The following is a 65,240-nucleotide window of genomic DNA, read 5'->3' on the forward strand; positions in this document are numbered from 1 at the left end:
AAGTGCATTTGTTTTTCACAACTAAAATTGTAATCATTATTTTTCAATAGCAAATTTTTTAATATGTGCTTTCGTATGATTATCATCCCTAGAGTGCAGGGTGATATACTGAGGTAGGGTGGTGGACATCTCTCCGTCGTTCTGCCTTTGTGGCAAACAACCTAGCACCCAAAAATCATACAAGCGGCAGAACATATGGGACATTTGTTTTAATTATAGCAAAGGAAAGGATACTCAATCTCCTGTTTCGCCATGAAGATTTGAAGAAGCAAGATAAAGATTCCTGATTTCTTCCCTGCTTGCCGCCTTAAGAATACGAGGGTCACGCAGCCAGATAATATATATACACCTTTTTGGCAAAATCTCTTGATAGAACTTGAATTGCAAAATACTTCGAACACTATAAATACAAATATACACTTGGCTCATGTTGAGTTTTGCTTAATTTTGTGTGTTCTTCTATATAAAAGCCCTTCTAAAACCAATAATAATAATAAATTATTTTAAATATAAAATAAACTAATTTAAATACACATTTTCCAGATTGCATAGCTTTTCTGTTCACGGTTTTCTCAAAGGATTTTGGAATCGGGTTGGTGCCTGTTTGGTTGGGCATTCACTATTTTGTGAACATGGATCAGCCGCAATCAAAAAATACTTGTTTCTAAGTTATTAGGGGATTTTGGACGAGGATTTATTGGAAACTGTAGATCGTAAATTCAGATCCAAACAAGCGACTAATAGACTTGTTCTGCAAGGATAAGTAGAGTTGAAAATGCATTCATAGCCAACGAAAACAAAATATGATGATACCACAAAAAACTCTAGAGTATACTCTTCATGTTGTTACTCAAGTCCAGACAAACAGGGACACGGAACAACGCTCAGCAACACAAAACAAGGGATCAAATACTAGACAAGTAAAGAAACATAAACGAAAGACTATTCGTGCACATTATTCTTCCTCTGATTCTGATTCCGCACTTTGAAGCCAATCAATCAAAGGTTTGGCATTCTTCCATATCTGGGAGTCCTTATTATCACCCTTCAGCCCTTCTTGAAACCACTGCACTATGTACTCTTCCTCCAACACATCAGCATCATAGAGTGCCTTCAAAACAATGGCAATTTCCTTCAAAGCATTGGAAGTGGACTTTAAGCAGAAAGCCTCAATTGCACGAAGCAATTGTAGCTGTGATCCCTCCCCCACAGAAACTGCAGCAGCAAGGTAGCGCTTCTTCTTGGCGACTTCTTTGGCAAACCCTTTCTCAGTACCCTCAAATAAGACCTCAAACAGAGCACTGATCTTTTCTTGTGCTGGTGCAGGAAGAGCTGCCATATGGGACTGCAATTCATTTGCCGCGATACCTTTGTTCAAGATTGCCTTCACTTCTCCAACCAGTTTACTGTAGTGCATTGAATTACCATTTTCAGAACCATCACTTTTCTTACTTGCTCCCTTTTCCTTCTTCTCTGGCTCATCTGTGGAGAGCATTACCATATCAGCTGTTACAGCACTTAGCTGTTCTTGGATACGTTGCCGAGCAGCCTCTAATGACGTGTCTGTTTGCCATTGTACTTCATCATCATCTTCATCCGGAGCCTCTTCTTTCTCATCAACTTGAATGTGGGCTGGAGATTGACGATCTTCATCAGAGCCACTGGCTTTCTTCTTTGTAGAGTTCAATTTTGTGGTCTCATCCTTTGTAGTAGACGAGCCCTTTTTCTTAGATTCTTTCTTTATTTTCTTCATTTCCTCATCAGCTGCTTCACCTTCCTTCAGTCTTTCCTTCTCAGCTCTCCTCATTGCCTTCTTGTCTTTGGATCCTTTCTTTGTTTCAGGAGGGTTTTTTATAATAAATGAAGTAAGCTTATCTCTCATATCCACATCTGACACAAAACCACAAGCAGCACATTTCAGCTGGACCATTTGGTTCTTAGTAATTAATATCTCAGTTTCCGGGTTTCCACAACCATAACACTGGACATATTTCTTGATGAAGATCTCAAGAAGACCAGCAAGTTTTGCAGTGTCATGTGCCCCATTAACATGAGAAGTCCCAGCTTTCTCATCGAATTTCGATTGGGCTCCAAGTTCACACCCAAAGTACTTGGTAGTGTAAGAGGGTGGCCTTGCCAATGCCTTGGCAATGTCAACCATGTTGACAACATTTGTTTTGATGCCATTCCCTCTACCCTCAATTTTGGTAATCATTCTAGGCATCTTATACCTATAGAAGGCATCATCACTATTTGCAGCACCAATGTTCTGTAAGGCCATAATGACTTAAACAAGAAAAGTTCCAAAGACAAAAACAATCACAACAGACGCCTCAGGTTGTAATCTGCAATGATGACTTGCTGCTTGTAATCAGGAAGACCACCGTTGCGCAACTAGTGAAGGCTGCCAAGAACAACAACAAAGGTTAGGGTGTTCCTGGTACGTCTCACAGCGCATACAGCTCGGTCTCGTAGGCAAGGCCTTATGTTTTTTTCTAGAAGGAGAAAAACACTCTCCAAGCAACAACTCAATTGGTCCCAAATGGATAATTGCCTGTTCAAACATGAAAGAAAGTTCAACAACCTGAACCTTTCACCTTGGAATCTGCTACAGCAGAACTTGCAGGAACCCTAAATCAAATAACAACAGAGATGCTGAGATTTTAGTTAAAGGCATGTATGTATGGTGTTAACACCTTGAGAAGGGAACAATTTGACAATCTCAAAGCATGTTGATAATACACAATATATGAAATAATTACGATGGATGTTTCCAGAAGACGGGAAAAAATGATAATAGATCAAAAAACAGATTAATAATATATATATATATATATATATATATATATATATATATATATATATATATATATATATATATTAAAAGGAATGATTCATGCGAAGATTTAAGAAATCGGTAATCTTTGATTATTGATTCTAGGCATACGAAAGTAACAATAATGTTATTATTGTTGTAACAAACATGCATGAGATGTAGTTAGATCTTAATGAATCAGAGGAAATAAAATCAAAAAGCATAAGAAAAAGCATTAAACCGAGAATGAGATCAATAATATGCAACAAATAGAATGAAAGGGTACCTGCAAAATGCGATTGATTGAAGGCGCGAGGGAAAAGAGAAAAAAAGAGAAAGAAAAAAAAGACGACGAGACGAAGATGAAGAAGAAGAAAACCTTCAGATGCTGCGCCGCGGCTCATCTCAAATGTTCAAATCTTTATATATGCCCTCCCGGGGTAAATCCTATAGTTTGCCACATTTAAATTTTTTTTCTATTTTTTTTCAAGCAAAATTAACCTTGCATTTGAAATATTAAAAAAACATGAAAATGATATATCTATAAAAAAAACAACTTATATAACAATTTGTAAAATACGATTGATTTTTGTGTTTATCTATATATTATTAATAAATATCTCTCAATAATAAATAAAGTGATAAAGAAGGATAATAATAAAAATAATGTTACATATGTAACATTATTTTAAAAAATAATTTAATTTTATTTGTGTTTAAACTATTCAAATAGAAATTATTTTTTTTTTTAATGAAATTTGAGATTAAACAATTTACAATTTAAAATTTTATTAAATATATATTTAGTTTAGTATATTTTGTTAATCAAATAGTTAATTAAACATAAATTAAATTAAATTAAATTTTGTTTTAGTATTTGAGTCAATAAGTATGTGAGAGTAACAACTCTTAAAAATTAGTCTATATAATCAAAGTATTTTTATTGATGGTATGAAAAATTTAAAATTACGTGAGTTGATAGGACTTATAAATTTTTCATAAAAATTAAATATCATTTACAAGGTCTTAATTTTCATGATATTCAACAAATTATTTCTATGTTTATACCATCATCAACCAATAAAGATTCAATCATTTGAAACTTAAATATTGATGATATTTTACTTGTCAAGTTAGCTAATTTCACATAATGAAAATTATGACAAATAATGAAATATTATGGGTACCTAGGGATCGAATGTCAATATGGAGCTTAAAAAATTTTCATAAGACAAAGCTTTTGATTTGGAAAGAAGTACTTGTATGCACCTATTTGTACTTGTATGCACCTATTTTACATAAGAGAGTTACAAAGAATACAAATCAGTTTATTATTGATAAAGTGAATCAATGTTTGAGCTCTAGGAGGACTAGGAGGTTATCTTTTGTAGGTAGGGTCGCATTGGTAAAATATGTGTTGTAAGCTTTGTCATCATATGTTATGCAAACAATGAAACTTCCTTGCTCTATTTGTGACAAGGTGAATAAAAAGTGTAGTGATCATGAAAGGGAGATTCATATGGTGGTTTGGGACAATATTTGCAAGCCTAAGGAGTATGGTGGGCTTGGTTTAAGAAAAGACAAAGGATATGAAAAATGTCTTTATGTTAAAAGCTTTGCGGAAGTTGTGCACCCAACCTATTAATTTGTCTAATTTGATCCTTAGACAACACTATATATGTGGATCTAAGTTGTTACCCAAAATTCAAAATTTGCATGCTACCTAGTTGTAATTATTATCATGATAGTTGTGATAATTGTCCAACCTTCCAACAAAATATCATGTGAAGAATGGGTAATGGAGGTTTGGTTCATTTTGGACTGATGAATGGATGCTTAATGTTAGTCATTTGGTGAAAAATGCGCAAACAAGCCTTAATGATTTTAAGCTTGAGAAAGTTGTTATTGATTTTATTAAATAAAATGGTGAGTGAGATTTTGGAAATTTGAATATTTTATTTCCTTTTTTTATGGTGCAAAGAATATCCAATATTATTTCTCCTAAGCATTATAATGGACATAATTGTTTGGCTTGAAAATTATTGATGAGACATCTTTAACATTGTCATTAGTTTACAAGGCTTTTAAACATGGAATAATGACAATGTCTTGTCCAATATTATTCCTCCTAAACATTGTCATTAGCTTATAGGACTCTCAAATCCTTTGATGAACACTGAAAATAAATTTATTTGATACAATTTGGAAGTGAAAACGCCTTAACATTTTTGTGTGTTTCTATGAAAAGTTGTTCATGGAGCCTTGTTCGCAAACTTAGAAAGAATAAGGAGGAAATGGACTCAATTGTTGGGGTAATATGAATTTTTTCATAATTACACCATAGATTTATTCCATGTATTTTGAGATTGTGGTCATGGTCATCAAGTGTGAAAGGATGTGTTTTAAAATTTAAGTGAGATTTTTTTTTAAATTTTTCTAAAATTTCTTTGAAATACTATTTTTGGTACTACTTTGCAAAGGATTTAATAGAGGTAAAATGACGTTATTTTTTAAAACATGTGCATGTTGTATGTTATAGTGATAGCTAATGTTAAAAAGTTGGTAGAATTAATTTATATAAACTCTAGTGTTATTCAACTAAATGATGTGGATAACTTGAGAATATGCAAGCACTGTTTCATTAAGTGACATCCTCTAGAGTCAAGAGTAGTTGATATTAACCATGACAGATCTATTATGACTAATAGGTTGAACACGTCTTGTGGGATGATTTGGGACCAATTCAAACCCTTCATTTTGGGACATGCAACAAAATTTTGTGGTTATTCAATGGTTGGAGATGAGTTGTTGGGATATATAATGGGTAGAAGCTTTCTTGGTGCTTTAGATGTATAATGGTTTACTTAAAGCCACCATTGTTTTATGCACTAGTGCTTGCAATTTAAAATGTTCATAAATGTAAAGGAAATTTGCTATGGATGCATGTGTTTGCAAGAGGCGAATCAAGTTGCAATCCTACTTGCAAAGCATGGTTTAGATATAATTTTTTGCTTTTAAGATTTTATGGTGTATTATACCTACTATTGTTTCTTCTCTTTTTTGCATGATGTTTCTTGTATTGCTTATTCATTGGATTTTTAATCCTCTTACTTCTTTTGGGACTTAGTCCCATTATGTCAAAAAAAATTTTTTTAATCATATTAAATAAAGTAACTTAAATCTCCATGCTTCTTTTCTAATCTCATTATCACTATTATATCCATCACAATGGTTCAAATGTATAGTCACTTACATTAACATATATTATTTATTTTTATAAATATCAAGTAATTTTTCTAATTTAAAAATTAAAAACTTGTGCAATATCATCTTTTTGTGTGTGTATAAAGGTCTTATCAAGGTTAGAATGGGTAACCTTATTCATTAAACTTAAACTTTTTACTACTACCTTATACTAAGCAATGAATTTGTGCAATGTTATCTTTTTCTTCAAATAGACATATTCAAAATCTATATACAAAAGTGAGTGATGATGCTTCTTTGTTTATAACTTTTCATTTATACAAAAATAAAATATATTATTTTGCATTGAAAAGTTAAAAATATATAAAAAAATTTTACCATGTACTTTATCTACTTCTCGCACTTATGCATTGTCTCTCATTTTTTCTTATAAGAACATTTCCGATGACAACTATGGTGAAGTTATTGAACTCAATTTTGATAGGTTGTGTAATGTCACATGAAATTTAATAATTTCTAAATTATCTCTTCAATAGTATTAGTGGAGTCAAGATACTATGCCTCTATATTTTATTTAAAAAAAAATAAATTCAATAAAATTTGGGGTTAAGTAATAAAAGTGATTAAGAATTTGAATGGTTAGAAATAGTTAACTTATTTCAATGGTTATATGAGTGGTTAATTTATAAAGTTATTTATTATTATTTATGAATTTAAAGAATAAAATTATCTAAAAAAAATATGAAGACAAAAAAATGATTATATTCATCTATCTCCCTTATATATAAGTATAAATAATTAAAAATATCTTTAAAATGTGTGTGCAGTTGTTTAAAAAGTTTTAATAATTATTACTTATATTAAGAGTAAATTTTATATAAAAATTGTCAAATTAATTGTTGTGAATGAAAATATGTACAATAACTAATTCTCTTGTTTAAAAAACTCGTAAACATCAAGTATATATACTTTGAGACATTTTTCGTTAGAAAATACTTTGTTTTAGATTTAAATGTCAGTTTCATTTTCATTTCATGATTTCATATTGAGTGAATTTAATATTATAAGTTTCATATTTAAAAATAAAAAAAAATTGATTCAAAATTATATTATAAAATTAAAAATAATTATTATTTTAAAAAGATCAAATTAATTTAAATGTAAAAAAATAAAAGATCAAAATAAATTTTTTAATAAAGAAATAATCAAAATAAATCTAAAAAATAAGATAAAGAGTTAAAAATATAATTAAATATTAAAAATATTTTATTTTAGTTCTTATATATATATATTATCCTTTTAGTTTTTATAATTTATTATTGTAAAACTAAAAAAGATAAAGTTTATAGAATAGTAAGAAAAAATATACGGAAAAATAAAATATTTTTTAGAATTAACTATATTTAATTAATGAATTTTTGTTATTTTTTATTTTTAATTTCTGAATAAAATTTATTTGAAGAAATTTATTCATAAAAAAAATTCAAAATTAAAGACCAAAATTTTAATGGGTAAAAGTTAAAGGATTAAAAATAAAAATCATAAAAAATTTAATAATAAAATTAGTAAAAATTTATTAAAAAGTAAAACTAAAAATCAACAAAAGTGGGTGATTAAAAATATATACGTAGTATAATTTCTTTTTGTTTTTTAAGTATTTAAGCTATGGAAGAAAAATAATTAAACGAAACTTTTTACTTGACAGGGACAGCAATGAGATTCAACATTTAAGAAAAAGATTTTGTAAAAGAAGAGAGAGTGAAAAGCCCTAGTGTGCAGTTCGGACATAGGTATAGCCATGGCACTTCACGGAGCCGCGAAACGCGTTTGCGTTTCCATAAGGGTGGCTTGTCGGCACTACTCTTGGGAGAACAACGTGAATCTGATTAAGCAGTTGCGAGAAAGAACGAGCGCTCCCATGAAGGACGTGAAAGCCGCACTGGTGGATTCTAATTGGGACATCGAGGCCGCTCAGAAGGAGCTCCGAAAGAGGGGAAAGGTTTTAGCCTCCAAAAAATCCTCTCGCACTGCCTCCGAAGGCTTGCTCGCCCTCGCCCAAACCCCTTCCAAACTCGCTCTCGTCGAACTCAACTGCGAAACCGACTTCGTTGCCCGAAACGACATTTTTCAACACTTGGCATTGTGTTTGGCCAAGCAAGCTTTGTCTCTGGACAACTCCTCTTCTTCTGCCTTTCATGTTGGACCGCAATCTTTTGAGGTAATTTAATGCTTTCAATCTTGTTGGAATGAAATGAATGTGTTTGTTCAACTTATCACTTGCTCTGACCAGGACTTGACACTGAATCTTGAGCATCCCAAGATAAATGGAGAGACAAGCGTTCACAATGCAATCACTGAAGTGGCTGCCATGATGGGGGAGAATGTGAGGCTTAGAAGAGGCTATGTCATGCCTACATCTCCCCACGGTTTTATATCCACGTATCTTCATACCAGTCCCCAACCAGGTAAGTAAATTCAACCCTTTCCTTTTAATTTCTGCTCTCAACTTCTTCAAATCAAGTTATTATCATTTTGTTTTTCTATATCTTCTGCTGAGTTCCAATTTCTTTGCAACGCCTACAAACTTTAACCTACCAGGCTTCTGATCAGGTTTGGGTCGCATTGCTGGAATTTTGTCTCTTCAAGTAGATGATGGTAAAACGCAAGCGGAAGCTCTTCAACGTGTTGGATCGGAATTGGCAATGCATGTAGTGGCAGCAAAGCCATTATTTTTAACGAAGGAACTCGTGCCTTCAGATGCGTTGGAAAATGAGCGAGAAATTCTTAAGTCTCAGGTATTTTGTGACTCCTTTTGGAGTCAAAATTGATAGACTCGCTTAGGCTTCTGCATGTTTTGATCTTCAAGAATTATTTGAAAATTCGTCCCATTTAGGTACAATGTAAATTAATAAATTTAGATAATGAGCCTTTCTCGGCCTCTCCATTATTGTATCCATCGTTGCATGCTAATTGTTTTCAATTAACATATATTTTCCCATAAGGGCGGTGACTGGTGAGTATGAAAGTTGCAGTACTTGCAACAGACCAAATGGAAAGGGTTGTTTAAGATTGTGTGTTGTAGGGTTTTTCTGGGTGATTTAAGCTGGCTTGTAGTTTAATAGGTTTTAAATATTCTTCAATTGGCAAAACGGACATTTGAACCAGTCTCTTGATTGACTATGGTCAGGTACACCTGCACAAGAATGATAACCTCCATGTACATAAGCATTGTCTTTTTTTCTCTTTCACCTTTTTCCTGCTATACATATGCCTTGATGAGTAAGAGTTTAGGATTGGCCTAGTTAGACACTTGGACCAATTCAACTTTTTGATTAACCAATTTTTACTAGCACATAAAAATTCAGAATTGAAGAAGATTTTGTTCAGCAAATGCATTCTGTCAAAATTCATCTCATATTGGATTATTTAATTCATACAGTTCACATACTGAAATTCCACTTTCTTTACCCTATTATAGAAACCAAAAAAAAACTTTACAACTCTAATTGTGGTTTTATTACTTCAGGCAGAAGCCTCTGGTAAACCTCAGATGGCTATAGACAAAATGGTTGAAGGACGTCTCCGCAAGTATTTTGAGGATGTCGTATTTATGGACCAAAAGTTTATTATGAATGATACTTTAAATGTGAAGGTATGTGATGTTTCTGTGAATTGAAATGGATTCATTTATGATTTACAATTTATGTGAGAATTGAAATTATGAGGGCTATATTTATTGATCAATGTCATTATTTTGATCGATGTAAAAATGAGAATTTTACCCATGCAACTTTATTCATAATCCATCACCCACTTTAATTATTATTATTATTTTTATTTCATTTGTCAATCTTCCTTTATTCTTAGACTGGGAAAATGAGCCATTGACATTTGGTGACTACCATATTCACCTTAACAATAAGTATATGAATTTTTATGGAAGAGTAAAAGATTTTTCAGTATTGACCCTGGACTGATTAAATAAAAGAAAAGTCATTTGCTTCTTCTTAAAGTAGTAAAGCTTAGAAAAACTGATAAAGCACAAGAAACAACAAAGTTTGTCTAGTTCCTGGATTGAGAAATATAGACATGCCAATTTCATTAGTTTATCCATGTATTATGAATTTATAATGCTGGATTTGGGGTTGAAACAAACATATCGCAAGATGATTTCTAGCCATCAACAAACATCACAGGCAAATGCATATCTTGCCTCATAGTTCTGATTTTGGCCATTTCTAACTTCACATTAGATTTTAATGGCTGAATTAATCCATATGGAGATCTTATTTGTTTTATTGTTTATCAATGATTTATAGACCTACCGAGTGTCATTGAGGATCATAGGTGGCATGTTGTGTCAAAGGTTGCAATATACATAATTTTACTTAAAAGTAATGGCTCCTTGTTTGATTCTCACAATTATCTGAAAGAATTATGAATTATTCAACTTTAGCTTTATGACAGTCGATATAAAATAATTTAATAAAGCTATTGAGAATAGTATCTGAACTTCTGTTCTAAAATAAACTTATCAGTGTGAGGATTTGTTTTCTGTAGTATTTTTTTAATTCTTTTGTTTGTTAAGCGGGCATCAAATGTTTTCACTATTCAGCACCATGGTTGATAAGTGGGAGATTCAAAATCTGTAAATAGCTCCTGCATCAGGTGTAGGTGGTCATAACTTGAGGATTTGGTGTAAGGTGTCAATTATGATTTCACGATTGAGAAAGGCAAAAGAGAGGGTGGTGCTCCTGAGAGCAAGAGTTTGGTTGCCTTTCTTGGAAAGGCCAAATGCCATGGGCATCTCTTTGGATTATGGACTTATGGTTAAAACGTAATGTCTTTTTAATTTCAACTTACATCTAGTTCATATGCCCCCCTAATCCAAATCATCTAAATGATGTCTCTTTCACTTTTGAGTCTAGGATAAGAAATAGGAAATGAGAAACCTATATTTGCTGCTGGAAATATGAGAACCATTAGTAGCATTAGCCTTCAAAGCCATTCAAAGTTTCAAACTCTTGGATGGCCATAGTATGTCTTCTGGACGCTTACCAGCAAATGAAAGTGTTTTGTTGAGTGGAGTGCCAGTAAGCATTTTTCTTTACCCCAGGACCACAACCCAGATGTAGAATTTCATGATAAGCTTCCAGTTTTTTGCGCCTTTGCCTAGTGCAAAATACTCTTTAGATGTGTATTGCTACTTTTATGTGTGTTCTGTGTACCTTTTGTGAAGCATCCATCAATGGAGCCAATGTTTGATAATTGATTGTCTAGTATCTTTCATTTCTCTTTGCAGGCAGTGCTTGATAATCTATCCAAGGAGGTGGGTTCGTCTGTAAGGGTTGTTGACTTTCTCAGAATGGAAGTTGGGGAAGGAATTGCAAGGTAAAACCAGTATCTTTTTGGATACTCTTCTTTTACTATCTTATTTTAGAGTCGAGTTGTGTATTATTGAAAAAAAAAATCACTGTAATTGCTCTGTAGTTTAAGGGTTTAATCAAATTGTATTGAATAGTGGTTTAGTTAGTGATGTATTACTGTACTAGTCATGTTTTGCATGTGTTCGTCATGGGATAATGACACGATTTGGGGTTAAAGTGTATGCTTACACAAAGATTACTTTGACGTGTCTCTGACCATGTGGCATTGTCAGTTGGAAGTGTTGAATTTCTCCATTTTATATGATAATGTGTATAGCCCAAATTATTTCTTTCCTCACCTACCTACCTAAAATTATTACATGTCTTAATGATCAGTCAAGTTTCTTTTCGGCTTTGCAGCATCCTATTCCATGACTGACCTGACCTCCTGCCCTCAATAACAAATGATAATATAATTGTGGATCAAATTCTTATTATGTTTTTATGTCTGAGAACTTGGTTGATTTTACTTTTGATTGGTTACCAATTTTACTGACCATCTAAAATTTTCAGGCAAGAAACAGATGCATCTGAGACTGTTGCTCAGGTTGCCTAAGTTTAAGGTGATTCTGTCTACTCGGGAAGGAAACCCTCTGAGAGCTCAGCTTTGTTTTTAAGGCTTTTGCTCTCTAGCTGATAATATTTAAACACAAATGGGGAACGGGGAAGATGAGGTACATATAAAGGATTCGGTTGAAAATTTTGCTTTGCAGTGGAAAACATAAATGGTATCTGTTAGACTGAGTGTAATAGTTGGTTCTGGTGCACTCTCCTGGTCTATTTTGCCCACGAAAGCGATAGTTGATCCACATTGGCGTCGCTTTCAAATTACTAAAACTATTGTTTTCATATCTCCAGTTCACAAAGTTTCTCAGTTTCAAATTTCCAAATGTGACAAATAAATTGATACTTTGGAATGAACCGATCGATTAACAGCAGACATAGCCTTGTTTATCGGTTTGTGTTTTCTTGAAAGTATGTGTTTTCAATTTTAACCAAATTATTCTTTTGAAGCGATATAAGTTGCGACTCAATCCAATTTTCAAAGCAAGGTTTGCATATATAACATGCAGCTCTTTGAACCCCATTCTATAGTTCTGATTGACATGTATTCCTTGTACTTGCACTTCCAATGAATTAGAAAGATTCTGTTATTTTACGATGAAACAATTTAAAGTTTCTTTCTGTTGGATGATATTTGATAAATAAAATTAAGTTCTTTTGCGATCTTTCTGAAAGTTTCTATTCTTTTATAAAAGATTTGTAAATTGTTTACCAGCAATAATTATTAGTATTTTAGCATATGTTAAACACTTATTGTATATAATTAAAATTTATAATAATTTATATATATATAAAAATTATATTTAAAACTTATATAAATAGTAAATTATGTTTTGAATTTATGATAAATAATCTATGTTGTGACACTAGATTATTTTTAATTATTGGTAATTTATTTTTAAAATATTAAAATTTAATTTATAAATAATATAATAGATATAAATTAAATTAGATAAAAACTTGAAAGGGATTTTTAAAATTTCACTCATTGAAAAAAAATGTCTAAAATGTAAAAGAAAATAAAGAGAAGTTCTTAAAAATTCTCCTATATAAGAATAGTCGATCCTATTTGATATATTAGAATGGATTTTAAAATATTTCATAAAATTGGTTTAAACACAAATTCAAGGCCCTATATGGATAAATTTGTCCGTGAGTATTTTAAGAAGAAAATAGTGGAAAAAATAAATAAGTTTTTTATATGTTAAAAATAATTTATGTACGAGGTAAAATATTCTGAGAGAAAAGTCATTTATCTTCTCTTAAAAGATGATTTTGGTATGTCTCGTGTATGGTATTCAAGCAAAGAGTTGGTGCATCGGTTATCAGATTTAGCGAAAAATGAACAAATTTTCTCAGACCTTCATGGTTGTGGATAAGAAGCTAGTTTACTAAAGTAGAACCTGTTTTGAAATTTGGTATATCGAGATAATTAAGAGGAAGATAAGTTTTATGGAAATACTTGACACCATTAGTAGAATTGGTTTCCTTAGCCTTAGGTAAATCTACGGAAATAGTTCATACCATAATTCAAAGGAAAATTATTTCTGAGCCTACAGGAAACATAATTGTGATGGGGAAAGAAGAAAGTTTGATTCAAAAAATTTGGTTCACTGGCAAAGCAAAATTAAGAAATTAGATGTGCATAATAATGAATAGAAAATAGCATGGATCGGACTCTAGAGTCATACATGGTTGAAGTTTTATTATCCAACAACGGGGTTCTTGATGCACCTATTAAGGTTAAGGATGATAAGAAGATATTGAAGAGACAAAAGCATATGAGCTAAGCAAAAGACTTTTGGGGAATTGTGTAAAGGAACATACAAAATGCTAATAAAACTTGGCAATAGATGGGGGTAGAGGGATTTATAAGGTAGTAGTGATTAATGAAAGACAAATTTACTGCTGTCTTTTTTCTCATAAAAATAAGTGATTGTGTTTTAATATATTTTATAATATGACTGCTAAGTGATACGTTATTTTTCCAATTCTATATGAAAAATGATACAATCTCCGAATTATATTCCGAAACGCGTATTAAATGATTAAAATAATAATTTAAATTATAAAATATTAAATTAAATAATATTTTATAATAATTTATTCATAAATATTAATTTTTTAATGTTTGGAGGATGATTCGGCAAAAAACTTTCGGAGGCTGTATCTTCACTCATTCTATATATATATATTCTAAATGAAGCATCTACACAAAATGGGGATAAAAGGAATAAATTCGTTATCCATGCACTCTGAGAAAGAGACTATATTGGCACAGAAGTAATGTGATTTTTCTAATGTTGTGGCTAGCTAACGTTGTATGAGATTTAAATCCATTGAAATTATTGTTACTTAACCTCAAAAATTGGTGGCGGAACGGGCTGATTACTCTATGGCACTCACTCTGTAAAAGAAAAATACTTGAATACTTGCGAAGGCAGCATGATATTTCCCATCATCACATACACATAACTTAAGCGAATGAGAATGCAAAAAGAATCTAACTAAATTATCATCACAATAGTGTACGAAATATGTGTTTACTAATATCACCAGGAAAGGGAGCGTTCCACAGGAAATGAGATGTCATCCAATAAATTACCACTAATATATAAGATGGCAAAAAACATATCCTCTTAGCACAAAACAGATGTTAAATGAATAACATTTGCAGCCCACACCAAAGACTAATTAAGATGTTAATGTAGAAGACTGATTTCCAAATACGGAAGCCCATTATTTCCATAACAATCAGAAACAAAAAAACTTCAGCAACAATCTTTTCATTATATGAATTACAACTCTTGTTTAAATCGTTACTAAATAAATACAAAGCCCACAATCTTTTCATTTTAGTTCAGGAAAGTTATCTGGCAAGTCAACTTTTGACAAGATCCATATTCACTTGAACCAAAATTAATAGTTTCATTTTTGGTCTGAATAAATCTCCCACGATAAGTGTGTTCAACAAGCAAAATCAGAATTTTCAACTTAAACTCCACAGTTGCATACTTTAAATGATGTAAGATGTAAGATGCAGAAAGAAACATGCTGATACCAGAGGCCATGGGACATAGAAGAAAAAATCTGGCTTATACTTGCAATAACAAAGAGAACATTTATTCTGTCTCAGACAATACATAAGCAGTAATGTCAAGCTTTCAATGACTGTCTGGCTTTTACCAGATCTTCAAGTGCCTTAAAGATCTGTGCCTCAGACAAACCTTCCAATTTGATACCTTTCTCAACACCCAAATCTAATATTAAGGAACAAATACAGGAAATTAGGGTTCAACACAAACAGGTTTACTGCAATAAATAAATCAATAAATAAATAAATAAAATAAAATATATATATATATATATTACTTTTATTCCTATATATAAGAAACAAGTACTTAATTCATCAAAATTTAAAATTTCAAACCAATGAAGCTAAATTATTTAGTTTTAATTAATAATGTCATAATTTAAAAATTTATTCTAAAAATATCCACCGAAATAAATGGTGTAAGTGATAATTATATTTAATGACATTTTTTTATCATAAATCAAGGAATAATTTTCTCAAATAATGAGCATGACTCAAGATATTAGTTGTCTAATAAATACATCCACTTTCATGAAAAATAAGTGAACGATTCGTAATAAATTAAGGTATAAAATTAAATTACCAATTACTACATTAAAAGTAAACTTACGTTTCATATAATTAGAACCTGAAATAAAACTCTCATTTATATATATATATATATATAAGAACAAAAGTAGTACCTTACACAATACAATAAAAAAAAGGTTCATCGAAGATGGACAATATTCACATTGAGCCAATGTGGATGAATTTCTCAAAAAATACTTATGGATGAAAATAAAATTAATCAAATTGTTAACCTTTGTTAAGATTAACTTATGTATCTCCACCTTTTTAGAAGCTCCTTTGTCTAGTTTTTCCATAAGCACCTATCTGTTCTTGTCCTAGAAATGTTTTAACAGTTGAGTTTTTAAAATTGAAAAGCTAAGCTAATCAAAACTAGGCCATTATCTGTAACTTTTGTGCCTTTAAATTATGTATCTCAACCTTTTGAGAAGCTCTCTTGTCTGATTTTCCCATAAGCACCTATCTATAAACTAGAATTCTTGCCCTATAAATGTTTTAACAGTTAAGTTTTACAATTGAAAATCTCCCATAGGCTAGAAGCTAATCAAAACTTGATCATTATTTGTAACTTTCGTGCCTTTCTTAAGGCAAGTGCAATATTCATATTCCTTATTTTAGATTCTTGCCTCCTAAGAAATTTGTCACACATACCTATTTTATTTACATTTCATACGAAATAATGTTGAGCAAGTATTTTAAAAGAAAGGATAACATAATAATTTCTTTCAGCGATAATTTAGAAGTGCACAATAGGAGGGTATTTCTTTCACAAAATAAAAACGTGTGATGTGTTGAAGTATCAATGTTGCTCAAAAAATGAATCACCCTACAGATTGCAGAAGGCATGAACCTCATCCCCAAAAATTATTCTCCAACAAGTTAGATATATTAATGAAAGATGTTTAGTACTCTATGGATGGATTCAATTGGCTGAGATTTCAGCCATGCAGATTCAACACCTGTACAGCTGAATTTTCAGCCACAATATATAAATTTAGTGTGTATGCAAGAAAGTATGCAGTATTTTGCTTTCTGATAAAAGTCAAAACTGGGATAATATTAAATTTTACTTTCTATCAACTACTAATACTATTATTTTTCTTAACTTTGGGGCACAAATATGAAATTAAGGGGCAATACAGATTAACATTTTCAGTCTTAGTGAACTAATGTCAATATATAAATCCTTAAAGTTCTTATTTTAAAACTAGGAAGGGAAAGGCTTGGTAATGATAATATAGAATTTGACTGCAAATAACAAGGTGACAAATTCAAATAAAAAAGATAAAATTGGGTTTTAAGATGGTTGATACCATATCTTGCCCATAATTGGGGTTCAACTCCGCTGCACTCACGGATTAATATTGGCAATTTTGGGTTCAATGTCTTCAGTTCCTTATAGTTCCTCTCTACAAATGCCCTGAGATATCAAAAAAGAATAAGAGCTCACTTTATTTTATATTCAAATACATGAGATGTAAGTATAACTAAGCAACCAAACAATACATATAAATATATAAATTGAAAACAAACACTGAGAAAAATTAGCCCAAGGAAAGATAAATATTTATTTATAACCTTGCAGATGAGCTTACAGGTGATGACTGGCACATCAAAAACCGAAGCTCTTTTATGTTTTTCGAAAGATGTCCTCTCCATGCCATTGCTTCCCTGGTTCTAAGTTATAATATTTGTGAGACTTTACCTCATCACAAGACAAAGAAAAAAAAGGAGGTGCAGCCTAACAATGCTGGCACTGAAAGTAGTCTACCCGAAAAAGCACATTCAAATACAAACCCTATTCCACAAAAACTTTGTACGAAGTTCCTAAATATGAAAAGCACACTAAATACAAAAGTATTGCATGTCTAAACTACACATAATTGACGGTGGAAAAAAAGACCCAGAAAGATATTTTCTTGTTTTAGGAAACTTTATATAAGAGAATACTATTTCTCATCTATTATTCTCTGTATTTTCTTCCATTCTTATATCCTTGTTAGCTTACTGTAAGAGAATACTATTTCTCTTTTTGTTTGAATTCTTCCGCCCCTGTCAGATTGTTATAACTGACTACAGGTCAGTTATAACAACCTTTCTTCTTAAGCCAATACCTCTATATTATAAATAGGCCCTATGTACAGAGGGTTGGCACCAATTGTACAATCTATCATTTCAGTAATAATAACAAAACGTCAATTTCTCTCTCAGTTGTATATTCGGACATATTTTTGCACTGTTTTCCATTGCACATAGACGTAAATGCTTACATGTCAAGATTATCCCAACTGAATCTTAGAACATGAAGCTCCATTAGCAATAGCATTCTAAACTGTCCAGAAACTCATGCAGATGGTGTCTGAAAATATGTTCACTGTGCTTTTAAAATTATTTTCATGTAAGTCCAACCTATATTCACTCTTATGTGTTTATGAGTCAAGCCTACAAATCAAGTCTACAAAAGCTCCACAAGTTTGCTAAACTCTAGAGTTTGATAACCATGCCAGCAGCAACACTGGTTTTTTTTTTCGGACACTGTTTCTGAATTGTGTAAACAACTATTGTTTTGCTGAATTTGTGTAGCAGACAGCTACTTTTTTCGCTTCATGGCTGTTATAATTTGTATAATTGTATCTTTGTCTTGAAACTTATATGCTATTATATATGTGTGTATGTTTTCATTTTTCATATGTTTCTTTATGTTATTGAAGAAAGAATATAACAATAGAATTTTCAATTTTTCGCTAGATTCTTACACTGCATATTAAATGAACAAAGTTAGAGTAGTGGAAATGATCATGGTTCTGAACTACTCATTATAGTGGTAGAGATGAAGCCAAATATTCTTTTGCATTGTACTCCTTATAACCAATTTCAATTCTCAAAAATCAGTTGTACTCAACCAATTCCACTTACTTGCAGACAATCTTTGAAGTTCAGAACAGCTAACCCATTCGTACCCATAAATTGAAGAACAGTTAACCAGAAAGATCACAAATGAAATGACAATATCAGCTATAATATAGAAAACAATAGAATTACACACAAACAATGCCAAATGCATCAAAAAAATCTAAAAAGCTTCCATAAAATTCGATTTAAGAGAGTACCAAAAAAGTACATCAAGTAAATTTAAGAAGCGGCCAACAAGTAGCCTTGGTACCCTGTACTCAAAGCATCACAAACAATTTATTAGAAAATTACACACTACACATAACTATAAGTCAATTCCACCTACAGATAATGCCCCCAACAAATTAACATAAACAAATAGCACCAATCCAACCACACAAAACTGTTTTCATAATTAGCATTGTTCTCACGCTATGAGTAATAAACTCAAATGAAAGGGTAATAAGCATAATCTCTTAGACTGTCAATTCGCATAACAGAAGGCGTATCTGTTCGAATCTAAGGAGAAAGAAATACGATAGCAGGCAATAATTTTGAATCAGATAACATCAATTTTTCTACAAATAAAAATCGTAATACCTTAGTGTGCACAACTCTTCCCTAACCGCCTTAGTCTCGCTGTCGTTACGGTATAGGAGGAATGGGTGTTAGAAAAAACGGCTTCTCTAAAGCCCAACCTATTTCTAAATCCACCTGTTGAATTTCCGGAAAATTATGAGATTACGATTGAGCATCACGTTTTTACGAAATTTAATACATCTAAATTTAGATATATATATTTAGATTATGTATGTGTTAACCCTAAGCATGTAGTTCAGCGGTAAGGGTTGATCCACGCTTAAGTAAGATCAGGGTTTAAATCCTGTTTTGTGTATACAGTCCCGTGCTATCGGCTCTAGAACAAAAAAAATTATGTATGTGTTGATTTAGATTATTTTTTAAATAATTTTATTTATAAATAATAAATAAAATTATTTTATTATTATAATTATATTTGTTTATAATTATTGAGAGTATAATTATTATAAATTTATTTAAAAAATATATAATTATATATATATATAATTATATATACATATATATATAATTATATATACATACATATATATATACATATATATATATATATATATATATATATATATATATATATTATATACAACCCCTCCCCTTCTTATTTTTATAAAAAGTAAATTTCTTCACATTTTTCATTTTAGAGGGAAAGGTTTTTGTTTTCGTCCCACCCCATTTTGTTCACAATTTTTCTTTGTCAAATAACACCAAATTTTTAATTTCTTTACACTTATTTTCTCTTTTATCTTATGCTTATTCTCTATTTATTCCTTACCAAATAAGGACTCAAGGTAGAAACAAGCTGCATTGTAGCACTAATATAAAGATAAGACAACTTCTAAAGACAGATTGACAACAAAAAGAACATATAGATGCTACAAAATCCCATAATAAAGAACAGAACCACAGGGAGAAGATGCATTTCTTAACCATGGAACTTTGAAACTAATAGATTTTAATCATTGAAGGTATAAAAAAAAAAAAAAAAAAAAACTCATATATTCAAGAAAAATTATTTACAATAAATATTACCGGTAAATGAATTGCATCTGTCAGAACATTTTCAGTTTTAGTAAACAGATGAAATGTATCATCTCCCAAGCTTGCAAAGTCAGTAACCGTCCATAAAATGAATTACATCTTGATGATACTTTATTTATCTTTTAATCAAATTAAATTAGTCTAAAGTAAAATCTTAAGACAGGTGAAAAAAAAATTGAATATACATTACATTTAAAGAGTAATCAAATACATATATAAATTGAATTCTCAATTTAAGTTATATATATATATATATATATAACTTTTTATTTTATTTTTCATATCTGACATCTTATAGGCAATACTAATTTTAAATATATTTGAATTATTAATTTCAATATAATTACAGTAAAGTTTGGGAGTCGGTAACTTGTTAGTTGTTTTGAAATTTTCAATATATATATTGCATTATCTTTTTTCTAAAATAGTTGAATATATATATATATGTGTAAAGTTTTTAATTACAGTAAAGTTTTTTATTTTAAATTAAATAGTAAAATATATAATATATACTTATAGCTAACGTAAAGTAAATGGAATTTAATCGGTTGATAATGTGAAATATCATGTACATATGATTGCTAAGTGATACAGGACTTCTCTAATTTGTTTTTTTTTAAGGAAGCATCTTCACAAAATAGGGACATGCACTCTGAGGAAGACACTATATTAAGTAATGTGATGTGACTTTTCTAACGTTATGTCAGATTCAGATCCATTGAAATTATTATTACTTCACCTGAAAAGTTGGTGGCGGCATGGGCCGATTACTCTATCACATTCACTCACTATAAAAGCAAAATAATTGAATACTTACGAAGGCAACATGAGATTTCGCATCATCATGTACACAACTTACGCGAAAGAAAATGAAAAAAGAATCTAACTATTTAAAATAATTTATTACCCCAATGGTGTAAGAAACATGTGTTACTAATCATGAATATCAGTTGATAGCTATTAGCTAGATCCTCCCTGCCATTGGGTTCCACAGGGAATGAGATGTCACCATTAATTATAAGATGGAAAAACATGTCCTAAGCTAAGAACCAAGCAAGCACCATCATGATATAATAGTTTTTATATGTATATATATAATAATATATAGAAAAGAAAGGAATGTATTGAAAAGTTGGGAATGTGAAACCAATCATCTTGTGAATAATATTATGATTTATGAGCTGCTACCACTTATCGTCACAAGCTAACCGACACGGTCACCGCAAATAATAATGTCACGCAAAGCTTCCTAGGGTTTTAGAATATCATGTCAATTCCGTCACTTCACATGCATTCTAATTATACTTTCACGTCCAAAATATAATAAAAAAAAGTCCCTTCCTTGTTTTGTGCCGAAGGCACTACATGTAATGGAATTTGTGGTCAAGGAATATTGCATGCTAATACACCACCTGTGAGCATAATAATAATTAATTAATGAAGCAATTGCATTTGGGTTCCACGCGTACATTGACATAGCAACAGATCATAAGCTTGCTTCTCCAAATATAAAAAGAAGCTTATCATAAACTACACGAATATGTCAAAGAAGCTTCCCATTGCACTTGTTGAGATTTTTTCTTCTTTTCTAACACTGCTTATTTTTCAATCCTCACGCGGACTATTACAATGTCAACCTTATGTGTAATTAACTAACTGCCACCGTTGAATCTGAAATTTCTCATTGGACTTGTTCACATGAAATTGACATCACCTCATGTGTGTATATATATATACATATACATATATCACTGCACTACTACATCTCATCCCATGCATTGAAAGTTGAAAGCCTCAAAAACACATAGCTCACCCTCAATACTCTCGAGTCTCAAATTATTAAATATATAGCTAGGTAGGTTATTATTGAAGATGGGAAACTACATTTCTTGCACTCTATCAACAATAGGAAGCAAGCATTGGAGAGACATAAAGGTGATATTCCCTAGTGGAGAGATATCAGCAGAACTGATGCTTGAGATGCCAAGCTTCTTTGTGGTGAACACGCGGTCTTTACAGATTGGACGAAGGTTTTGTGCACTGAACGCAGATGAAGAGCTTGAGTGTGGCAACGTTTATGCGATGCTTCCCATGAAGAGGCTTAACTCTGTGGTCACAGCTTCTGACATGGGTGCCTTGTTGATCACTGCCAAAAGGGTATCTGCCAAAGTGAGGGTCGTCCCAGAGAAGGAAGCAGAAGAGGCCAATAAGTTGAATTTGAAGCTGGATGAGATTGAAGAGTTTTCTAGCCCTGAGTTCATGCACAGGTTGTCTATGAGCAGGTCAAAGAAGCCTTTGCTTGAGACCATAGCAGAAGAACCCGTGTGTTCAAGATCATGATCCATCACAAATTCAATGGACTGCCTTCTCAATCTCAACATTAATTGTTCAATTCTTCTCGACCAAGTCCAGTTTGTGGCTTTCTTGTGATTGTGGGTCTACCAGTTATGCGTACACGGCATTACTTTTAGGAAATTTTATTTATTCTGATTGGAATTGTATGTAATACTAAAACTAATTCAAAACATACAGTACTAGGCTATTCTTAATTATATTCAATTGTTAGATTTTATTGGATAAAAATTCAACCAAATTATTGTAGGTTTTCGGTTAGGATTGAGAGCGAAATTTTATAGTGCCTATTTGTATCTCTTAACATGCATCGCAAGATTTAATTGATATAACTTGGTTCCTGTTTATCGGATTGAAGGAATCTCAAGTTGCACCGCCATCTAATGGTGCTTTGCCTAGCTTATGGGTTTTTGCTTCTCTAACTACTATGTAAAAATGACTTTTGGAAACCCAATTGCTATATTTTAAAAAAAAAATTAACTATGATTACAATAATAATAATGAAGATTAAATTAATTAGTCTTTATCTTTATTCGAACTTTCCACACCAACCTCTGTAATTTTATTAAAAATGTTATATGACACTTGGTAGAAGAGATAAGGAGAAAAATATAAATATAGTAAGTTGATATGACATAAGAATTTTTTAGAAAATTGATGTGTTGAATTTGTGTTTTAAAACGCTCAAACCAACTATTATTTTATTGAAACTTGAGTTCACTCGTGTTAATAATATACAAAAGTAAAATTAATGATATGTAAACAATATTAAATTTTATTATAATGGGTCTCTTTGTATAAGAAATTTTATTGCTCTTTACGCGCAGATATTTTTTGTTATTTTTTTTTTTCATATAAAAGCATCTCATTACGCGTCTTCCAATGTCTCTTCTCCATCGTTCTACGCGTTACTTGTTGACAATTGGGGTCAGGTGTTTGGAAATTTTTAATAACTCATTGATTTCATATAATTAAGTTACACGGGTTCTATTCCCAAGTTCATGTTTATGAAAAACAAATATCAACAAAAAAAAAAATTGAACTCTTACGAACTTTCAACTAGAAATACTCCAAATTCATAAAAGAATAAAAAGTGCTAACAACATACTTTTTATTGCACTCATTTTTATTAATTAAAATTTATTAAAAATTATAAATTAGAAAATAAAATTATTAAATAAAATATAAAATTCACCAAATTTTAGATTTTACAATAAATTTCATCTGATTATAAAATTCATTAAAGAGTGTGTAAAAGAATATATTACTAACATTTTTTTTCATCATGATAATTAATTTTTTTTTGTCTATATATAGAGAGAGAAAGGAGGGATCAATTTATTTTAAGAGTAAATCTACTTAAACTTATTCCGTTCATAACTTATGTTCTATATTATATTGTAATAATTCAACCGTTCAATTTAAAATTCTTAATGTATAGATTAAATCTGCAAATTTTATAATAAAAAAATAAAAATCATTTGATACTTCTTTCATTAATTCAAATCAACGTATAAAAGAATTTTATGATTATCCGTCAATTTAAATTAATGAAACGAAATGTCAAATAATTTTCTAATTTTTTAAAAATTTACAAATTTGATCTATACATTAAAAACTTGAAATTGAACAGTTAGATCATTGAAATTTGATATAAAATATAAGTTATTATTATTATTATTATATATATATATATACACCTATTATAAAAGGAATATATTTTGGTAACTACCCTTTAGTCTCCATTTTTTAGTTCATCATTATATCCCTTAAAATATATTAAAAAAAATCTTTTTATATTTTTTCTAAAAAATTATCTGCAACTTTAATATTTGTCTGTGTGTAATTATTGGAGGCACTAAGTGCCTCGCCCCTCTAGTATATATAAAAGTAGAGATTCGTTTATTTGTTTCATTCAATAACTCATTCTCTATATCAAATTTTAATAATCCAACCATCAAATTTAAAATTATCAATATATAAATAAGTCTACAAATTTTTTTAAAAAAATCTTAAAATTATTTGATACTTTATTTCATTAATTTAAATCAATGTATAAAATAATTTTATTATTATCTCTATATATATATACCAAGTGTTAAAAAATGTATGACCAATGATCCAGAATTTTTTTATGGAATATTCAAAAAAATAAAAAACAAATTCTCGTATGACCCACGAGGAAATCTGTGAATGCTATAAGTACACATGAATACAATAATTGCTATAAAACTATGATCAGAGGTTTTTACTGTTAGCTAAACGTAACTGCTCTAGTCTCTAAATTCAAGGGATAATACAAAATTATGAAATTTACATTGCTATGTACAGAAAAGGTAGCAAGTAGCAAATCAAGTGTGCCATTCTTCCTCCTGATATGAGTAACAAAATCCCAAAGTCAAAGGTCATACACCAAGTTGTGGGCCGTTAAAATCTACTTTGGCTTATCATTTCAGCTACCTCACCCATGACGCTTGTCCCTTTAATTTCTAATAGGCGCAGAGCCAAGTCTTCTTCATTCAACTGTCTTAATCCGTTGCTTATTCTCTTCAACATACCCACATCAAGTTCCTGAATCCACAGTGGCGTGCAACTCACCATCAAGCTCATAACCCCAGACACATATGCACGCCAAGTTGCGCAATCACAGCGAAGAGATACTTTTCCATCTAGGGCATTTGCAAGAAATTCTAAATGAATCTCAAGAACCTTTGGTCGTCGTTTTGATGCTGGTGATGAAGTGTCAATACCCCAGGCAAATGTGCCACTAAGTACGGCAAAACTTGCAAGTGCATAACCTCTCAGCATAGCAACTACAACTCCAGATTCTCCCACTTCCTGCTCTAACCCTTGGGCTGATAAAAACCAGGAAGGTAGTGTTTCTGTAAACAAAGATTGAACCAAACCATAACCACCAGATATCCAAAGAAACGATGCCCCAAGAAGAGCGGCATGCTTAACGCGTGTCATTGATGCAGAAAGAGAAACCTGTCCGTATCTCATTCCATATTTAGTCTTCTTGAGCTTATCCACTTCACCCTTGGGCAATCCACCATTTGCTATATCTCTAACTGAAAGCATCAAAAGAGATACAATTTCTTCTGTCAAGAACATGACATCTCTAATAGACCTGAAAACTCTTAAGTAGAAAATCCCAGGAGCAACCGGGGAGATCCCTCCAGAAACGTGAGAACCAAAACCATGACCAAGGAGAGTGCCAACCCCACCATTGTTATAAATACAGGCAGAACCAAGCCCAAGGGTGGAGGTGAAGCAACTTTTTAAGAGCTGAACTACAGCATCCCTGCTGTGGTGGAAGACAGTTGCAGAGGCAGAGAATACAAAAAAGTCACTCCAACGCTTAACCTTCTGAGCCCACAAAGCACCTACAATGGGCATGCATGGCCAGGGGCAACCAGAAGAAAGAGCGATCAAAGATGGGCCAACCAAAACAACGAAGCGCTCATAAGATTTGTCCAATTTATATGTTATTGTGAGGCTTAGAAAGGCCGCCAATGGCAAAGGAAGTGTAGCTGGACCGTTCCCATCTGCTTGCAGCAGTTAAAATTGTAGTGTCAACTAATTGATTTAATAACCTTATGTCCATGTAAATAAAAAGAAAACAAAAAACACGGTCTGCCAAAAACTCGAGATACAGCAAGTTGCTATTTCTATGTCCGTCATATAGCTGGTAGCTAATTGAGGACTTATTCAACACCCACAAATTACTTCCCAAAACAATTATGAAAATGTAAAACATGACAAATTAGTTGGTCTATAGGAAGAAAATGACATGCTGCAAGAATCACCCAGGAAAGGATAATTTGAATTGCACAGAGGGATTAAACTAAGGATTTCCGTTTAATTAATATTTCCACAGATAAGTAAAGTAAACTTAACAAACCTATGGCAAGGCTTGGCACATCAACACCTGTGGCCGCTAGAATTTTCTTGATTTGTTGTTCGACTGTAGATAAATTTGCCGCAGGGCTGGGCCAATCAGTTCCATTCATAAAAGCAGGCTTCCATACGCCACGTGTTACTTCAGCTGATAAGTAGCTTACAATGGTACCCAAAGTTGCCGGGAGAAAATCAGCAAGATCTTTGAGACCTGAAATAAAGATCAAGCAGAGAATTACTACGCAAACAGCCTTAAAACAACTTCAAAAATAAAAACATGGCAACCTAGCTTAATTATCTCCCAAACTCAATTTTTGTGTTAAAATACATTAAATAAAATTAGTCAATACCAACTTAAAGAAGCATGGATTTACCTAGTGTTTGGCCTAGCTTTTTTTTATCTTAAAAGATACTACTAAGTTGAAGTTAAAAATAATACCTTCTAAAGTTATTTGGTAATTTTATGGTTTTTTACCTTAATTGTAAACTTCTACATTACTAGAGATTTTGTCAAACAATTGGCATGCACTCCAAACATGTCAATACTCCGTATTCATCCTCAAGACTAGTGAGCAAGATGCCATCGGGAGGCATGGCTTTGAGAATGTGGATATGGAGCTTGGTACCATGAAAAATGTCATATAAATTGGAGCGAGTTTTGAGGATGACATAATTGTGGCTGAGACTGAGGATGAACCCCATGAGGTGGAAAAACGAAACAAGGAAATGAGTGATGTTGAGGAAATAGTAGCAGATCACAACTTTGAAGGAGAAGAAATTGGGGAAGGGCACAGTGCAGGCAGCTTCATGTCAAATATAATGGTCACCAGGGAGAACATGGGCAAGGAGGGAGGTGTGCTTTCAAAACAGAGAAGCAGAAGATCCACCATTTAGCTCATGTTATGCTACATTTTTTTTCCTCATTTCTACTTTTATTTTAGAGCTCCAAAATTATGTTTGCCACGACACCTTTTAAGGAAAAGAAAATCTCCAAAAAAATCCAGGTCAAACACTACTTTTATTTGAATGTAAATTCTAAAAGAAAAAGATCTTGAACTAAGTGTCTTTGCCATGGCCAAAAAACTATTACAACAACAAAGCGGTGTCCAGTCCAACTAAAGAAGAGAATCAAGAGAGGAAGCTTATGAAACTTGAAAATTAAAATCAAGAAGGCTTGAAAAAAGAGTTATAAACCACGTAAATGTAATCTCTTTGTGCCTATCTGATGTGATACCCGAATTATACAGTTTTTAGTGTTATTTTGTATTACAGCTACATGAATGAAGAGGGAAGAACATCGGTATTGCTGTATACGAGAGGAGCAGACAACTACAACCCACCAGAATGCAATGCCAAAGCCTAAGTAACTTTTGGGGCTCAGAATTGAGTCACAAACCACAGAACACACACAGCCAGCCCTTAAATTGCTTTTCCTTCTTATAACTGTAAGTAATACAGGAAAAAAAAAAAAAAGAAGAAAAAAAAAAGAGATACTCCAAAAAAAAAAATAATACTGCATCTCTAAAAAATCATTGTTTGGTCCCCTTAAGAAAAATAGTAAATTAGCAATACTAGAAACTTAGGAGGCATCACTTTGTCACTTCCAGTCATTTTTAGTGGCACATCAAATGTACTTCAGTAATATAATATGAATTATCATTACTATCAGCAGCATATTATGAATTCTGCTGAATTGCTTAAGTTGTGATGTCCAGTACCCCTTGTCTAGTGTTTGTTTCACAGATTCCTACACCTTTATCCAATAACTAAATGCCAATACACAGACCATAAATCCTATATTATGAAACTCCAGAGCTCAACAAGGATGCTTCCCACATTTAACTGAGAAAACTCTTGACAATACTGTATTTATTTCACTGATGAATGGACAAGGATAATTAGTGAATGACAGTTGCATGAGATTTTGGTATATAATCTCTTTTTATAGAAAACATTTGTATTCAGCCTTTCACTTGCCAAGTTATTCCAAGAATCAAGTCATGTTCAATCTTTCATTTTTTCACAGGACATCTTCATTTCATAGCTCTGAGACTCTCACATTTTAAAGCATGAAAGCCTCAGTAATCCTGAATAGTTCTCAATGATGCATAATGATAAAAGCAAATTAAAAAATAAAAAGCTTAAATATATCCACGAGTAAACTGGGCAAACCTGTAGCCAATTCACGAGGAGAGAGTCTTCCATGAGCACAAGCAGTAAGAGCAGCATCAAGAACAAATGGAGTCGCTTCAAGGATGTCCCATGCAGGCACTTTGAGTTTCATCAAAGCATCATCCAATGAAGGAGTGGATGAATTGCTGCTTCCTGAAGTTGTAGGTGTCAATGTCTGAGCACTTCGATTTATTTTCCTGCACATCATGCTTAGTAGTGCTTCAACGATCTGAGAAACTGACCCTCCAGGTCCAGGTGCAAGGGTAGAGCAGGTGGATTCAATACATTCTCGATGTTGCCGATACCAGATGTTCAATTTTGGAAAGGAATCCATAAATAAGGGCTCTGTAGAAAAACTTATCAATTTTGAAAATCTTCTACTTCTTACACGATCTTTTGGTGATTTCCCAAAGGATGCTAACATACAATTCCGAACCAATAAAAGATACTCAGGACCTAATTGTGATCCTAATGCTGGAGTTGCTGCACCCCCCATCACATGTTCAATAGGTGGAAGACTAAACCGCCATAATCTCAGCAGGAGAATAAATGCATTAGAGAACACCGCATGGCAAGTGAGTTTTTCACCAGTTACAGCAGTCCATGAGACATTAGGAATACATGATCCAAAAGCCTCACATATTGGCATTAACACAGCTGCAAGTAGTGGAACCTGAAAGAAGACAGTAACATGACTACATAGAATCAGGCAACAAACTAAAAGCAGCAATAGTTATTGTTGAGATCTCATATTGACTAGAGATATAGTCAACATAGTCCATATAAGACTTAAACCATTTTCACCTTACCAATTGATTTTGTAAAGTTGAGTTAAGCCCTAAGACCAAATTTTAAGATGATATCAAAATCTATCCCATATGTCATTGAGTCGCCCATATTTGTCACACTCTAGCTGTCTATTCCTAGGCATGAAGGAGTGTTATTATTGGGCCACCCACATTTGTCCATGCTCCAAATGTCTGGTCATGGCCATGAGAAAGTGGTATTGAGATCTCATAGTGGCTAGAGATATGGACAACGGAATTCTCATAAAATTTGGACAGTCCTCACTTTCCAAGCTGAGCTTGTGGCATGAGTTAGGCCTTAAGCTCACATCATAAGATGATATAAGAACTTATCCTAAATCCATTATCAGGCCACCGGCCACCCATATTTTTCTATGCTCTAAATGTTATTCCCAGGCATGAAAGGATGTTATTGGGCAACCTGCATCTGTCCACACACTATATGTCCAATCCTAGGTGTGAAAGGGTTTGTCTAAATCTCTTGACTAGAGATAATGTAGTCCTTGTAAGGCTTGGGCAGTTCTCACCTTATAACTTCATTTAGTGAGATTGAGTAAAGTCCCAAGCCCAAATTCTAAGAGTTATCAATCATCCCATCTCTTTCTCCAAAATGATTAATTAAAATTACTTTTAATTGATAGTACCTTAAAATTGAATAACACAATTTTTCGTTGTCTATGTACATATGGGGGAGGGGTGTTCTCAAACTGTTTTCTTCTTCATATTAGCTTTCCGTTTACTTTTGAGTAAAAAATATCATAGACCAATTGGTTTGTACATGTATGAGTCAGAACATACATTGTTAAATCTGAACATACCGCGCCATGTAGGGAGAATATGTGAACACTGTCTACAGGTGAAATTCCAAGCAGAAGGACATTCAAAAATGGAGCATAGCTAATCAAATAGCTTTCAGTCCCAGAATATGTAGGAGGAACTGGAGGTGAAAGCAACTTTATGATGAAAAAAATTATGTGTTCCTGCAAACAAAGATAATCATTATAATCATGAAAGTAAAAAAACAAAAAAGGGGAAAAGAAGGGGATGCAAACAAAATAATTAAAAATAAAGTAGTTGTGTATGATTTTCTATTTATGAGAAGCCAGATTAAAATGGTGATGGGATCACCTGCACATTCCAGCCACGTACTAAAGATGCTCCACATAGAATGGTAGCAGCAGATATCTTTTCTTCATCCGAGCCATTGATTGCAAATTCAAATATTTTCTCAATCTCTGCTAAGCTTACATGACATCCAAGAGCTTAAATTCAGTTCCATTACCACTAGTAAATATACAAAATAGAGCATCTCATATACCTTACTTCAGGAAACAGAGAGGTGTAACTGAAGCCCAGGTATTAAACAATACTTCACCCAGTTAGACAACTACCACTTTCAAACACACATTCTGATAAGTGTGTGTATTCTTTGAGTGTGAGTCTATTTAATATCTATGCATTCATAGCTACTTTGCTTGGAAACAAGTAATTTTCTATTTTCTTTACAATATGAAAAGCCCCTTTATCCAAGATACAGGGGATGGGAGTAATAAAGCCCACATAGACAAGGCACTACCCTGCTCAGGCTGAATCCTTAACAACTTTTTAATAATATATATAGTATATCTATGGTATTTCAATATTAACTCTATGTTGTGTATTTTTCATATCATGTTCACTTATTTATATTTAAATAACAATATATTTTAAAGATTCAAAAAAATTTATAAAAATATTTATTGAAGAGAAAAGAAATACAGATACAGAAGTAGCAGTATCAGGAATACTCCTCTCAACAACTAATTGGAAAAAAATAAATAAATAGAAGCACATGCTCAAAAGAGCACTCCAATTGCTCTGAACGTGCAACAAAGAAACCCTCTTTTGAAAGTAATGCACATGGACATAAACCAACTAGGAGTCAAACAAAATAATCTTACCAAAACAAGATTTACACTTTTACATTAAAAATAGAAGATGACATTGAAATACTTGTTTATAAATGCTTGTGTTTTAAGAGTATGATACAAAGCACACTGAGGATGACGATGAATTTCTTTTTTTCTTTTTTGAGGGGATTATGCATCAAGGTGTCATTACCTGATACCACAACTTGAACTTAGGACCTCTACCTAAATCAACACCCATTCCAACCCAACTTCAGTTCAGGATGAATATATTATTATATTTCGTGATAATGCAATTTTCTATAACTACAACTATTAGGCAAGAAAAAACAAATATTTTCCCTCAAGTACAATACTACATGGAGTTGGCTAATATAAATTGATGCTGGATAAATACTGTAGAAGAAATTAGAGTAGGCTAGAGATTTATTTGATAAGAGAAAATAAAAATACAACAAAAAGCAGACTAATCTACAAGTCTTGATCAACAAGGAGAAATAAGAAACTCTACTTCCCTAAAGTTTGAATCCAAATTCAAAGTTAAATCCTTAAAACATTTACTCCACAATACATAGGCTATAAATTCAAAGAAAATAAGTTAAATATCATCTCCAATATCCTTAAAAAAAAAAGGCTAACATTGACTATTTAAAGTAACTAAAGTAAATGGACACATAAACCTACAACAAAAATGCCAAAATACTCACACTATCTTATGCATGAAAGGCAAAGATTGGCAAAGCCAATCTTTGCCAGCAGACTGAATGGTATCAACCAAGGGTATTCAAATGTGTTAGAAATTTAGATATGGTCTAAAATACACTAAAAGGTCCATTATAGAATCTATAGAACAATTCAATGGATTAAGGGCATGCAGCAACTCTATAGTGAAATTGAAAGGAAATGAAAATTTGAAATAGAAAAACTAGACAAGATTTTTTTTTTTTTTTTGAGTTTTGTGTGGAAAAAGCAACTCTCACATAGCACATGTAATGTATGAGGGTAGAAATGATGAGGTAGCAGCATACCTAGAAGCAGGAGTAGCAACTAAGACATTAACCAACTGAGGAGTTAGTGATGATCCCTTCATCAATGACGACCAGCTAGGCAAATGGTTAGGAATACTATGAGGTAGCTGGTTGCAAGGTGCACTCACATAACCAGGCCAGAAATAAGCCGAGGTATCAAGCAGATGTCTCGCAATACAAGCCTCAACAATCAGATGCCTCAAGTTACCAGCTGCAAGAAAACACAAAATATGAACTGTCACTCCCAAAATAAAAGAGGTTAATCAGGGGCCCAAGACAAACACAAAAAGACCCTTATGATACCAACACAACTGAGAACAAAATAAACCAAAGAATACAGAAACTTAGATCATTGGCAACAAAAATATGATTAAATCCCATAGAACCAAGCTTAATTGAAATGACAAAATAATGATGTCTAAAATTAGGATAAGCAATTCAGCATGATAGAGATAGAGAGAAGGCTCAAGTTGTATACGGCCTGAAATTCATTAAAGGACAATTAACAAGATAAATGAAAGTGGAGTCTTATTATGGACCATATTGCCTGTTTGCACTTGCACTCAGGAGTAGGCATACATTGTCATTATTTTTTTATCAAGAAATTTCCTTAAATTTTAGTTATAGCTGTATAAAGATACAATTGGACACAATTTGTTTTTAGTTGTTCTTATAAAACAGTTCACTTTTTTATTTTAGGACCTCCAACTGTGATCCTCATTCTCCCTGTGTCTGCACAAACCTCAAAAGGAGTCCTACCAAAGTGCAGATATTTATACAAGCTCTTTCTATAACCAAATACCTTTAGAGATTCATTTTATAAAAGCAACTACTTACAAAAATTTGTGGGCAAGTCATTCACATTCGTATATTCCAAGTATCCACTTTGTCCTGATACAAACAAGGTAGCCTTGGCAGCAGCCTGATTGGCTCCCCAAATAACAGATTGAGGTGGACTGAGTAAATTCTCATAATCACCCAATAGCTGTAAGCTTATAACCAATTCCCCACGACGAACTCCCAAAGCCTGTTTGTCCTTCCTTTGATTGGTGGGGCTCCGCTCAGCTTCTTCAATAAGTTCCCCTTCCTCTTCTTCAATAAGGTTAGCAACTACAAGGGTTGTAATGCACAATAGCATACACAAGCAGGTATCAAGACGAGGTACAGGACCCTCAGAAGGATCCCTCTCCTAAAAAAGGGGAAAAAATATGTACATCTTAAGACAAGTTAATATAGTCTAAAAGCATGCAAAATTAGAGTCACTGACTACATTGAGCACATGCCTAAGTTCAGCAAGCAGTTTTTCTCACAAAAAAAATAAAAATAAAAAATAAAAAATAAATAAAAAAAGAAGAAGATAAAAAGTGTGTCCCTATCCTAAAATATGAAATTACTAGTCTGCATTTGCTTTCAGGAATTCCCCTTTTACCACATGAAAAAAAAAAAAAAATGATCACCTACAATAAACTCTAGTTAATTAACTTCCCTTGGATCAGTTCTTAGTTCTTACCCTTTGAACTAGCCGTAGTGCCGCAATCCATAAACCTAAAAAAGCACTGTGCCATGCAGTACCATTAACTGCTTGCAAAGCCTTAACCAACCCTGCAATAAGCCAACATTCACTTCAACTAAGCAATTCAACAATGCATCAAAAACCAACAGTCTTATCAACACTAGATACAGTTAAGTGCAGTAACAGTTACAACGCTCAAATTTATGCATACCAGTAAGCACTTCAACAGCACTATTTTCCGCCACATGATTGCCATCCATTGCATCCTCAAGGATAAGATCAATAGGAAGCCAAAGCAAAGACCAACTATCATGCCGAGATTGAACTGCGCAAGAGTCAGCACCAGCAGCCATGACAGCATTCAGTTCCAGCTTAGGCGTAGTTTTCCATTCAGAAGACAAAAGCTTAATCCCAGCAGTGGAGTTGAAATTCAAAGGCACAAGGGACTCAGGAGTAACATGCTTCAAGTTCCTCAACAGTATTGAATTCCCCGCAAGCCGCTGCAGTTGGTGAACAAAAGGTCCCCAATGTGCCGGCCTACATACAAACAAGCATCCACCAATTAAATAAAACATCTTATCAGAGAGAACTTAGAAGCAGTTTTTTTAGTCCTGTTCTCCTATTAACATTAAAAACATGTTTGAATAAACTCATCTAGAAACACTTTTAGCCTTTTAGGTAAAGAAAATAGGAAGACTAAATGAAATTAGGTTTCCCATTGACTAAACCTCTAATTAGAATTGGACTTTTACCTCCGTGATAGTTCACATAACAAATATTAACATTAAAAGCCTATATGAATAAACATGTCCAAAACCACTCTCGGGAGAAGAAAATAGAAAGACAAAATGAAATTGACTTTTCCATGAACTAAAATTAGCTCATACATAAGATCATTTATAGAAATCCTCTCATGTTTAGCTTTTCCAAAAGCTTATTTTTAATTTATTTAGCTTATAGATAAAGTTATTTCATTTTTCCATACTATTTTCTTCTCATAAATATTTATAGAAAATTTATCCAAACGAATCCTAAAACTTGAATTCTAATTGAATTGAATAACAATACCAACGGCACTTAAGTAACTAAATTCCTAATCCAAGTGAAAGTTGAATTAAGGTGTTACATGTTCCGTTGAACCAAGGAGAGGATCCTGGAAGTGACTTTGTCGTGAAGAAATCGAGCAATAAGCTGAATCGCCATGGCTGTATTTTTCCTATGCAAAGCATCCTTATTGTGGTTAGGAGCGTCAATTAGCATATCAACGTGCAAGGCATCCTGGGGTTGGAGCAATCCATCGTCGTCCAAGGAAGCTTCGAGAAGCTGGGAGACGACGGCGAAGACGAAGTGAACGAGAAGGAGGCCGGGCGAGGAGAAGGGCTGGGAGAGGCGGAGAGCGTGGTGCAGGGAGGCCATGACTTTGGGGTAATTGGGAGAGTGGAGGTTAGAGGAGAGAGAAAAGGCGTGGCGGTTGAGGAGGTCGATGTAGAGAGCGTAAGCGGCGGGGTGGAGGCGGCGGTGGGGGACGACGCGGGCGGCGAGGAGCGAGAGGACGAGCAAGGGAGGGACGAGGCGGACCGCCATGGCTTTCTCGAGATACTTCCAGGTGATAGGCAGGTGGTTGTCGAAGCAGATGTGGGAGACGAGGCGGTGCGCCAGCTGGATTGATGGGAGGGACACTCCCGCTGAGTTTAGGATCGATGTCACCTGAATTGACCATAGCAGAGGGTCTGTTTTGTTCTCCTGCGCCCACTTCGTCGCTTCCATTACTCCCTCCCACACATCGTTTCCCTCCCCCATCGCTTCAACCTTCTTTTTTCTATTTCCACAACTCTCTCTACTCACTCGTCCATCACCCATTCATATTTCTTTCTTCTTCCTTTGACTCTCTCTCTCTAATTTTGAAAAGTCCTCTACGGAGCCGTCTTCACACGCCAACTCCCTCCCTTTTTAACGCCGTCCATCCCTTTCCTGCATCTTTCAAAACTTAATATTTATATCATTGCATTGAAATAATAATGCTACTTCTCACTACCCAATACCTAAGTTCCACCTTTTTTTATTATTATTTTTGCTTATTAATTATATTATATGCTCATCTATTGGATTTTGAAACTTCTTACCATTGCTAAGCGTGGAATGGAATCAGATCATTTCGCCAAGATCTTGTCTCACTTTTTCGTCTAACCAATCACAATCGCATACAAAAGTATTCAAATAAGAATAATGTCTTACTTTCTTAAAGCATCTCCAATACCAACATCGTGTTACATCACTGTCATATCAGTTCTGTCCCACTTTATAAATTGCTTAAATTTTAACAAAATTGTTAAAATTTAAGCAACTCATAAAGTGGGTCAGAGCTGATGTGGCATAGGGGATTGCTTATAAGCAACCCCCATTGCAGATGCTCTTATAGGATTTTTTCTCTTAATTTTTTACTCCTTTCTCTATATATGTGCAAGATATTTTTTTTATAAGATTATTTTAAAATTATCTCTTGTATTAATTTTTTTTTATAAAATACTTATAGTTACTTCGAAAGCATTAAGAGATAATGACTGGATCATTGTCATGGAGGAGAAGCTTCATCAATTCGAAAGAAATGATGTTTAGACCCTAGTGCCAAAGCATGATTGGAACCATATTTAGAAATAAGCTAAGCAAATAAGGTAAAATGGTAAGGAATCAGGTAGATTGGTAGTTCAAGGTTACAATCAGCAATAAGGTATTGATTTCGTTAAAACCTTTGCTCTTGTTGCTAGACTTGAAACTATTGGGATCATGTTAGCTTTTGCAACTCACAAAAAACATAAAACTTTTACAAATGGATGTAAAGAGTGCCTTTTTAAATGGAATAATTAAAAATAAAGTGCATGTTAAACAACCTCTGGGTTTTGAAAACCCTAATTTTAGAGAGCAGGTTTACAAACTCTAAAAGGCTCTTTATGGTTTGAAACAAGCTCATAGAGCTTGGTATGATACACTACGTAACTTTTTTACTTAGTAATGATTTTGTGAGAAATAAAGTTGACAAGACTCTCCTTAGAAAATAGTCTAGAACAAATTTCATTATAGTTTAAATATATGTAGACAATATAACTTCTGGTGCTACTAATGAAATTCTGTGTAAGGAATTTTCCAAGCTAATGCAGATAGAATTTGAGATAAGTATGATGGGCGAGTTGAAATTCTTCTTGGGACTTGAGATCAAGCAAACAAACGAAGACATTTTCATTCATCAACAAAAATATACTAGAGAACTTCTTCAGAAGTTTAGAATGAATGTCTGCAAGTCAATGTCCACATCCATGCATCTGTCTGTTAGTCTGTCAAAAGATGAATCAGTTAAATCAATAGATTAGATGATCTATAGATGTATGATTGAATCTCTACTCTACCTAACTGCAAGTAAACCTGATATCATGTTCAATGTCTATCTTTGTGCTAGATTTCAATTTGATCCCACAGACTCACATTTAATAGTTGTTAAATGAATATTTATTTATCTTGCAAGTTTTGCTAACCTTTATTTGTTCTACAAAAGGAATAATAATTTTAGGTTAAAAGGATTTTGTGATGCTGACTATGTTGGAGATATAATAGAAAGAAAGAGTATTAGTGGAGCTTGTCAATTCTTAAAAAGTTGCCTCATCTTGTAGGCAAGCAAGAAACAAAACTTCATAACTTTTTCAACTGCAAAGACAGAGTATATCTCAATAGTTGGATGTTTCTCACAACTCTTATGGATCAAGTATCAATTAAAAGACTATTTTAATATTTAAAATAATATACTTGTATTATGTGATAACACCTGTGCCATTAATTTGTCTAAAAATCCTATGCAAAAATGTGTTTTTGATATAAAATTTATACTAAGCATTTGATTAGAGTTACTACTTCATTATGAAAAATTGTGCGATTTTTTTATATACATTATTTAACCTCCCTTCTAGTGTTTATATATTTTTTTTTCACACATATTGATTGTAAAACAATCAATTGTTGATCCGTATGAGCCATACATATATAAAGTGACTAACTAAGTAAAGTATCAAGTTGATGGGTAAAATCGTTAACTACGTAAAGTATCAAGTTGACAAGCTAATTCCATGTGATACTTAGATATGGATGTTAAGGTCATGGTAGGCTCACACTCAAGTTGTTTAACCTTGACGATAATACTAAACTTTTATAGTTTAAGTGACAAAACTTGATAAATTAATTTAAGTTGTTTTTGAGGTACTCTAAGAGGCCTAACATAGTATCTACCTAATCTAGTTGTGATGGGTTAGACGTAGTGATTCAACATAGTCAAGCTACTTAGACTATTCACATTTATTGGAAAATAGTAATAAAAACTAATAATCATCCTAAACGTGAACAGATAACAAAATTTAAATCTTAACTACACCTCAATGTCACATCTTATCAGAGCATGAACCTAGCACAAAATTTAAGTCTCATCTCCAACATTATCAACATCATGTTAAGTCTCACCTGCAATAACATATACACAAAATAAATAAAAGAAACGGAGAGTAAAAAATATTTTACTCTGACTTACAATGTAAAATATAGTTGAATAGTCAAATGTACAACAACATTACAATATCAACAAGAAATATAATAAAAACAAGGCATAATATGTAAAAAGGAATATGTCACAATACATTTAGTTATAATTTAATATTTTTTTGATAAAGATAAAAAAAGTTACAAAGACAATTGCTATAGGAATAAAACTTAAATTTCTATGCTTTTAAGTTCTAATCATCCTAACCCTTTCACTTCCAACCACCAAACTAATCTTAGCGATGTAATTATAATTTAATATTTATTATGTTTATTATTTTTCTTATTAATTTAAATTTAAGAAATTACGACTTTATTTAATCATATTTGTTACATTTATTATATAACTCCTTCCTACCGTATTTATTAATACTTGTTACATTTATTATAGAACTCATTCTTACCATGTTGAATTATATAGAAATAGTGTTTCTTCCATGCTATGTTCAAAACGACCAACTATTTAAATTAATGACTTTTTGATTAATATTAATATGTACATAGTTAGGAAATTTTATAATAATTAGTTTTAATTTAATAATATTAATATCGAGAGAGAGGTTTCTAATGAAAACTCATACATTATGAAAAAAAAAACTGTTTTAATGAATAAGTTTAATAATTATATTATATGTGGTAAATACAAAATAACTATAAAAATACAACCTTAATCATCTAAAAAAGCACTACATTAATAATATTTTTTTAATGATTGAATATTAATATTAAGTGTTACATTAATATTTATGTCAAATTTCCATAAATATCATTAATCTAAACAATTTAATTTTTTTATTAAAAATAATTAAAATTATTAAATATAATTAAATTTAACAACTACATTAAATTTTAGGTTTTCGAATATAAAATAAGTTTATCATTTTAGAATAAATTTATATCTACCATTTACTTATTCAATAGTTTAGATTAATTTATATTTTAAAATTTTCAAATTTTTTTAAAAATATTAACAATTCAGTTATTATTTATATATTTACAATTGGCACTTGTCCTCATCCAAGTTTACAAACCATCTGTGGTCAATAAAAAAAGTCTACCTTTACAATCTGAAAAAGAACTTACCCATAGTAGAGAATGTAATCCATGTTTGAACTTTGAAATACGAATAGTCAATTTTGGTGTATACATTTTTTACCTTTTTACTATTCAATTAATTTACTTAATTACGTTTATATCTCTTAACTATTTTATTTAATTTCCATATTATTCTATAGTTAACTCTTTCTTAATTTTCATTTTGTTTTATTTTTAATTTTTTTTTTATAACAAGAGATAAGTGTTTCATTTTTACTAATTTAAAATAAAAGATGTGACTGAAACTACTAGCACCCGTTACCACATTTTTTCATAGATCATAAAAGTGATAAAAACTGGTTCTCCTAATAGTTTCCAAACACATAAAAGATTTTTTTTTTCTTTTTTAAAATACATTAGTCAAAGTATATTTTTTTTTACTGAATTTACTAGCATTTTCTGCACGTGGTAAAATGTTTTATTTTGTATAACTAAGAAACATCATAAAGTATACATATAGTCAAATATTATATTTAAATATATAAAATATGTTTCATAAAAAAATATAAATTATATTATATTTAAATTTTGTAAATTGCATTTTAGGTTTGTGATAAAAAATTTAAATTATGATATAATTATTTTAATAATTGATAATTTATTTAAAAATAAATATAAAATATATATTGAAATAGATAAAAAAAAAATAAAAATAAAAACTTAAAAAACTTTCTTATAAAAAAAGCTCTCGTTAAAAGAAATTAAAAAATTATTGTAAAAGATAATTATACTCATTTATATTTTCTATTTTCAAAATATATCTTATTTAAATAAAATGTAAGAAAAAAATTGAATATATAAAGAGATAAAAAGTGATAGGTGAGAATTCATGATCTTTGATTAATCATGTGACTTGGATGAGAATTCACTAAGTTTTCTTTTAAAATTTATATAAATTTTCCTCCATCAGGTTAAAACCCACTCTTCTTTTTATCCGTAAATAAAACGGCTGGTAATACTTTCGCACCCTGTCGTACTCTTTTTAGAGGGTTTTGGGTTTTAACGCAGTTCCTCAGGAACGGTGAGTCCTTTGCGTAGCAGAGGTTGCCCAAGTGTAACGTTGAGATGGGGGCAAATGCAGAGGAAGCTTTGAAGACCAATATGAAAAGGGCTTCCTCCAATAAGTCATCACAGGGTCCTGATTTTTTGGTACTAGTAACACTTCCTCTCAATTTTCATATAGTTTTTTTTTTTTTTTAATTTTTTTTTCTCAATTGGGGATGCCCCTGGAAGGTGGTCCTGCTCGCAAGCTCGCCGAACAGAAGCCGCCGGAGAATACCGCTACCGTTTTGTACGTTGGTCGGATTCCTCACGGATTCTATGAGAAGGAGATGGAAGGTGCTTATGGGATTTGTTGTTTTTCTGATTTTAGATGATTTTCCTGGAATGTGTGTTTATGATTGTATTTTTGTAGGTTATTTTGGGCAATTTGGAACCATCAAGATATTGAGAATCGCGAGGAATAAAAGGGTTAGTGGCATGCTTGTTTACATCTTTCCTTTATATCTTTGTTTGTTATTGTTTACATAACTGTGTGGTTGTGTCAACTTGATGATGATGTGTGGAAATCCTTGATTATACTAGCCTATTTACTCGAATGAGATTGGTGGTACATCCATGAATTCAGTGGTTATTTTTGTAGAATGTTTCATTCTGGTGTGCATGTGTGTGTGTGGGTGTATAATGTGTATCAGGGGAGAGGATGCACATTTGAGTGGAGTTAATCTTGACATCACTGGTGTTTGATTGTATGTTCAAGATTTACTTTTTTGTCTCATGCTCTGTTTGCGAGTGCGTGTTTGTAATTTAAGAAAATGCTGTATTGCAAAACCTTCAAATGTTTTGTTAGTAGTTATATGTTCCTTATCTTTAGCACTCCTGGAAGATAAAGTCTGTGGGAATTGATATTTTAATAATTTTGCTTTTGTTTGGTTCTTAATGCATCGAAGGATGTATGAATTTTAAGCCATCAAGTTATTTGTTTCACTAAATACTTTGGTTCAGCAATATTTTGTTGTTTGTTGAATTACCATTTTAGTGATGATTGATACTGACTATGTGTTTCTTATATGCTTAACAGACTGGAAAATCAAGACATTTTGGGTTCATAGAATTTGAATCTCCTGAGGTAGTAGTTGTTTCAGCTGATTGATTGATGTGTTGTGACTTGTGACTTTTGACTAATATATTTTTCATGAAATCTGATTTCCTTTTTCTAATATTGCCTTGATTTGTATAGGTAGCAAAAATTGTAGCTGATACTATGCACAATTATCTCCTTTTTGAACACCTTCTCCAAGTCTACGTAATTCCTCCGGAGCAAGTTCATCCTAGATTGTAAGTTATTATTATTTTTTTGCATACCTATTTTCTTATTTAAGGATTCATTATGTGTTCTCTTAATCCTAGACTGTGTCTGCTAGTGTCAAACTATCTATTTCATTTCATCTCCTGTCTTTTTATTTGTGTAAAAGAGAGAGATATTTATCAAGTGTATTGAAGAAAACACTATTGGACAATAAGGAATTCCCTACTCCCTAGAATGATTTGGGGGTAGGAGGATTGGCTAGAGTCAAAGGTAAAGAAAGATAAATTAGCGCCCTGAAGCCTTTCAATGCCTCTGTATGCCAGATAAATAGGTTTATTATCAGTTCTGTTTTGTAGAATTCTATCAATTTCTTGTTGTATTACTGGCCTATTAGTTTGGTGACATTTGTTCTAGATGATTGTATGCAAGATTATTGAGTTGAACCCAATCACCCCACCCAATCACCAAATGAGAACACTATATCTCAAAAAATACTAAGCAGAAGCTCAAACAGTAGCCAGGAAAACTATTATATCCCAAAATGTGTTAGAACAATTGTTTGTTAACATAATAACCCCCCTCTTCCCTCTACCCTTCAAATGCCTGAAAAATGAGCAAAAATCTCAATCCTGAAAATGGCATATTATGTGCATGGACTAAAGAGTGTATTTTCTCATGTTGAATATCGTCAAAGAGAATCAAATGAATAATCTGGCATTTTTCTTTATAGATGGAAAGGATTCAATTACCGTTACAAGCCATTGGATACCGTTGAAATTGAACGGAAGCGTCATGGCAAGGTATTTAGTTCAATGAATAAGAAAATATATCTTCTGGATATTACAAGTCTTATATTCTCAGTATAATTTTAATTTTATGTTCCTTGATGTTGTCATTCTAGGGAAGAACATTGGAAGAGCACAAGAAATTGGTGGAGAAGATTCAAAAACAAGACAAAAAACGACGTTTAAGGATTGAGGTTGCTGGCATTGATTATGGATGCCCTGAGATTGTGAGTCTTTTGCCTTTATCAATCTGTGGTTTCACATTTGTTTTCATAAAAATAAAATAGCCTGCTTTTTGAGTTTTTCTCTCAGGTTACATATCATTGCTGTTTCACATTTTGCCCAATTCTAACTTCACATTAGATTTTAATGGCTGAATTAATCCATATGGAGATCCTATTTGTTTTATTATTTATGAATGATTTATAGACCTACTGAGTGTCATTGAATCATAGGTGGCTTGTTGTGTCAAAGGTTGCAATATACATAATTTTACTTAATAGTAATGGTTTCTTGTTTGATTCTCACATTTATCTGAAAGAATTATGAAATACTCAACTTTAGCTTTATGACAGTCGATATATAATATTTAATAAAGCTATTGAGATTAGTATCTGGACTTCTGTTCTAACATAAACTTATTGGTGTGAGGATTTGTTTTCTGTAGTATTTTTAATTCTTTTGTTAGATAAGCTGGTATCAAATGTATTCACTATTCAGCACCATGGTTGATATGTGAGAGGGTGCATATTTGAGAAAGGCAAAATAGAGGGTGCACTTGAGAGTTGAGAGTAAGAGTTTGGTTGCCTTTCTTGGAAAGGCCAAATGCCATGGGCATTTCCAGATTTTGTGCCTTTGCCTAGTGCAAAATACTCTTTAGATGTGTATTTGCTACTGTTATGTGTGTTCTGTGTACCTTTTGTGAAGCATCCATCTATGGAGGCAATGTTTGTTTGATAATTGATTGTCTAGTATCTTTCATTTCCCTTTGCAGGTGGTGCTGGGTAATCTATCCAAGGTGGGTTCATCTGTGAGGGTTGACTTTCTCAGAATGGAAGTTGGGGAAGGAATTGCAAGGTAAAACTGGTATCTTTTTGGATACTCTTTTCGTATCTTATTTTAGAGTCCAGTTGTGTACTATTGAAAAAAATCGTTGTAATTGCTCTGTAGTTTAAGGGTTTAATCAAATTGTACTGAATAGTGGTTTAGTTAGTGATGTATTACTGTACTAGTTATGTTTTGCATGTGTTCATCATGCAATAATGACAGGATTTGGGGTTGAAGTGTATGGATAAACTAAGATTACTTTTGACGTGTCTCTAACAATGTATCATTGTAGTTGAAAGTGTTGAATTTCTCCATTTTATATGATAATGTGTATAGCCTAAACTATTTCTTACCTCACCTGCCTACCTAAAATTATTAATTGTATTCATACTTGGAAACTTCATGATCAGTCAAGTTTCTTTTTGGCTTTGCAGCATCCTATTTCATGACTGACCTCCTATGCCCTCAATAGCAAGTGATAATATAATTGTATATCAAATTCTCATTGTTTTTATGTCTGAGAACTTGGTTGATTTTACTTTTGATTGGTTTACAAATTTTACTGACCATCTAAAATTTTCAGGCAAGAAACAGATGCATCCGAGACTGTTGCTCAGGTTGCCTAAGTTTAAGGTGATTCTGTCTACTCGGGAAGGAAATCCCCTGAGAGCTCAGCTTTGTTTTCAAGGCTTTTGCTCTCTAGCTGATAATATTTAAACACAAATGGGGAATGGGGAAGATTGGGTACATTATAAAGGATTCGGTTGAAAATTTTGCTCTGCAGTGGAAAACATAAATGGTATCTGTAGAACTGACTGTATTAGTTGGTTCTGGTGCATTCTTCTGATCTATTTTGCCTTGGAAAGCGATAGTTGAACCACATTGGCATCGCTTTCAAATTACTAAAACTTTTGTTTTCATATATCCAGTTCACAAAGTTTCTCAATTTCAAATATACAAAGGTGACAAATAAATTGATACTTTGGAATGAACCGTCCGATTGTTGAACTGCAGACACAGCCTTATTTATCAGTTTGTGTATGTTTTCTTGAAAGTATATGTTTTTCAATTTTAACCACATTATTCCTTTGAAGCGATTTAAGTCGCGACTCAGTCCGATTTAACCACATTAACATGCAGTGCTTTGAACCCCATTCTATAGTTCTGATTGGCATATACTCCCTGTACTTGCACTTCCAATGGATTAGAAAGATTCTGTTATTTTCCAATGAAACAATTTAAAGTTTCTTTCTGTTGGGTTATATTTGATAATTTAAATTAAGTTCTTTTACGATCTTTCTGAAGGTTTCTATTTGTTTTCATAAAAGATTTGTAAATTGTTTACTAGTAATAATTACTAGTACTTTAATATGTGCCATGCACATGTTAAATGCTTATTATGTATGATTTAAATTAATAATAATTTGTATACAACTAAATATTAAATATAAATTATGTTTTAAATTTATATAAATAAATATTTTTAAACAAATTATATTTGAATTTATGGTAGATAATCTATGTAGTGACACTAGATTATTTTTAATTGTTGATAGTTTATTTTAAAGTATTAAAATTTAATTTATAAATAAATAAATACAATAAATAAAAATTAAAATAGATAAGAAGTTAAAGAAATTTTAAAATTTGACTCATCGAAAATTGTCCAAAAATGTATAATTATTAAAAAGAGAAGTTTTTAAAATCACTTTTGCGTATTATTGTGGATCTTAATTGATATATGAGTGGATTTTAAGAAGAAAATTAGGGGAAAAATGATTTAAGTTTTTTTATATTTTTGTACCGTCCCGGTCAGAATCCGATCCAACCCATTTACATGGGTGCACTCGGTTAGAATCCGACCTGTCTGCTCTGCAGGAGTAACTCGGCCAAAATCCGATCTAACTCTCCCACATAGATACTGTTCCGATATCAGGGATAAAATCCCATCTTTAATGACAAGATATTCTCCAAATATTAACGGTTAAGGAAATCCCTTGATCCTCGGGGCTCAAGTAGCCCATGAACGACGTACCATAAAACCTAAAACCCTAGAGATGAGAGGGCAGATTACACTTTTCGAATGCTCTGGCTTTGCGGCTTGATCTAGGAAAAACCCTAGCGCATCCCGTGACCGGAACATTTTGGCGCCCACGTGGGGCTACGGTAAAACTCTTCCTACGCCCCAAGTCATAGGAAAAAACCTACACTCTACTATGGCGAGAGGCGGCACATCCAACCACGACCCACAACACCCTACCATGGAGGAGATGATGGCGTTGATCAATGGCTTGAGAGAGGAGAGCGACCCTGAGAGAGAGAAGGAGAGGAAGTTTCCCGCACAAAAACAGAGTGGGTACTGTGTTTTAATCGGTGTGAAGTCGTTCACCGTTGGATCGCGCTAATTTTTGGACTGTAGGTTCCAGAAGTGTGGTTCTTCATTCTGACCGTTCGGATTATTAACCGGAGGCCTGGTTTGGGAGAAAACAGCTTCGTATCGGTAGGTGAAAGTGTTCTAGCGCAAAACAGGACTGGTACTGTGTTTTAATCGGTGTGAAGTCGTTCACCGTTGGATCGCGCTGATTTTTGGACTGTAGGTTCCAGAAGTGTGGTTCTTCATTCTGACCGTTCGGATTATTAACCGGAGGCCTGGTTTGGGAGAAAAAAACTTCGTATCAGTAGGTGAAAGTGTTCTAGCGCAAAACAGGACTAGTACTGTGTTTTAATCGGTGTGAAGTCGTTCACCGTTGGATCGGGCTGATTTTTGGACTATAGGTTCGGGAAGTGAGGTTCTTCATTCTGACCGTTCGGATCGTCAATCTAAGGTCCGGTTTGTCAAAGAACAGCTTCGTATCAGCAGTTGGAACCGTTTGACAGGAAACAGGATCCTAGTCAACATCTAATGGACTTTCGTGCCCAGATGTTAATTCGTGGAGGAAGCATGGGAGTCTGCTGCGAGGGTTTTATGCTACAAAGGTTTTTTAACGAGGTAACATCAAATAATAAAAATCATTATTTTCAAATTATTTTCAAATTGATTCTGACTTGTAGGCAAACTCGTGATTGTCGGCAAAAGTCCGGTTGGGCGAGTATAAATAACTCGAAGAACTCGTGATTGTCGGCAACAGTCCGGCTGGGCGAGTATAAATAACTCGTTTTGTGAAAAAACTCGACCTTGATCGGTTAGATTCCGACTTGGCGAGTACTCGTGATTGTCGGCAACAGTCCGGCTGGGCGAGTATAAATAACTCGTTTTGTGAAAAAACTCGACCTTGATCGGTTAGATTCTGACTTGGCGAGTACTCGTGATTGTCGGCAACAGTCCGGCTGGGCGAGTATAAATAACTCGTTTTGTGAAAAAACTCGACCTTGATCGGTTAGATTCCGACTTGGCGAGTACTCGTGATTGTCGGCAACAGTCCGGCTGGGCGAGTATAAATAACTCGTTTTGTGAAAAAACTCGACCTTGATCGGTTAGATTCCGACTTGGCGAGTACTCGTGATTGTCGGCAACAGTCCGGCTGGGCGAGTATAAATAACTCGTTTTGTGAAAAAACTCGACCTTGATCGGTTAGATTCCGACTTGGCGAGTATAAATAACCCAGAACGAGTAGTTCAAATGAATCAGTGACAACAACGAATCAGGGCTTAATTGTAGGTTCAAATTACCACGACTACGGCTCAAAGTTTCTATAACACGAACTGCTTTAGAAGTACTCCTAATTTGAAAATACTGATCGACCACCGATTGCAAATCATCTCAATCCATAGGCGGAGACTCGCAATTCGCTTCAGTTTCCACAAGATCAAGCTAAACATCAATCTTGGCCCCCTCACATGATTAGGGTGGTATATCGGAACTGGTAGTTCAATCAATACATTCAGAGTGATTCTCACAAGATGATTCTCATATCTTTCCTACTTCAGAGGTACCACAAGTTCCTTACTTAGTTCAGTTTCTGATGTTACCAGTCGGTATTTTAACGGCTAGATATGGTCGGTATTCGGGCGATTAGTTATTTTTCAACTGTTGTAAAACTTGGTGAAAAATTTGGAGTCACTAGTTGGTATTTGAACGACTAGATATGGTCGGTATTTGGACGACTAGTGATTTTCACCTGTGTTTTAAATTTAAGTAAATTTTTGGAGTCACTAGTCGGTATTTGAACGACTAGATATGGTCGGTATTTGGACGACTAGTGATTTTCACCTGTGTTTTAAATTTAAGTAAATTTTTGGAGTTACTAGACGGTATTGGGACGACTAGACGGACTAGATATGGTCGGTATTTGGACGACTAGTGATTTTCACCTGTGCTTTAAATTTAAGTAAATTTTTGGCGTTACTAGTCGGTATTGGGACGATTAAGTGCATTGCCACATTCGCATGATCAAATGGGAAGTACAGGAAAGTAGTTAATGCAACAAGACATATGAGCAATGAAAAAGAAGCTAATTCTTGAAATATCGACAGGAAATTCATCATTGGGAAATTTCCCTTGTTCGCTATGTAAACCGGTTTTTGGCCGACTTTGAGGTCCCTTCTTTAATCGGTAATTGGCCGATTGGTTCTCCTCAAATTAATTTTAACTTGGAAAAATTTTCCTTTCTTTTGAATCGGTATTTGGCCGAGTGGTTTTCTTCAAATTAAGTTTCACTTGGAAAACTTTTCCTTCTTTAGTCGGTATTTGGACGACTATATATTTTCATATGCACTTTATATTTAATTAAATTTTTGGCGCTACTAGTCGGTATTTGGACGACTAGATATTTTCATATTCTTGTTAGATAAATAAATCTTTGGTGTTACCTAATCGGTATTCGAACGACTAGAAGGTTTCGTATTTGGTACTTGGACGACTAAATGTTTTCAAAAAGTGCTCCAAACTTGGTTAAAATTTTTGGTGTTATTAGTCGGGAGAGTTAGATCGGATTTTGGGCGACTTGTTCTCAACTCGGCCGGAATCCGCTTTGACTCTACTTATTTCTGATATGGTTCGTAAGAGCCAAGCCAGAAGCCCTCTCGCCTTATAGACTCAGGGCTGGAAGGCAAGTGTACCGTCTAGGTAAAAATCCGACTAGTGTACCGTTTAGGTAAAAATCTGACTTGACCTTCTGCTCGGCTAATACCTAACTAGGTTACCAAGCTACAAGCCTTTTCGCCTTATAGGCTCAAGGCTGGAAGGCAAGTGTACCGTCCCGGTCAGAATCCGATCCAACCCATCTACATGGGTGCACTCGATTAGAATCCGACCTGTCTGCTCTGCAGGAGTAACTCGGCCAAAATCCGATCTAACTCTCCCACATAGATACTGTTCCGATATCAGGGATAAAATCCCATCTTTAATGACAAGATATTCTCCAAATATTAACGGTTAAGGAAATCCCTTGATCCTCGGGGCCCAAGTAGCCCATGAACGACGTACCATAAAACCCAAAACCCTAGAGATGAGAGGGCAGATTACACTTTTCGAATGTTCTGGCTTTGCGGCTTGATCTAGGAAAAACCCTAGCGCATCCCGTGACCGGAACAATTTTAAAAATAGTTTTTGCACAATGTTATATATTTTTTGAGAGACTCTTAAAAAATTGATTTTGATTCGAGTATCCCTAATTTTGACTGCGTCATTTTCACAATCGGTTATCAGATGTAGCGAAAAATGAGAAGACTTTCTCAGACCTTCATTGATAGGTGTGGATAAGAAGCTAGTTTACTAAAGTAGAACTTGTTTTGAAACTTGGTATATCTACATAATTAAGAGGAAGATAAATTTTATGGAAATACTTGGCACCATAAGTAGAATTGGTTTCCTTAGCCTTAGGTAAATCTACGGAAATAGTTCATACCATAATTCAGAGGAACATTAATTTTGACCCTACAGGAAATATAATTGTGAAAGAACAAAGTTTGATTCAAAAAATTTAGTTCATTGGCAAACCAAAAAAAAAGAAGAAATTAGATATGCTTAATAATCAATCGAAAATAGCATGGATTGGATTGTATAGTTGTATAGGGGCAAAGTTTTACTATCCATCAACAGGATTCTTGACGTATAAGATTGACAAAATAGATTAGTCTGATTTATTTGACTCGATTTTTCTCAACTTATTTTTTAAGTGAGTTGGTTCAATCTAACTCACCTATTTTAAAATTCAAAATTATCAATATAGTTTGATCCACCACGGGTTGGTGGATTAAACGGGTCGGGTCACCAAAAAACTTAATATTTTTTTATTATAAAAAACTTCAATTTAAAATAAATTTCAACACAAAATAATCTTTAGTCTAAAATAAAAATTGTCAAATTAGGCATCACACATAAAATATTAATCAAAAAAGTGTGCAACTTTAAATAATCAATGTCATAACCGGGATCACGACGGGATGACGCTACATTTTATTTTTTAATGGAGTCGCCACCAATATTTTAATTTAAGGGAAAAACATTGGAAAACCCTTTAAAGGATAATCTTTAAAATTAAAGTTGGGTTCGGGAGTCGATTACGTGTAAGGAAGGTATTAGCACCCTACAACGCCTGTAAAACAGTACCTTTATTTAATTGCGCAACATTATATAAATTTATAAATATTTAATTTATTCCTCAAAAAAACGTATGTGAGATATATTTTCTTTAATCTGAGATGCCTCTTTTTTATTTTTATTAGAAAATTATAGGGATTTGGGTTAGCAAATGGCTAATTAATAAACCCTTCCAATAACATGAAAGATAGAATTGCTATTCAATCCATGTTATTGACTTTTATTTGTTGATACTAAATTATGCTTAAAGTGTAGGACAATGAATAAGTATTATATTAACTTTTATGGTTTACATGATATTAAAGGGTAGAAGTGCTACTCAATTAATATCATTAACCATAAAAATAAGTGTACATAAGAAAATTTATGTTTATATTTTTATTGAAAGAAATAGATTTTGCACAAGGATCCAAGTTAGCAAATGGCTAATCAATAAATCCCTCCAATAACGTTAAAAATAGAAATGCTATTTAATTAACGTTATTGGTTGCAACAGATCTTTACCTTTTAGAAAGAAATTTCATATAAGAGAGTTTAAGCTAGCAAATGACTAGTCATTAAACCCCAGGACCTAATAATGTTAAAGATAAAAATGTTATTCAATTAACATAATTATTGGTCGTATATTAAATATATATTTTTTTAAAAATAATAATCTTAAAGGGAACAAATCGTATTCACTATGTACAAACCATAAACAAAAATAAATAAACAAACAAAAATAAAATAATAATAATAATAAATAAATAAAAGAAAATTAAGAGAAGAAACGATACCAAATGAGTTGAATCTTTGAATATGATGATCAAGAAGGTGCTTTTTGGCTACCTTTCCCACTACAGAGGTGTCTCACAGATCTTAAGAAATACAAAAGAGAGGGGGAAGAGAGAGAGAAAAAAAATTCGAGCTCTGAAGAGTACTGGACGAAATTTTTCGGGGCTTGAAAACTGTGCCCCAGACGTCTATTTATAGACGTCAGACCTGACTCAGAACGGCCCGTTCCAAAACCGGAACGGCCCGTTCTGAAAATGGACGTTATGTGTTAAATGTGAATCTGGAACGGCCCGTTCTAAATTCAAAACGGCCCGTTCTAAAAGCGCAACGGTCGTTCTGAATTTCGGAACGGCCCGTTCCAGATAAGGAATTTAGGTCCTTGTTAGTCACTTAGAACGGCCCGTTCCAATTTGGAACGGCCCGTTCTAAAAAATAACTGCCCGTTCTAAGATCAAAACGCCCTGCTCTGGGTTAGGGTTGTAGGCCTTTCTGCTGACTTGGAACGGCCCGTTCCCATTTCTGAACGGCCCGTTCTCAATTAGGTTTGTGGTGTCTTTTTGTAACTTGGAACGGCCCGTTCCAATCTTGGAACGGCCGTTCTGGGCTACTTCATTTTTTTTTTTTAACTCTCTGGTTGTCATAGGGTGTTGCCTCCATACTTTGGAAATTCCTTCTCTTCATGGTAGATGTGCATTTCATTGTTTTTGTGAATTCGGATAAAATTGATTATTCACAGTTGCCCCTCTTTACTTATTTCTTATTAAATAATCTAAATAAGGTAATTTAGATCATTTGTGATAAGAAATAAATAAAGATGTGAATTAATTTTATCCAACTACCCAAGACATAGCTCCTATTGTTGATGGAGTAAGTTCATGAAAGATTCAATGCTTTTGCTTGAATAGTCCAATGCTAGAATATTGTGTTGGGATCATCAAGTGCTAGTGCTGGATCAATCGAATGTTAATGTTGAATGTTTGTGCTAGAGGGGTTGCTTGATCAACCGAATGCCAATGTTGAAGTGGTTGAATGCTTGTGCTTGATCAACCGAATATTTGTGCTTGATGGAATGGTCGAATGCTTGTGCTGGATCGACTGAATGCTTATGCTGAAATAGTTGAATGCTTGTACTTGATGACTCGAATATTTGTGTTTGATGGAGTGATCGAATGCTTGTGCTGGATCGACTGAATGTTGGTGCGAATTCAATCAAATGCTGGTGCTGGATTGATTGAATGTTGATGGACTGAATGCTAATGCTGGAGTGGTCGAATGCTTGTGCTGTATCGACCGATTGTTGGTGCCAATTCAATCAAATGCTGGTGCTGGGTTGATTGAATGTTGATATTGGATCGACCAAATGCTTGTGCTGAATTGGTCGATGGATCGCGCCAGGTAAATACTGGGCTTATGCAAAAGAAATGGTACCTTGTGCCAGGTAAGTACTGGGCTTATATAGAAGAAGAATGCAACCTATGCCAGGTAGATACTGGGCTTATATAGAAAGTCAAATGTGAAGTAGGTGTTTAGCCTAAAACTCTACGTCATAAGTTCTAAGAAGCAAAAGACGCAAATGAAATGTGATGCAATGGTGATATGATGCAAAATGTTTATGAGTCACAACTTTCAAGACTTAAACTTTTGTTTATTTCCTTTTTTTTTGTTTTTGCTTTAGCCTTATTTTTCAAAAATTCCTCATCGTGATACACAACCAGGGATCATGGATGAGTGAGGCCTTTGAACGCTCTTTGACTTGAATGACAGTTGGTTATTCCCTTGGGTTACCCTTAAGCTGTTGTAAGAACTTATGGGTTGAAACAAAGTTATTTTGTTGGTTGCGCTTTTTCCAGAAATTATCAAGCATACTGTGGCTTTTAAAACTCATACAAATAAATTGTAATGCCTTGAATTTTTTTTTTTGTAGAAGTAACATGCATTTCCTTTCGGTATATTATCATAAAATGCAAAAAGAATTTGCAACAAAGAGGTAGGATAATTTTATTCAAGAAAGAAATGTGTTTACAAAGGAAATCATTGTATGACAAGAATGACATATATATACAATGGTAGGAATGGGAGGTATTTATCATGTGAGTGACGCTTTTCAGATGAACCATGCTAGTACTGCACTTCTATAATCTTGATTGCTCGCCAATAAACTTTAGAGGATAATTCAATGCATTTTGCCCCAGTTTCCAGCTCCGTCATGGCTTGCCCCAATTGATACCTCAAAATAGGCATGATACCTATCTGCTAGATTGCTTTTTCAGTTTTTTTTTTTTTTTTTTTTTGCCCTAATTTTTGCCTAGATTGCTCTTGTTTTCAACCTAGCGGGTCGCTCTAACTTTTGCCTAGATCGCCCTTTCGGGTTTTCAATCTATCGAGCATTTTTATTTTTATTTTTATTTTCATATATATATATATATATATATATATTTTAGGCATAATATTTTTTTACTGCATCTGAATTTACAGGATGTAGGAGATCTTTACCATCCATATTTGTGAGGATCAAAGCTCCCCCAGAGAAAACCTTTTTAACTACAAAAGGTCCTTCATAATTTGGTGCCCATTTACCAAGACGATCTTTTTGAATTTGTAGAATTTTCTTAAGCACTAGGTCTCCTTCTCGAAACTCTCTAGGGTGTACTTTCTTTTCAAACGCCTTCTTCAATCTTTTTTGGTATAATTGGCCATGACAAATTGCATTCAACCTTTTCTCCTCAATGAGATTTAGTTGATCCAAACGGGTTTGGACCCACTCTGCTTCTTCTAATTTAGCTTCCATCAATACTCTTAAAGATGGAATTTCAACCTCGATTGGAAGGACGGCTTCCATTCCATAAACTAAGGAAAACGGGGTTGCCCCAGTTGAGGTTCGAACTGAGGTACGATATTCCTTTAATTGCCTTCTGGGTCATGTAAGTGATGTCATATTCTGATAAGAGAACTTGCCATCGAGCAATCCTTCCTGTGAGAGCGGGTTTTTCAAAGATGTACTTGATTGGGTCCATTTTAGACACCAACCATGTTGTATGACTAAGCATATATTGTCTTAGACGATGAGCTGCCCATGCCAAGGCACAACAGGTTCGCTCCAACAATGAATATCGGATCTCATAATCGGTGAATTTCTTACTCAAATAATAGACAGCTTGCTCTCTTCTTCCAGAATCATCATGTTGGCCTAAGACACAACCCATAGACCCATCAAGCACTGTTAGATACATAATGAGAGGCCTTCCAGGGACTGGTGGCACTAAAATTGGCGGCCTCTGTAGATATTGTTTTATTCTGTCAAAGGCTGCTTGGCAATCATCATTCCACTTCATTGGTTGATTTTTACGTAACAATTTGAAAATGGGTTCACAAGTAGCTGTTAATTGAGATATGAATCGGGCAATGTAATTCAATCTTCCCAAGAAACCTCGAACTTCTCTTTCTGTGCTAGGCGGTGGCATCTCAAGAATTGCTCGAACCTTGTCGGGATCCACTTCTATCCCTTTTTGACTGACTATAAATCCCAACAATTTACCAGATTTCACGCCAAAAGTACACTTCGATGGATTTAGCCTCAACTTAAACTTTCTTAGCCGCTCAAACAATTTCTTCATATGGATCACATGATCTTCTTCTTTTCTTGATTTTGCGATCATGTCATCCACATAGACCTCAATCTCATTATGTATCATGTCATGAAACAAAGTCACCATTGCCCTCTGATATGTTGCCCCAGCATTTTTTAGCCCAAATGGCATAACCTTGTAGCAAAATGTGCCCCATGGTGTGATAAATGTCGTTTTCTCCCTGTCCTCCTCAGCCATCTTGATTTGGTTATATCCTGAGTATCCATCCATGAAAGAAAAGAATGAATGTTGAGCTGTGTTATCTACTAACACATCAATGTGAGGTAGTGGAAAATCATCCTTCGGACTGGCTCTATTTAAATCTCGATAATCCACACACATACGAACTTTCCCATCTTTCTTAGGAACGGGTACTATATTGGCAACCCATTGTGGATATTTGGCAACAGCTAGAAATCCTGCGTCAAATTGTTTTTTGACCTCATCTTTAATCTTCAAAGATAATTCTGGTTTCATTCGTCTCAACTTTTGTTTGACGGGAGGATATTCTGGCTTCAACGGTAGCTTGTGTTCCACTATGCTAGTATCAAGCCCTGGCATATCCTGATACGACCAAGCGAAGACATCCTTGTAATCATGTAAAGTCCTTATCAACTTATTACGTTCAGCTTCTTTCATGAGCGTGCCAATCTTGACTTCTTTCTTTTCCTCTTCGTCGCCCAAATTAATTGTCTCAGTTAGCTCTTCATGTGGTTGAATCTCTTTGACCTCTTGTTCCACTAATCTTAATAACTCAGGGGAAGGCTCCAAATCATCCTCTATTTCCTCACAAGTTTGATTAACGGGACAATCAAAATTATTTGATGCAACACTAGCATTGTCACTTTCAAGCGCATTTTTCTCAAATCTGCATTATTTGAAGTTAGGATAAGATTGATAAAGAGATTAAGGAGAAAGGAAGAGGCAAGACATGAAAGAAGAATGAATGCATTTTATTTAATATTAAAAGGAAATACATGAGCCCTTATTCAATGAAATAAATCTTAAAGCCTTGGGCAGAGCAATAAGATTAGCATTACAAGAAAATTACTTTAAATTTGAATTAAAAACAACAGGCAGCTTGACAATCTCCCAATTATTAAGCTCCATGTTCGGTGGACAAGCGCGAACCAGACTAGCCTGTTCGTCCTCATGAAAGTCTTGCTCAACAACAGCTATTAAGTTTGGAAACTCGAACCCGGCACTCCAAAAGCTTTCTCGTAGATCACAGATAGGGACCCCATTAATTCTTGCCTCCCTATTTTCTAGCCTGGCTAGCCTCCTTTCTCTTTTCTCATACACAACCCGCCATCTGTCAGCTTTTGAGGGTTTGTAGCCCAAACCAAATCGATCTTTATTATCTATCAATTCAAGGAATTGGCTTGGTCCTTGTGCATCTCTTCCTAGTCCGCAACCATGTTGATATCCACTCCCTAACATGGTTTTAGCTACCATCATGGAGGCACCAGATGGTTGTGGCTTCACGATGTTCTTTCCATAACTTACATTTGCAATTTCAAGCCCTTGAAATGAAGTTTCCAAAGCTTCTTCAGCAACTTCAATATAAGGAGTGGATGAAGGTTTACTAACCAATAGGTCCTCTTCAGCCAATATAATGATTAACTTGTCATCCACAATAAATTTCAGCTTTTGGTGAAGTGTGGAGGGTACAGCCCTTGCACAATGAATCCACGGTCTTCCCAAAAGGCAACTGTAAGCTGGTGCAATGTCCATCACATGAAATACTACCTCAAAAGTAACGGGACCAATTTGGATAGGTAAGCTTATCTCGCCGATCACTTATCTACGAGAACCATCAAAAGCTCTCACTATCATAGTGCTTGGCCTAATGTATGATCCATCGAAAGGAAGTTTTGCCAATGTTGCTTTTGGCATCACATTCAACGAAGAACCGTTGTCAACCAAAACTCTTGCCAAGATATGGTCCGTGCATTTTACTGATATATGCAAAGCTTTATTATGCCCTGCTCCTTCCTTTGGTATCTCATCATCAGTAAAGGTAAGGTAGTTATTGGCAGTGATGTTTCCAACAATACCTTCGAATTTCTCCTCAGAAATGTCATGAACGACATGCGCTTCATTCAATATCTTCAGCAATATTCTTCTATGAGATTCAGAATTCATCATCAATGACAAAAGTGATATTCTGGCAGGGATTCGGTTCAACTGATCAATCACCGTGTACTCACTTTGTCGTATGAGTTTTAGAAACTCATGTGCCTCTTCATCGGAGACTTCCTTTTTCTCTTCTTCTCGCTCTTTGATTATCCTTTCATCCACTACTTCCTTCCCTTTCTCGTGACTCTTCTCTACCTCTTTAGCTTGTTTGATTTTCAACTCTTCAGGAGTGTAAATTCGACCACTTCGAGTCATTCCGCCAACCCCAGCAACATTTGTAATGTCGGTGGTTTCTAATCCCTCTTTAGAGACATCAATGCTAACCTTTGCACCATATCTCCATGGCACTGCTTTGTTATCTCTGTAGGGAAAAGCTTTTGGTACTTGTATTGTGATAGGCTTTGGTCTGTCAACATTCAAAATGTTCGTACCCCTGGTATAATGGACAACCAGGGGTTTTGGGCAACCTACATTTGAATCCACAGCCCACACATGACTTTCAAAACAGCCGACCTGTATAAGTTGCTTATCCATTAAATCTTGTAGAATCTGTTTAAACTCGTCACATTCATCAATCTTGTGACTCTTACCAGGATGCAATCCACACCCCTCCTGTTTACCATAACTTCCTTCCAACATTCCAAACTTACACATCTCTTCAAAAATGAGGTTTAAGGGAGTTTTGACATCCTTCACTCTCCTTATCATAAGCTGATCTTTATTCTCCTCAATAAAATTAACTGTAGGCCCTCCATGCCCTGGTAGAGGATTGTTCCCGATATTAGGATTATCCTCTTTGAAGTTTAACCATCCGGCCTTAATCAAGCTTTGTACCTTAAATTTTAAAGCTCTACAATTCTCGAGGGAGTGACCAATAGCTCCTGCATGATAATCACATTTAGAATTAGCATCGTACCCCCTAGGATATGGTGGTTCCACGGGCTTCATTGGGCAAGGTACTACTAAGGAATTTTGTAGTAGGAGAGGGAACAACTCAGTATAGGACATAGGGATAGGGTCAAACTCAATTGATTTTCGGTCTTGGGTGTTTTGTGACCTTGTATGACTAGGATTTTGGTTCCATGGTTGGGTAGATTGAGATGGTCGTATGGTGGATGTTGCGGGTGAAGCTTGCAGAGCTTGATGGACCGGTTGTTGAGGATATTGTGAGATGGTGGTAATATTTGGGTAGGCCATGTGAGGGGTATAGAAATGAGGAGACTTGTTTTTAGGTATCCCAGGAGAGTTGAATGTCACTGCGTTTGTATCTCCTTCCTTTTTCTTTCCTGCACCACTTGAAAATTTCCTTGAACCAGCTATTCCAACTGGGTCAACCACAATCTTCCCACTCCTCATGCCATTCTCAATCCTTTCCCCAATGATAACTATATCAGAGAAATTTGATGAAATATTCCCAATCATCTTATCATAGAACGGTGCTCGTAAAGTATCAATGAACAGGGCTACCGTTTCTTTATCGGACAAAGGAGGTTCCACTTGTGCTGCCACTTCTCTCCATCTCTGAGCATATTCCTTAAATGTCTCACCATCCTTTTTAGACATGCTGTGTAGTTCAAATCTATCTGGAACCATGTCAATATTGTATTTGTATTGTTTAAGGAAAGCATCAGCTAGATCCTTCCAGGAGCGGATATAGGCCCGTTCAAGATGCATATACCAATTCAAAGCTGCCACAGTTAAAGAATCCTGAAAACAATGAATAAGCAACTTATCATTGCGAGCATACGCTGCCATCTTTCTGTAGTACATGGTCATGTGATTCTTTGGACAACTTGTTCCTTTATATTTATCAAATTCAGGAACTTTGAACTTTGGGGGGAACTCTATGTCTGGAACCAAACAAAGATCGACAGCTTCACCGATATCATAGCTACCTCCTTCCACAACCTTTAGCCTCTCTTCTAGCATTTGTAACTTTTCGCTAGACTGAACATGTTCAATTCCTGAGGTTGGTTGATATCCCCCAGAAGTTTGGTGAGGATTCCCTTGGTTGGTGAAATTAGGATTTTGGGCTTGGTAGGGAATTTGATGTTTGTAAGAGGTGGCATTCATAGGTGGAACCTCAGGTTGGGTTGGTGGCATTTGTTTAGGCGGCTGGTTCACTAATGGTTGGTGCTTATCCGGAGGATTCGTGATTATTGGAGGTGTGTAGTTGGGCGGAAGGCCATATTGTGGCCATTGGACCTCTGGAGGGTCAACATGTTGGTCGGGATTAAGATGTAGAGTTAATGGTTGTGCTGGGGCTGGGGTAAAGCCAGGTGGATACGCATGAGAGGTTGATGATTCTCCTCTAGCTACTGGAGGGGTCCCTTCCATGTTTTTCACTTGTATCGATTGCAACATCTCTATAATTTGAGCCATTTGTTCCTTCAGTTGATTGATATCATTTCTCATTTCTTCGTTGCGTTCCTCCATCTCATCCATGATCTTGGCCTGAGAGCGAGTTCTATAACGATGCCGAGGAAACACTTTATTTTTTTGCTTTATTGCTTTCAAAATACAAAGTAAATTTTTATGAGTATAAAAAAAAAAAAAGAAGACACAAATTATTATTATTGTTATTTATTTAATTAATTTTTTTTTTTTGAAAATATTGGTTTTGTATTCAAATTAAAGAGTGATTCCCCATATCTTAACGCTAGAGGCAAAATCTCTTAGGTTATACAACGGTTGACACTTATTTCAAGGGAGCATTCACTCCTCAATGGATAAGGTCATCTTACTAGCAATGCAAGAGTACGAACCACACATTTCTAAACAAGGATCAATCATCTCAAGATAAAAATGTGATCAACAATCATTCAAGGGAGAATTCTCTCCTCAATAAATGATGTCTAAAAAAAAATAATATATCAAGTCAAATGTGCTATTATTATACTCCAAATCAAAATGGGTTACAATAATTGTATTATCTCATTTTACATGAGACTCCTAGCTAAATTTTGACAAAATTTCACGAGCTTGAAGATCTTCCAAGGAAGCTTTATTCCAGGACTTGAGTTGATCTCTTCATTTACTTCGTGCACATGAATCTTCAAGCTTTCTACTTGTTTTTGGACAGCTTCAGTCATGTCTCCACACGTCTTCATCCACTCTTTCACCTTCTCACGATGGTGTTTTGCAATTAAATGTAACCCATTGACATCAGATTTTAGCTGGTCCTGCTCTAATGTTAAATCGTCAATTCTTCTCAACAATTGTTCTTCATTTTGACTAGCCATCTTGAGTGACTCAGAGTATTCTATAGCCACATTCCACCATTTCTCTACCTCTTGGTGTGCATCTGTTAGCTCCTCTTGCATGCATTCTATTTTTTGTTCTTTCTCACGATCACCTATTTCTGAACGCTCTTTTTCTTTTTGGATTTTTGCCATCTCATTTTTTACTTTTTCAATCTCTCTTTCCATATTTTTCAAAAGGGTTTCTGACTCTTTTTCTGCCATTCTCTTTACTTTTTTCACATGGGTTGAATTTTCATAAGCATCAGCACATTCATTTTTTAGGTGTTCAATTTCCATGTCCTTCTTCTGACATTGCCTCTTAAGAATCTCTATTTCAGTTTGAGCACGTTCTTCTTTTTCTTCCATCAACCTCATTTGAGCTTTCATACTTCTAACTGAGAGGTTAAAGAAGCCAATGCTTGGTTAGTTTCATGAGATTGACTCTCTTTATGTTGGACTTCTTTGAGAATCGGGATGGAAATTCTTCTGGCCTTCCTCCATTCTTTATATTCTGAAGAGGCTGTCACACGAGGTTTTCCAAGCTCTGCTTCCCCTTTCTTTTTGATCTTCCCCCAAGCAGCTCTAACTTCTGCCTGTTGTCTCATATTATCTGGAGCATATTGAAAGCTCAAACCTCCTAACTCTTTGCTCTGAGGCACAAATTGAGTCCATTTGAGTTGTCTAAGAGCAATTGTTGGGGTGTATGCTACACATCCTCTCGACCCCATTAATGGAACTTTCAAGAAATCTCCACAACTAAAAATTGTATTTCTAGGATGGTACCAAGAACATACCCATGTAAAATGCTCTTTTTTTAATGTCGAAAGATCTCCTTTCCACTCTGATGCTTCTAATTTCTTCACTGGAATACGATGGAAGCTTCTTAGAGGATCTGGCATATATCCCATATGATTGGAAGCATATAAATGGGTCATGATCCAAACATATAATAAAAACATCGTAGCATTCCTCTTTTCTTTTGATGGCATACTTCCAGAGAGAGGAGACTATCGGCAAGAATGGCTGGAACAGGATTCTTTTTTTGTGTTTCGTAAGCGAAGAACACATCCATAGCTGCTTGATCGATTAAGCCCATTGTGAATGGGAACAAAACTAACCCATAAATAAGTAGAGCTAGAGTCTTGTTGAAATGTTCCCAATCACCTTTCTCGGCTAGAGATATCATATGATCCTCTAGAAGATCTTTATTCCATCCTTGAGTCGCGCCTTTGCTCACCAATTCTGTTTGTTGTGATGACAAGCCAATTAAACCAGCAATTTTCCCTCTTGATACATAGTTCCCTTTATATAGATAAACATCAGCTTCTTCTTTGAGAGGTAACCTTAGTATTATCTCATATTCTTCAATTGTGGGAACCAAATCCATATGAGGCAACTCAAAGCACCTAAAATCTGAATTCCAATATTGGGCTAATGCACTTAGCATATTAGTTTCTATTGAGACCAATAGCAAATCCAGAATCTGTCCATATTTCTTTTGAAAGTTCGCACGAACCTCCTTACTCATTTTCTGGCAGATCTTACCTACCCTTTGGAGATCATTTTTTAGCACATTTATCCTGATACTCTTACTTAACCCTGATGCATTGCTAGTATGATTTTGAATCTCCTCCATATCGAATACTATCAATTATTTTAAGGTTTAAAAGAAAATAAGAAGAGAAAAAAAAAATGAGATGAGGACTTAATTAAATGAAAAGAAGAAAAAAAAAATGAGATAAAGACTTAATTAAAATGTGACTTACTATGCCCCTAATATGCATGTATGCATGACTTTTTATCATTTATCCTTTATTTATTAAAAAATTTATTTTAGGCAAGAAAAACACCCTAAAAAATTGATATTGGATATAAATTTATGATGCATGAATGTATAACATTTTTTTTGTTAGTATGAACATATATCAAAAGAGGGATAGAGAGTAGTGCGAGGTAAGCCTAGGGTAGGAAATTTCTAAGGTTAACACCCTACTTTGGAAGGTCATTAAGTCCACCTATTAGTGCATGGTTTTGTGGGTGAATCTAAAAACTCCCCAAGGTTTATTGGTCCCCAGGTTGCCCTTATCATATAAATAAGGACCTAGCGCATGAATTAATCACAAGTAGGGAACATACCCTCTCAATATGATTAACCCATACTACTAGTAACAACCTGAGCGGTAACTCAACAACGGTCAAGTGAGCATCAAGCCCCTCAATAACAGTCATCAAGCCACCTTCTCTTCTTAGGCTCGCACAGGCTCGGGTATAGAGCCCAAAGTGTGTGAGGTACAAGTGTTAATGGGTGTGTAAGATAACAAACAAACATGCAAATAAAATAAACAAAACTCTAATTTAAACTTAAATCCAAACAAAGCATGCGTAGCAAACAGAAATAATAAAACAAATAAATACAACAAATAAATAAATAAATAAATAAAATAAAAAGAAAGGAAAAAAAATAATATTTATAAAGTCATAATTTTGCGCAATTAATTTAACAAGGCCTGACTCTCATAACTAGTCCCCAGTGGAGTCGCCATCTGTCATAACCGGGATCACGACGGGATGACGCTACATTTTATTTTTTAATGGAGTCGCCACCAATATTTTAATTTAAGGGAAAAACATTGGAAAACCCTTTAAAGGATAATCTTTAAAATTAAAGTTGGGTTCGGAAGTCGATTACGTGTAAGGAAGGTATTAGCACCCTACAACGCCTGTAAAACAGTACCTTTATTTAATTGCGCAACATTATATAAATTTATAAATATTTAATTTATTCCTCAAAAAAACGTATGTGAGATATATTTTCTTTAATCTGAGATGCCTCTTTTTTATTTTTATTAGAAAATTATAGGGATTTGGGTTAGCAAATGGCTAATTAATAAACCCTTCCAATAACATGAAAGATAGAATTGCTATTCAATCCATGTTATTGACTTTTATTTGTTGATACTAAATTATGCTTAAAGTGTAGGACAATGAATAAGTATTATATTAACTTTTATGGTTTACATGATATTAAAGGGTAGAAGTGCTACTCAATTAATATCATTAACCATAAAAATAAGTGTACATAAGAAAATTTATGTTTATATTTTTATTGAAAGAAATAGATTTTGCACAAGGATCCAAGTTAGCAAATGGCTAATCAATAAATCCCTCCAATAACGTTAAAAATAGAAATGCTATTTAATTAACGTTATTGGTTGCAACAGATCTTTACCTTTTAGAAAGAAATTTCATATAAGAGAGTTTAAGCTAGCAAATGACTAGTCATTAAACCCCAGGACCTAATAATGTTAAAGATAAAAATGTTATTCAATTAACATAATTATTGGTCGTATATTAAATATATATTTTTTTAAAAATAATAATCTTAAAGGGAACAAATCGTATTCACTATGTACAAACCATAAACAAAAATAAATAAACAAACAAAAATAAAATAATAATAATAATAAATAAATAAAAGAAAATTAAGAGAAGAAACGATACCAAATGAGTTGAATCTTTGAATATGATGATCAAGAAGGTGCTTTTTGGCTACCTTTCACACTACAGAGGTGTCTCACAGATCTTAAGAAATACAAAAGAGAGGGGGAAGAGAGAGAGAAAAAAATTTCGAGCTCTGAAGAGTACTGGACGAAATTTTTCGGGGCTTGAAAACTGTGCCCCAGACGTCTATTTATAGACGTCAGACCTGACTCAGAACGGCCCGTTCCAAAACCGGAACGGCCCGTTCTGAAAATGGACGTTATGTGTTAAATGTGAATCTGGAACGGCCCGTTCTAAATTCAAAACGGCCCGTTCTAAAAGCGCAACGGTCGTTCTGAATTTCGGAACGGCCCGTTCCAGATAAGGAATTTAGGTCCTTGTTAGTCACTTAGAACGGCCCGTTCCAATTTGGAACGGCCCGTTCTAAAAAATAACTGCCCGTTCTAAGATCAAAACGCCCTGCTCTGGGTTAGGGTTGTAGGCCTTTCTGCTGACTTGGAACGGCCCGTTCCCATTTTTGAACGGCCCGTTCTCAATTAGGTTTGTGGTGTCTTTTTGTAACTTGGAACGGCCCGTTCCAATCTTGGAACGGCCGTTCTGGGCTACTTCACTTTTTTTTTTTTTTAACTCTCTGGTTGTCATAGGGTGTTGCCTCCATACTTTGGAAATTCCTTCTCTTCATGGTAGATGTGCATTTCATTGTTTTTGTGAATTCGGATAAAATTGATTATTCACAATCAAAATAAAAAGATAAAATATTCTTGTCATTAGAGTGGTTGTCCATCAATATTAAGCTTCATTGGAGGCTTGAGCAAATAAATTTTTAGAAATTTCTTATTGCCTAACATCAACTTTATCTTCATTTATAAAAAAATGATACCTTAATAAAATAATACATATATAACAAATGGTTAAGTGAATTGTTGGTAGGTTGAACTAATAGGGAATGTAAGTGGGCAGCCTGATCCACCATGGAGTTAGTCCAAGTGAATTAGGTCAAAAGTAGGTTAGGTTGAGTTTTATAACCAATTATGATTTTTTAATTTTTTTGCTTGATCTAATCCATTTAAGATGAATCAGATTGAAATCCACTTTAAATTAAGGTTAAAGATGATAAGAAGATATTGCCGAGACAAAAGCATAAGCAAATGACATTTAGGGAAACAATGTAAAGGAACACAAGAAATGCTATTAAAACTTACTTGCTAATAGATGGATAAGGTAGTAATGATTAGTGAAAAGACAAATTTACTACCGTATTTTTTCTCATAAAAATAAGTGATGGTGTTTTAATATATTTTATAATATGGATGCTAAGTGATACGGTATTTTTATAATTTCTAAATATATTTTTTTCTAAATGAAGCATTTTCACAAAATGGGGATAAAATTGATAAATTTGTTATCCTTGCACTCTAAGAAAGACACTATGTTGGCACAGAAGTAATGTGGTTTTTCTAATGTTGTGGCTAGCTAACGTTGTATGACATTTAAATCCATTAAAATTATTATTACTTAACCTCAAAAATTGGTGGCGGAACGGGTTGATTACTCTTAAAAGAAAAATACTTGAATACTTGCTAAGGCAGCATGATACTTCCCATCATCACATACACATAACTTACGCGAAAGAGGATGCAAAAAGAATCTAACTAAATTATCATCACAATAGTGTACGAAATGTGTTTACTAATATCACTAGGAAAGGTAGCGTTCCACAGGGAATGAG

At 33.7% G+C, this 65,240-nt stretch overlaps 7 protein-coding genes across 10 annotated transcripts; 3 read left to right on the forward strand and 4 right to left on the reverse strand.

Moving 5' to 3' along the window:
• Window positions 1-764: 764 nt before the first annotated feature.
• Window positions 765-3,241, reverse strand: LOC109818544 (eukaryotic translation initiation factor 5). 3 transcript variants are annotated; one of them, XM_020384037.3, is made up of 3 exons: window positions 3,102-3,241; window positions 2,585-2,631; window positions 765-2,404 (listed from the first exon to the last, which is right to left on the reverse strand). In XM_020384037.3, exon 3 carries the CDS (start codon window positions 2,279-2,281, stop codon window positions 956-958), a length of 1,326 nt encoding a protein of 441 aa, XP_020239626.1. In that variant the 5' UTR covers window positions 2,282-2,404; window positions 2,585-2,631; window positions 3,102-3,241; the 3' UTR covers window positions 765-955. The 3 variants fall into 3 exon arrangements, with proteins under 3 accessions (XP_020239626.1, XP_020239625.1, XP_020239628.1); XM_020384036.3 differs by having other exon boundaries at window positions 765-2,631; XM_020384039.3 differs by lacking the exon at window positions 2,585-2,631 and having other exon boundaries at window positions 765-2,554; window positions 3,102-3,223.
• A 4,518-nt stretch (window positions 3,242-7,759) lies between these two features.
• Window positions 7,760-12,383, forward strand: LOC109818526 (translation elongation factor Ts (EF-Ts)). The gene is made up of 6 exons (XM_020384015.3): window positions 7,760-8,237; window positions 8,310-8,484; window positions 8,630-8,814; window positions 9,546-9,671; window positions 11,322-11,410; window positions 11,959-12,383. Exons 1-6 carry the CDS (start codon window positions 7,818-7,820, stop codon window positions 11,999-12,001), a joined length of 1,038 nt encoding a protein of 345 aa, XP_020239604.2. The 5' UTR covers window positions 7,760-7,817; the 3' UTR covers window positions 12,002-12,383.
• A 2,698-nt stretch (window positions 12,384-15,081) lies between these two features.
• Window positions 15,082-19,312, reverse strand: LOC109818529 (NADH dehydrogenase [ubiquinone] 1 alpha subcomplex subunit 2). 2 transcript variants are annotated; one of them, XM_083067762.1, is made up of 3 exons: window positions 17,252-17,340; window positions 16,987-17,093; window positions 15,082-15,269 (listed from the first exon to the last, which is right to left on the reverse strand). In XM_083067762.1, the coding sequence occupies exons 1-3, from the start codon at window positions 17,335-17,337 to the stop codon at window positions 15,166-15,168; spliced, it is 297 nt and encodes a 98-aa protein (XP_082923888.1). In that variant the 5' UTR covers window positions 17,338-17,340; the 3' UTR covers window positions 15,082-15,165. The 2 variants fall into 2 exon arrangements, 1 of the variants encoding a protein (XP_082923888.1); XR_002241453.3 differs by lacking the exons at window positions 16,987-17,093; window positions 17,252-17,340 and adding an exon at window positions 19,166-19,312.
• A 2,760-nt stretch (window positions 19,313-22,072) lies between these two features.
• Window positions 22,073-22,813, forward strand: LOC109818528 (uncharacterized). Its single transcript, XM_020384017.3, has one exon. It carries the CDS (start codon window positions 22,073-22,075, stop codon window positions 22,538-22,540), a length of 468 nt encoding a protein of 155 aa, XP_020239606.2. The 3' UTR covers window positions 22,541-22,813.
• A 1,942-nt stretch (window positions 22,814-24,755) lies between these two features.
• LOC109818525 (mediator of RNA polymerase II transcription subunit 33B) lies at window positions 24,756-35,826 on the reverse strand. The gene is made up of 10 exons (XM_029268875.2): window positions 35,005-35,826; window positions 34,090-34,415; window positions 33,876-33,967; window positions 33,203-33,554; window positions 32,366-32,576; window positions 30,559-30,673; window positions 30,249-30,410; window positions 28,625-29,297; window positions 26,457-26,663; window positions 24,756-26,100 (listed from the first exon to the last, which is right to left on the reverse strand). The coding sequence occupies exons 1-10, from the start codon at window positions 35,736-35,738 to the stop codon at window positions 24,980-24,982; spliced, it is 3,993 nt and encodes a 1,330-aa protein (XP_029124708.2). The 5' UTR covers window positions 35,739-35,826; the 3' UTR covers window positions 24,756-24,979.
• A 4,657-nt stretch (window positions 35,827-40,483) lies between these two features.
• Window positions 40,484-44,676, forward strand: LOC109818527 (putative RNA-binding protein C1827.05c). Its single transcript, XM_083067763.1, has 9 exons — window positions 40,484-40,695; window positions 40,770-40,886; window positions 40,963-41,018; window positions 41,629-41,676; window positions 41,788-41,885; window positions 42,587-42,656; window positions 42,758-42,868; window positions 43,636-43,718; window positions 44,272-44,676. The coding sequence occupies exons 1-9, from the start codon at window positions 40,614-40,616 to the stop codon at window positions 44,312-44,314; spliced, it is 708 nt and encodes a 235-aa protein (XP_082923889.1). The 5' UTR covers window positions 40,484-40,613; the 3' UTR covers window positions 44,315-44,676.
• Window positions 44,677-56,429: 11,753 nt separating this feature from the next.
• Window positions 56,430-59,213, reverse strand: LOC145954049 (uncharacterized). Its single transcript, XM_083067722.1, has one exon. The coding sequence runs from the start codon at window positions 59,211-59,213 to the stop codon at window positions 56,430-56,432; it is 2,784 nt and encodes a 927-aa protein (XP_082923848.1).
• Between the last annotated feature and the right edge of the window lie 6,027 nt (window positions 59,214-65,240).

The sequence above is a fragment of the Cajanus cajan genome, chromosome 2 (genome assembly GCF_000230855.2).
Source record: "Cajanus cajan strain Asha chromosome 2, NIPB_CcT2T_4, whole genome shotgun sequence".
NCBI classification, from domain to species: domain Eukaryota; kingdom Viridiplantae; phylum Streptophyta; class Magnoliopsida; order Fabales; family Fabaceae; genus Cajanus; species Cajanus cajan.

What these genes read in the sequence shown, in the direction of transcription:
- LOC109818525 (XM_029268875.2), bottom strand. Translation starts at nt 35,738, where the DNA reads ATGGGTGATGGACGAGTGAGTAGAGAGAGTTGTGGAAATAGAAAAAAG. An exon ending in CACTACGGCTAGTTCAAAGG is followed by an intron (nt 33,555 to 33,875) that starts GTAAGAACTAAG and finishes CCCCTTTTTTAG; the next exon opens with GAGAGGGATCCTTCTGAGGG. An exon ending in TCCTCGTGAATTGGCTACAG is followed by an intron (nt 26,664 to 28,624) that starts GTTTGCCCAGTT and finishes TCTTTATTTCAG; the next exon opens with GTCTCAAAGATCTTGCTGAT.
- LOC109818527 (XM_083067763.1), top strand. Translation starts at nt 40,614, where the DNA reads ATGGGGGCAAATGCAGAGGAAGCTTTGAAGACCAATATGAAAAGGGCT. An exon ending in GAATCGCGAGGAATAAAAGG is followed by an intron (nt 41,019 to 41,628) that starts GTTAGTGGCATG and finishes TATGCTTAACAG; the next exon opens with ACTGGAAAATCAAGACATTT. An exon ending in TAGAATTTGAATCTCCTGAG is followed by an intron (nt 41,677 to 41,787) that starts GTAGTAGTTGTT and finishes TGATTTGTATAG; the next exon opens with GTAGCAAAAATTGTAGCTGA.
- LOC109818529 (XM_083067762.1), bottom strand. Translation starts at nt 17,337, where the DNA reads ATGGCATGGAGAGGACATCTTTCGAAAAACATAAAAGAGCTTCGGTTT. An exon ending in CCTGTAAGCTCATCTGCAAG is followed by an intron (nt 17,094 to 17,251) that starts GTTATAAATAAA and finishes TTGATATCTCAG; the next exon opens with GGCATTTGTAGAGAGGAACT. An exon ending in CCAATTATGGGCAAGATATG is followed by an intron (nt 15,270 to 16,986) that starts GTATCAACCATC and finishes CCTTAATATTAG; the next exon opens with ATTTGGGTGTTGAGAAAGGT.
- LOC109818544 (XM_020384037.3), bottom strand. Translation starts at nt 2,281, where the DNA reads ATGGCCTTACAGAACATTGGTGCTGCAAATAGTGATGATGCCTTCTAT.
- LOC109818526 (XM_020384015.3), top strand. Translation starts at nt 7,818, where the DNA reads ATGGCACTTCACGGAGCCGCGAAACGCGTTTGCGTTTCCATAAGGGTG. An exon ending in TCATACCAGTCCCCAACCAG is followed by an intron (nt 8,485 to 8,629) that starts GTAAGTAAATTC and finishes GCTTCTGATCAG; the next exon opens with GTTTGGGTCGCATTGCTGGA. An exon ending in GAGAAATTCTTAAGTCTCAG is followed by an intron (nt 8,815 to 9,545) that starts GTATTTTGTGAC and finishes TTATTACTTCAG; the next exon opens with GCAGAAGCCTCTGGTAAACC.
- LOC109818528 (XM_020384017.3), top strand. Translation starts at nt 22,073, where the DNA reads ATGGGAAACTACATTTCTTGCACTCTATCAACAATAGGAAGCAAGCAT.
- LOC145954049 (XM_083067722.1), bottom strand. Translation starts at nt 59,213, where the DNA reads ATGGATGAGATGGAGGAACGCAACGAAGAAATGAGAAATGATATCAAT.